General features: G+C 35.6%; 1 protein-coding gene, 1 long non-coding RNA gene and 1 other non-coding gene across 11 annotated transcripts; 1 reads left to right on the top strand and 2 right to left on the bottom strand.

Annotated features, from left to right (window-relative positions):
* The first annotated feature begins 9,207 nt into the window (after positions 1–9,207).
* Positions 9,208–11,349, top strand: LOC113291606. Its single transcript, XM_026541122.1, has 5 exons — positions 9,208–9,268; positions 9,590–9,728; positions 10,602–10,701; positions 10,823–10,909; positions 11,032–11,349. The coding sequence occupies exons 1-5, from the start codon at positions 9,208–9,210 to the stop codon at positions 11,158–11,160; spliced, it is 516 nt and encodes a 171-aa protein (XP_026396907.1). The 3' UTR covers positions 11,161–11,349.
* Positions 11,350–39,737: 28,388 nt separating this feature from the next.
* On the bottom strand, positions 39,738–46,839 carry LOC113289638. 9 transcript variants are annotated; one of them, XR_003331075.1, is made up of 9 exons: positions 46,723–46,839; positions 46,578–46,636; positions 44,682–46,319; positions 43,817–44,171; positions 43,216–43,264; positions 42,810–42,915; positions 41,178–42,471; positions 40,739–40,813; positions 39,738–40,236 (listed from the first exon to the last, which is right to left on the bottom strand). It is a non-coding gene; the product is annotated as an uncharacterized LOC113289638 (long non-coding RNA). The 9 variants fall into 9 exon arrangements; XR_003331077.1 differs by lacking the exon at positions 39,738–40,236 and having other exon boundaries at positions 40,292–40,813; positions 41,178–41,250; positions 41,323–42,471; XR_003331076.1 differs by lacking the exon at positions 39,738–40,236 and having other exon boundaries at positions 40,293–40,813; positions 44,682–46,191; positions 46,278–46,319.
* TRNAW-CCA lies at positions 42,245–42,316 on the bottom strand. The gene has a single exon. It is a non-coding gene; the product is annotated as a tRNA-Trp (tRNA).
* Positions 46,840–60,026: the final 13,187 nt, after the last annotated feature.

Below are 60,026 nucleotides of genomic sequence, written 5' to 3'. Positions count from 1 at the left end.
GAACGCTTCTCTGTTTTGTAAAATATCAAAAAAAAATACTTTTACAACTCCAAAAATTCTGAAATTTTACGTGGGTAACTATCAGGATGTCTACTACGTTATGTCAAAAGGGTTCATCGAAATTCCTTCTATGTTAAGAGATAAACTCGAAACTCTACAGCTAACCAAAAATTCGTTTTTTGTTTTTCACTCCACAATTAACATCCATGATTCACAAACCAACCAACCATTTTCGATTATTACAAATTATAATGTCTTAAGATTGTTGGGTGCAATAATCAAAAACAAGAAAAAATCAAATAAGCAAAATTTATTGATACTTAGCTCCTTTATAATGGAAGTGATCGATTTGATGAAACGGACGAGCTCCCCATATCTCCGCAACAGCAACAAGGCAAAACTTTGGAAAAACAGAGTGAGTCACGTGTTCAACACGTTTCTCTTAAGACATTAGCGCCCGTCTACACTCAAGAGTGATGCTATAGCCCTCACAGGACGGATATCTCCAGGATAAAACACCCTACTAGCATATGTAGTAGATGCTCAACTTGGGCTTGGCAACTCTGAAAAAAACATAAAGGAAAATATCGAACACTTGATAAAACAATATAAAATGTTTTTTTCCTTAGGGGTCCCTCCAAATATAGAGCAACCCCTTTCCCATAGACAAAAGTAGTGAATTTGTTTATATAATTGACAAATACAACTTAAGAAGAAAAACTCCCCGATGTGGGACTAAAAAATTTATATTATTTCTTAAAACTATTAAAAATTGGAAACTCCACAATGTGGGACTAATAAGTTTCATTCACAAAAAAAACAATAAATTATAATTTTATTAAAACTTTAAAAAATTATTTTTTATTAATTGTTTTCCTAAAAGTTGAACTGATACCATCCGTCGATTTGGTTCGAAAATTCATTTTCCACTCTCAATATAAATACGAAAGTTAAACTTCCAACACTTGATGAAATACATATGTTTGGTATGTATATTTCAGAAACGGTCAAGAGCAAGGAAATGAATCCCACCAACATTAGCTCTACAAAATTATAAAGCAAAACCAAATTTTGTGTTGTCAGAAATTAACTTAAAAAAATACAATAACAAAAACGAGAATTCCTGTGTGGTTATACCAGCTTTAATCTTCTCCAGAGCATCAGTCATGGCTTTCTTCTGGCGTTTTTGAAAAATTTGTTCCTGCTACCCGCCAAAAATTTCAGTACATATTATGTTAATTGATTCCAAAAGAAATAATTGTATGTGCGCAGCAAAGAACATATACCTTTCCAAGAAAATGAATTCCATATTCGATTATCACAGAGATTAGCACTAAAACTGTGCAAACAACAGCCACAACCCATGTTGGAATTTCCGCCAATGATTTCTCTCCCGGAGCAGCCCATGTTTTAATACAAATTAACTTCGATGAAGTGATCAACTACGAGGAAAACATTGCAATTTGCAAGAATGTGTTTATGAATTATGATAGACAATTAATATCTTATGTTATATTATTAGTACAAAACAAAGCTAGGATAAGTTAGCCTTTGTTAGTGGTAGTGAGGATTTGTCAAGACAAAGATAAATCAAGGGTTGTGGTTTCTCAGACCACCCTTTACATCTCGCATGTGTGGTGTTCATTCCAATATTATGAATGAAAAATGAATACTCAAGTCAAGATATGGATTTTCAAAAATTATCACAGGGAGGTTTGAACTCATGAACTATTGTGTCATAAGAGTGGCCTCTAACCAGTGTTCCACCTTGGTTGGAATTAATAGAAAAGATAAATCAACTGTGGTGGTTTGTTCAACTTAAATATCATAATTGTTTTATTAATTAGTGTTTCACTAATTACACATAATAAATAATCTATTCATTATAAAGTGTTCTTTAATTAGTGTTTCACTAATTTCTCATAATAAATGACTAATCATTTTTTAATTATAAATGTTTTCTTAATTAATTATAATATTTATTTCTATTAATAAGTAATTTGATAAATATTATCAATAGAAATTTTTGGCGACAATGAGTAGTAGAAGTGGTGGAGGCCGAAAGATTAGTGATGGTTAAGGGCGGAGCCAAGCACAATTATATTTATTTTTGTTCTCTTATCGTAAAATGGGATACAAAGTCCATTTTTCACATGTCAACTTGCCAAGAATTTTTTCTCCCTCTTTCCTCAAAATCCTGGCTCCGCCCCTGGTTTGTGGTGGAAGAAGTAGTGACGGTGAGTGTCGGTGAGTAGTGATGGACAATATTAATTTTGTTATCGTTACAACATCGATAACATCGTAATGTGGAAGATGCGGTTGGTTGTTTTTAACACTTTTGATAAATGAAGGCACCATATATTTCAGGGATGATATCATACAAGACAATATTTTCATGATCGTAGTTGGATCACCCAAATGGTACCCCTGTTATCTTTGGTACTATATAGTATAAATCATGATTTTTTAATGTTAAAATAAAATTGATTGCAATACAAAAAAATATATATACACGAAAAGAAAAAAAATGAAACTAATCAATTGACGACATTTTGTTCAATCTAAACCTCATACATGGCATTTGTGATTGAAAATTAGAATTGCGTCCAACAACCTACATGGGGTGGGCGGCAATGATGGTAGCAGTGGTGGAGTCAAAAATTGACATTGAGGAGGCCTACTCTTTTTTTTAAAGAAACATGTAAACTTTGGTGGACTAAACCATAAATATATATGGACAAAGTACTATTTATAAAATAAACTAAAAAATTTATGTAGTTATTAAAAATTTAAGGGGTTAGAGCTAGGTTAGTCAACCCTTGGCTCTGCCACTAGGTGGTGGTGGATGAAAAAAATGGATTCATATGATTTTACGGTGATGGCGGGTATTGGTGAACAAAAACATATTATGCTAATTTCGTAACGTCACAAAATATGTAACATTATATTATAAAGTATAAAACGTGGTTGATCATTCTAATGTTAAAACAAACTCGATAAAATACTTGTCCATTTTAAAAATTGGTGCAATCAATTGCCATGTTATGTAATAACTAAACGAACGACACAAATCAAGATCAGAACATATGAAATTATTTATTATAGATTTGTCTATGTAAAGAGTAGTCAAGATTTGTCTTTTTTGATCAGAATTGAGATATTTATTAAAAGATAAAGAATGTACAAATAATCTACCAGAGGTAGAACAAAGCAAAATACAACAGATTACAGAAAGACCGTACTCCAATGATGAACAGTGTAAGAGAAGTTCAAATGAATTCTATTACCTACACTAGCAGCCCACATTAGCACAAGAGATTTAACCTGTAAACACAAGTCGTCATCAGTTTTGTACACATAATTATTTTCAAAAGTGCGGCAGTTTCTTTCCCTCCATAAAATCCAAACCACAGCTGCCGGAATAAGATTCCAAACACTTTTACTATGAGTAGAATAATGATCGTTCTGCCAGGTCCTTGCTAGGTTAACCATTGAGTTAGGGAATACCCATGCCCATTATATTAATTCCATTATATTACACTTTGGCAAAGACAAATTTACTGCTGGGGTTTGTTCAACTTAACCATTTTTAAATGTTTTATTAATTAGTGTCTCATTGATTGTTCATAATGATTAATTAAATTTCTATTATAAACGTCCCTTTAATAATCTAACATAAATACATAATTTTATTAATAAATAATTTTACTAAAAATTATATTAATTCTAATGGTGGTAGTGGAAGTAGGGTTAGTATAAACGTTGGCGGGTGTTTGTGAATGGTGGAGGCGGTTACATTACTATTGGTGGAAGAAATAATAGCGGTGGATGGTTTTTATGGTGGTGAGTGTTGGTAATAGTAGTGGATAATAATAGTTTTTTCTTTTTAGTGAGTTTTATTGACCGAGTAAAAAAAAAATCTTCACAAAACATGCAACATTGTACTGTGAAATATGTAATTGGTTGTTTTTAGCACGATTGATAAGGACAAAAACCAAATATTTCGAGGATGATACCGGAACGTATAAGACAATATGATCATGACTGTTGGATCACCGAAACGGTTTCCCGTATTATATAAAGGCAATCGGTGTACCCGCGTAAGAGAACATTATCGCTCTCTCAAGTACTATTACATTCTTTTTCCTGAAAAACCATCAATGTCGAGTTGTTTCACGAAAACTACCTACAAAGACAACAACTTTCACTCAATTCCCGATATAAAACCTTATTGTCCGGGAAAATGTATTTGCATTCTAAAATATTTGTTTGAAAATTATGTTTGTTCATCAAAATCATCATAAAAAACCTAAATCATAAATCTAAATTTCGCCTCCGATGTTTATAGAATATTTTTTATATTTTACATTCTCAAATCATGCGACCTCTTGATTACAAATCAACAATATCAAATTACGGATCAATATGTATATGTTTCATTCACTAGGTTAGACGATATAGTAGATACAGATGGTTAGATCACGCAAAGAAGACATGACTAAGAATACTTCAATAATTTGGTCAAGAAATAAGGTCAAAATTTTAAGATTAACTTTCTATAGGACTAATTAGATCGGCTTCGATAGGAGCGACTAAAATATGGATTAATAATAATTTCCACGTAAGACAATTGCAAAACATAGTTTGGCTAACTCTTCCTATGTAAAGAGTGGTCAAGATTTGTCCTTCCTCATTGTTATGTTATGTGAGAAGAAGGTGATATCTAAGATTGAGGTACAATTCAAATCTATTAGATTCATACCATTTACAACTAGACGCCTTGAAAAAAATTGACGTGTTGTTATTATTATTACAGGTGAGGGATACATTGACCACACTTGCGCAAATAGCTCACTTCGCAAATGATTGGTGTTGCATGTACTGTCTAGAATGCAACGAGGAATCTGAGGAAACAAGGCACCAGAAGCAGTGTCCGGAATATTTTGGATATAGTAACTTAGACCGGATGTAATACTTATGTTCTCTTTTTTTGGGTTTTTCCACAATCTATTTATTTAAGAAAAATGAACATTGCAAATACATAACATCAACAAAAATTAGACAGATTGCGTTTGACAATAATGGCTATTAATGGTCCGGAAACGGCAAAATAAAGGAATTGTTGTAGAAGAATTGTTGGGATATACAGCGGATTACTTGATACGAATGAAAGAGGTATAACTATTTCGATTCTGAAATCACATAAAGTTCACAGTAGAAGATGATATCAAGTTTAAAGTTAGTAACAAACATAATATGACTAACTAAAATGTTAAAAACAAACAGGATATATAAACTTAGTAAGCCGTGGGACTTGAAAAGGACAATTTTGAAAACTACAATCTTAGAAAGCAACGATCCACAATACCATATTTTTTTTTTATAAATATTCAACGTAGAAAATGTCAACTTTTGGTAAAGGATCTATTGACAACCTATTAATTTGAAATAGGATCAGGGAGTACAATATGTGTTCAAGGTTCTTTATGAGGTAATGTGTCGCCAGATTGTATTCCAAGTGAAGGTAGGAACATATGGAAGTGACAAAATGTCCAAGACTTTTGAAGTTGCCAAAGACTTCCTTAAGTCGAACTTCTGGGTACAATACTTTGTTGAAGATTCAAATGGCATAGGTTCGCATATATACAATCCCTTCGAAAAGGTAATGGGTACACATTTTAAACATTGTCATCTAATGGGTGTTGAAAAATTACAGGAAAATCATGTCACATTGGAGAGTTTGTATCATCCGTTCGATGCAAAAAAAAATATTATTCTCTACCTATTTGGAGGATCGACAACATGACCATGATAGATGAGTCAGCTGGAGCGAAATAGGATCATGGGGAGACTTTTATGGATGATATTGATTAGTTGATTTCACTGAGATGAGCGCTGCTGACGACATATTTCCAAAAAATATTTAAACTCCCATGTTCATGTAGAGCATTATCTCATTATAAGCAATGAACCTAAATAAAAAAGTGTCTGAAAGTTAAGATTGTATTTCTTTTGTTTGAGCAAATCTCTGGCGGTAAAATATTAAAGGAAAAAAACAAGAAAAAAAGAGAGGAAAATCCCAACTATTTTTAAGAAAAACCCGCATTAAATCATAAGGAGTTGATAAGTATTCAGGACACAAATTATATATTAAAAATGAACCAACATCATGACCCGTGCCGTTACGGCACGGGTTAAGGGCTAGTACTAATATAAAGAAAAGAGGTATTTTTGGTAGGAGACCCCCTAAATTAAAACGCGCGATTGGGGGATATAAAAACCAATTGGGGGATATAAATTACTTCCCCTAACCAAATGATTCTGCTAAGAGGTGTTTTTGGGAGGCAAAAATACTAAAATACCCTTCCCTCAAAATAAAAATCAAAAAACAAAATCATATCTTCCATTTCCATCTTCACCTCTTATTAATCTCTTTTGGGGTTAGGTGCTTTGTTACTCCCCACTCCCTTTCAAATTCGAAAATTTCCCCACTCCTTTTCAAATTCTCTTCTCCTTCTCTGTCGACTCCTCACTTTGAAAACAAATTCTTTTTTTTTTACATTCGGAAGTGATGAAGACCATGCCGATAATTATGAAAACCATGCTGGTAGTGATGAAGATCATGCCGGGAGAGATGAAGACCATGTCGGAAGTGATGAAGACCATGCCGGTAGTGATGAAGACCATATCAGATTTTTTTTACATCGCCGGAAGTGATGAAGACCATGCCGGAATTGGTGAAGACCATGCCGGAAAATGGTGTCGGCATGCTTGGTAACTAATATTCAATGCCGTAACTAAGTGCCAGCATGCTCGATAAAAATCTATCAATGCCGGTAGTCAAGCGAAAAAAAATTGAAGTTTTCTGGATACTTTACATCATGTGTCGGCAGAGAAATTTAAGCAAAATACTATGCCGGTAGCAGTACCGACATGCTCGAGAATTAACTAACTGTGCCGGAAGACTGATTAAAACCAGAAGTAAAGAGCTACATCGACGAAGTAAAGAGGGTTCAGGGTTCAGGCTACACTCCCCCGGACCCCCCCAGACCCCCTGCATAGCGGGCTTGAATTTCAAAATGGGGGATAAGCTCGGTGCCGGCATGAACGTGGTATGAATACCATACCGGTATGACTGCTTCCAGCATGGTATTCATACCACGTCCATGCCGGCACCGAGCTTTTTCAGCTGCAAAAATGGTGGATTCAAAGAAAAAAAAAATCAAATTTTCAACCTTTTAGCAGCAATTCTCTCTTCACAATCATCCTCCATTTTCACCAAAATAATTTCCCTCTCAAATTTTCTTCCCCTCCTTCTACTTTCACCCAAACACAAATAATAATACACACACTAATCATTTATCCAAAATCTTATGATTTTACTAATTATAATTAATCATTAATCATGATTAGTGAGGGGTAGATTAGGAATAACCTAAAATGCTTAGATAAGGGGTGACCCTGATTTGATATTTGGATCCCGTTTTTGTCCTTTTCCTATATCCCCCAATTGTTTTTTTATCACCTAATCGTGCGTTCCTAAATTACTTAGTTGTCCCTATTTTTACATATTTACATAAATACCATTGTTTTAAAAATAGATCAAATTTTTTTAAAACTTAATATCTTTCTAAATATGCACCGTACTTTTATAAAATTTATATATTTGAAAAGCTCTTTCAATTATCTATGTAACGAGTACAAAAAGAATAGTAAATTTTTGTTTTAGGAAAAAAATCCATTGCTTTCAAGTTAAATATTGTTGGATGAGTAAAATTCAAGCATATGCATCGCACATGTGTTCTTACTAGTTTTAATAAGTAAAAGAAGGCTAATGAAAATATGGGTTCACGACCACAATAACTATACTCCAATCAGTCGTCACCTGGTTAATGTTTTTATGCGAATAATCACTCGCCCAAGTTTGTTTAGCCGGACGACTCACACCTAGCGAGGAATTGCTGATCTAGTCTTACATAAATGACATTTATATACTCGAGGCCTGTTAGTGCAGCCAAAATTGGAACAATTTTTTGGGCACCACTGTTTTTTTGGGACCATGATTTGATTAGGCCACCTTAATTATAATTATCTAAATGATGGAGATGACTAGTTTATCCTTTTACCTAATTAAAATTATAACTAATTTATAACTTCTTGTTCCTCTAATTTACAATTTTTTTCTTCTCTTCTTCATCAATTTATGATCATCTAAACCTGATCATATACAAATCTAATCAAAATCATCAAATTTTCATCGTCGTCGATTCATTGAATTTTCATCGTCGATTAATCAATCTTTTATAAACAAACCTGTCCATACGTATTTCCCCACAAATCCATTACTTCTAATTCGTTTTTGATTGAAATTTTGAGCAATACTCATCAAAATCTGTTGAATTTGGAGGTTACAATAGTAAGTTCGGTTAGGATAATTTTGAAAAAAAAAACCTAGTTTTACAACCGAACTTTTAAAAATGAAGAACACGAAGAACACTTCGGCTGCAATTTTTTTTTTTGCTGAACCGAACATCTGAGTTCGGTTGAGTCGCAAAAATAATTTCAAAACCGAACTCTTCTCTGTATAGCCAAATTTTGAGTTCCGTTTAATCGCAAAAAAAAAATAAAAAATCCTAACCGAACTTTACTCTGAAAACCTATATAATGAGTTCGGTTAACTCGCAATTTTATCTGCTAACCGAACGTGGAGTTCGGCAATGTTTTATAAACGTTGCGATCATGCCGAACCTATAGATTCTAAGTGCATGGAAAAACTAAGGGTTCGGCTGAATGACTGGTTCGTAGAGATTTTGCGAACCTACCGAACTATGTTGCTTAAAGTTTGATTACAACGTGGTCGAGTCGACTGAACCGAACAAAACTTTGTAAACTCGAACATAGTAGTTCGGTTACATTTGATTTTTCATCAGCTAGCCGAACAAACAAAAACTCCATGAAAGCTCTGATTCGGTTGCATGTGATTTTGGATTTATTAACCGAACTGCATATGCAGAAATTTCGGTTACATGTTCTTCATATAATACAACCGAACTTTGTTGACCTGGTTGAAATTTTTTGTTATAATTTTGATTTTGACGATATTTTAGGTCATTTATAGCAACATTCACTAAGTTACAAGCATACTTCGGTACCTAGAGGATGCTTTTTCTCTTTTATGTTTATTGATCTTCCGATTGTTTCCTAGCAATGACTACTCTCACAACTTCGTTTGCCCATTTGACAAGTCCTCAGTTTTCGCTATCCTCTGGTCTGTGTTTCTTACTCTAATTCTTAGCTATTAACTTCTTAATTAGGAGATGTGAATTTTCATTTTTACGTTTTTCTTGTAGAAATTTCGTTTGTGATTATCTATCATTATGTACTCATGTGGATGTGATTTGTCTGTTGAGTATTGATTTGGCAGTAGTAATTTTGGGATGGATTTGTTTGAATGTGTGTATGACGAACTTTTAGATACACACATCCCTTGATCCATTAACCCAAGGGCGCGTATGTTATTCGTGTTAACTTGCATGTTGGTAAGGATGATTTTTTTGCGAATTATATACCCATGTTTGTGTTGTTATAGGTTCAAGTTTGAAATCAGCATGCCAAGGTGCTGTAAATGTTAGTCATTGTAACTTGTATTTCATGAGTCCTGTCCGCCAGAGCCATATAAAGCATACAAGATATGAGAGGATCAGGAAGACTCTAGCAGTTCAAGCAAGGTACACATATTTTCTCCCACTGCCTAGCATTTTTGTTTCTGCCAGTATGGACCATATGGTATATTTACATTTTTTTCCTAGCTAGAAGCAATGATATTCATGTGGATGGATATATTTCATGCTTTTGAAGGCTCTTCCGCCAGTCACTCAGATTGCTCTGTATTACATACGTAGTCTTTGGGGTAATGAACGTGTTCCCACCAATGAGGGTAAGGTTAAAACCTTATCAAGTCTGATGGATAAGTCATTAGCCTATTACCAACCAAATAAAAGACCAGGTCGTAGGCTGTATAATTGAAGACAAGTCATCTGATGCCCATTACCGCCCATTTTTAAAGATAAGGGCCGTTGACTGTACGACTGAGGTCATTGGAAAGGTACTTCATTAACCCATTACCACAAATTAGGGTCGTCGGGTGCTGTACATATCAAGTCATCTAATAGGTACATAATCAGTTTGATCCATGACCACCTAATTAAGAGTTCAGTGTCGTCAGCCATGCAATTGGAGCTGTGCGTCAGCCATGCTATTCAAGCTGTGTGACCGAGAATATTCTCACAACTATATGCGGTCTATTAGTGGATGCTTCCAAATACTTGCTTATTGGCAACCAAACCCAAATTTCTTTTGAGTGAAAACCTCTACTATGAAGCTTGGAAAGATGCAAGTAAATAAAATTTACCCAAGGATTGTCTGAAAAATAGAATAGAAAGAAAAGAGAATTGAAATAATCATTTTGAAGTAGTCCTGCTAAACAAAAAGAGTAAAAGAAAGGAAACAAAAAAAATCCCAAAACCTCCGTCTCTGTCTATGAAAATTTTTGTTTTTTTACTGATAATTTGAGTTTGCCTACTTTTTTTGGGAACGGACAGTGGTGATGCTGGAAAATCCACAAGCGGAAATATCTTTATTGGTGCCTTTATATTGGGAGGAATCGTAGTTGGAACACTAGGCTGTCTATATGCATCTCAGGTATTTTACTTGGGTATCACAGATCAAGAACTGCAGATGGGTTGATATTTTTTTTCCTTTCTTACGCTACAAAAACATGTTTTCAATGTAATTTTGGACTGATTACTATGTCGTATTACAGATTAGCAAGTCCATGGCTGGGGCAGATAGTAAAGATTTGTTGAGAAAGCTACCAGATTTTATCTATAACGAAGAAAAAGCTTTGGAGGTATAGTACAAGGATTTTACTTTTTAAGGCTAGTGAGTCATTACATGTATAAGCTTCGGTGATAAAAAAACCCACACTTACATTAACATTAACACGAGTGGTCTATAATTGTCAACAAACAGAAAACGCGAAAGAAACTAGAGGAGAAGATCACAAAGCTAAGCAAAACTATCGACGAAGTTTCATCTCAGCTTCGCTCGAACCAAATTTCCCCAAATGAAGCTTCACAAAGTACGATTGAACTCATATGATTGAGATAGTGAATTGTTTGAAGCCCAGTTGTTTTTCTTCTCGGCCGAAACTTTATGGTGGCATTAAGTCCTTACTCCAGTCGTGGCAATACAGAAAACCTTCAGAGATTTTTCATCTGGTTACGCAAAATATAAATTATCTAAATTCTTAAATGGATAATGAGTATGTTTGTAAGAATTGCAATGATCATGGATTACGTTCCGAACTTCAAATGTTGTACCACTGCAACCAATACACTGTTGAAAAAATCTGGAAACATATTTTGGGGCATACTCAAGGTTCGGCTGATAACCTATGTTTTTGCCTAAGTTCGGCTGATAACTCAAGATTCGGCTGGTAACTTTTCAGCCGAACTTAGACAGATACATGCCTCAAAACAGGTTTCAAAATCTGGTGCATTAAGCCTAATGGGCTTCATATCTTTCTTATTTAACTCTCCTAGTATGAGCCCAAACAGCCAAACTAGTTCCATATGTTGTATCACTACACATGTTCCATAGTTTCATGACACCTGATCACTTGGAATAGATCATGGAAATTCAAGTCTAATGGTGGAAGGTAAAAATGGACTCCAAAATGTCGATCTGGATTGTGTTCAATGCAGTTCCGAATTGCGTTTAATCTTAGCCCACAAAATCGAAGGTTTTAAAGTGGCAATCAGATTTAGGAACAAAATCAACCACAAAATAATTTTTGGAATGGCGTTCAACGTAACTCGCATTTTAGTTTGGATTCCAAACTATCTTCCACGAACCTTGGAAAATATGTGGATGACCCCAACTTAAAAGTCATTAAACTTGACATATTACACTTTTTCCAAGCTTTGGAATAGCTTGGATTCCATCGTTAAACTTTTCTTTAGACCAATTTTTATGGTAGAAGAATTCCACATTCCAAATTCCATATCAGTTTACCACTTGGAAGCGTAAGTTTGATGGTGGAAACTTTAAAAGCAACAAGAAAAACAGCGTTGAGCATTAGTAGAAGTAATGGTATCAACCGTTAATGAAAGAAAAGCACCTTATCTTGTACACACGAGGCCAAGCACTATGGTGAGGGATTTCCCTTTGATATAGCTTCATTGTAGCGAAATCCAACCACTATGGTCTTCCGTGAGCTTAAGTGTGATTCTCTGTTTTACGAAAACTGAGTGTTTGTTTGGCACTTGAAACGAATACTCAGTATCCATGGCATTTTACACGGAAACTGAGTATTTGTTTGCTGAATTTTATCTGCTTGATTTTTTTTCGTTTACACTTCTCTCACACCTTTCCTAACCATCCATCATTCTCAGCAGCTCTATCTTCTCCGTTGTCGTATCCCAACGGTTATTTATTCAAAAGTTTATAAAAAATCCTCTATAAATACAACTTTAATTCTAAATTTAATCATGTCCCAATAAATTGAGTTTAATTGATTTCCTATTTCTCTTATACTATACTTCTTTGATTTTTTTTTCTTTACCTTCTATTACTCAAGTTCTTATATTTTAATTCGATTCAAAATGGTTAATAATTTTGTTCAAAGAGAAAAAATTAATCTCACGACTGCATATATTTATGTGGGTTATGATGAAATTATTGGTCTTTTTTGGAAACGTATTCACGAATTTTTTGTCAAACGGAACGGCAATCCTAATGGAAGGGATCCCAGTGTCTTAAGAACAAAGAAGAAAGCAATCAAAAAAGATGTGAGAGAATTCGTGTCAATTCTTAAAGATATATATCTCCAAACTAAAAGCGGTGCTTCACACGAAGATTTGGTAAGTTCTATCATTTTATTAAATGCTTTCATTTGGTGATCTAGTAATTAACTTATTTTGAACATAATATTTCATCCACGAGAGGGTCGGGAGAAATTTCAGAATCAAACATCGCTACCATTCAAGTATGATGCTTGTTATAAAATGTTGAGAGACAAAGTCCCTGGATTTGATTATCAAATTATTGTCGCACAAAAAAAGTGCTCTGTTTGACAGTCATCGTAACTTTGTACCAGTAGAATATGGGATTGTAGTATTTCCTAACGGAGAGACTCGTTGGAATTACAAGTATCAATCTAAGCCTATAGGGACTAAAAAATCCAAAAGGGAAGCAAGGATGAAGAAGGACCGCGAGAAAGGTATATTCAGGGAAGGTGATATGGGAAATTCTTCGGTTAAGATGGAAGAAGATAAGATCTATCAACATAGTGCAAATATTTTGGAGTATGTTAAGGAAACACAATCAAGGAAGGAAGCAATGAAAGCGGAAAAAGAATCCCAATTCAACACAATTTGGGCGTCTAATCAATAACAGAGTTATCAAATGCACGGACAACTAACTTATCAAATGCTCCTACAACAGGGTTATCAAATGCACCAACAACCTAGTCATCAAATGAAATTAGAATAAGATAATGCAATAATGTCTATGGATCTTAGTAAGTTAGCTCCTAACGTGAAAAAATATTATCACGAAAGCAAAAGGACATTTTGAAGAGGATGAATGTAATCAGCGTTGAAGATTCAGAAGATGATGATGAAGTAATCCATCTCTAATTGTTTTCCCTTTAAGAAATTTAATTGAGTTTAGTTTTAAATTTCAAGTCTAGTTTTAAATTAAAAGTGTTGTCTTTGTTTCGAGTTCGTACAATTCTTTTCTTAATTAAAAAAGTCTTGTCTAAACTAAGTTCAGCGAACTTAATGTAGTTGTTGTTTGAATTAATGAAAGGTCTGAATTTCAAGTAACCAACGGCTCAATTTTTTTGAATTAACACAAACTCTATTTTTTTGAATTATCATCAACGACTATTTTTAAAGTATTATTTATAAAAAAAAAAAAACAATTACATATTTTGTCTATATAAAGACTATGTATTCCTAATCAACAAAACACAAAATCAAAACTACTTATATTTTTTCTTTCCTTCTCAAAATCCAACAATGCATCCATCAAATCCTCCGTACACACTCAAGGAGGATGCCGATTTGATACGTAGTCTTTGCAGAGTTATAAGGATTCGTCAAACAACCTTAGTGGAAAATGGTAGTCGTTTTTGATCACATGTTTGGAGAATGTCCGTGTTGCATTTTAACTGTAGTTACAATAGTAGAATGTATCCGAGTTTACGAGGATGACCACAGACGATTATAAACAATTGCAAGACATTCATAGGGTGTTTAAAGAATCACAATAATAATGGAGAGGCCCCTATGAATGAATTTATCCAAATAAAAGTGTATCCTTTCATTCATTTCGAAGCAAATGAAATGTTTGCTATTGAAATCCCTACAGTGAGCACAATTCGATATTTGCTATATTAAAGTGTTTAACACTTGTGTTGTGTTGTGGTTTTATATAATACTATAAGTTTTATAATAAAAGGTTGGCTTAAACCAGTGTTCATTATTATCTAAAAAGTTGAAGTTACAACCGCTCGTTCGAATAACACGTGTTTTTAAAATACTTTTTTGAATGAAAATTCTGAATGAGTATTTTCATGCAACACTTTTCATAAGTAGTATAAAACGCTGCCCTAACATCATAACATCGTATACGATTTCTCGGAGGGAATGGGTTGAGTCTTTGCATCACCTTGATGATTTTGAAATGAGGTTCATAAAAAAAATCCTTTCCTTTTCATCTTCGCAATTCTCGAAAAGATGTAGCTATAACCTCTTCATCGTTTTCACCAATGAGTCAATATCGGTTAATATTCAAAATTTAATGCAATGAATTTGTCAACTGCTTCGCATATTGTTGCATATCGAAGGAACAATCCAGTTGTATTCTGATTATTGGCATTACCTGTTTCTGAGGTGAGATGCTCAAGAATAATATGCCAATGAGAATGACTGGAAATACCATTTTTCTTGCGTTCATGACCCCTAGCCGGAAAGAATAAAACCAAGTTTCAACAAAGAGATAAATCTTCCTCTAAGGTGAACTCAGCAGGATTCACATACGGTTGAGCCATCTTTCAGAACGATCGATAATAGGGTCGAAAGTGTGGCTTCTAAATGGGATGTGTGGGTATATATTATATATTCCATTATGAACGGCTATATTTATTGGATCTCGCGCCCAATAGATATATTTATTGGATCTCGCGCCTAACGGCTATATTTCTTGAATCTCGCGTCCTACGTATATATTTCTCAGAACTTGCGCCCAATGGCTATCTTTTTTCCCCATAAGACTATACTAACGTATATCATTTTATCTTACCAACAACAAACTCAAATTACTTTCAATCATAAGCCTCAACCATGTATTCGAACAGTTCGAAAAGCAAAAGAAAACAGATAGTATGTGTGGAAGCAAAAGAAGTTTTTCCATTATGTTTCATAGATAATCATATTCTGCTTCAATGCCTCTGTATATATTCAAACTGTCCACAATGAGGTTGTACTGGCACTAGGAAGGTAAAGGAGTCCGGAGAAGATAAGGTATTTGGAATGTGAGTATGCTAACTGTCCTGGAGAAACACAATGGTTGGAGGATGCAATGAAAGAAAAAAAAAATTGACGAACTCTACAAAAACTTAAAACTTAAAGGAAAGGTGGGATTTGAATGCACATAAATGATTCAATGTGAAACCCTTGGTTGTAATTTCTTTATGGAAATGCACCGGTCTATATCAAAGAAAACATATGGAAAACGTTTATGGAAATGTCCTGGATGTCAGATGATGGAATTTACTGATTAGGTGTTGTTATGTTTTAGTTTAATCAAGAGTTTGAATATGAACAAATGTAATGTTCTTTTTGAATAATTAGTATGTGCTTTTAATAGTTGATACAAGTTATTTTTACTTTCGTAGGAATCACGATTACATTGAGCACGTACAACAAGCCTTTATACCATTAGGCGACCCTATTGGAGGATTTGTGTCTCGTGAGGGTTTATAGAGGATACACCCACAAAATATGTTATTTATCTTACTTGTTTAGCCTTCAGCTGAATCTTCAGAATCAACATCTTGTATGGGCTCTGGGTTATACTCAGGAAAGCTGTTTTACAACAATAAGTAGTAGTTATAAAACCAAAATTTCTTCCAAACTTTCTTTTATAACCTCCTTTAGCCAGCTCCTCCTGTAAATATCAATTTAAAGTTCAATTATTCAACAATTCATTACACATTATTTGTAAGTAACTGATGAGTCACTTAGGGAGTGCAGCGGGGCCTGAAGAGGTATAATACTTGTTGTAGCGATGCATACTCTCTCACAGCTGAAGTGATTGTGCACAATCTTTGTTGAAAATAATTACATATATTTTACAGTTACATCATTAAGAACCCCAAATTACCTTATTCACACCACAAAAATGATTTTTATTTATTTTATATATGCCAAATTTTTTGTATCCTACATTCATATTTTTAAAACGCATTATACGCGAACTAACGGATTGCCGATTTTTTGCCGCGTTGCACATAGTTGACAGAATTTAAATTTCACCTGCGCCGAATTGATAACTAGGCTTTTGACATAAAAATACCTTAAAATAAAAATAAAATACCAGGATGAATTGAATTGACGCTCAATGTTATTTCATTTAACAATTTCTTATTAAACCAAAATTACCTGGATTCACATCAAATGAATTTTAGTTTTCGTTTGGATTACAAGTTCCCCTCCTTTAGAAATTGGAAGATATGCTTATAAAAGTGTGTAATTTACCTAAAATAGTGGATATACAATCTTAATAACATAGATACACGCACTGAAAATCTATCTTCTCTCTGGTACCACCTCCATTATTTTTTATGTTTTTAATCAAGGACTTTAATAATATTTCTGATCAAGTCATTAACTTTCAAAAGATGAGATGCTTCTTTAGCAATAATTTTAGTCTTGATATTTGTATTTTTTTAATTAAATTTCTGAATGTGAAAAAAGTGGCCCCAAATAATAAGTATTTAGGTATCCACCTTTCATTGGCAGATTCAAAAATGAATCTTTCTCTCATCTTGTTGAAAATTTTAACAAGAAAGTTGCTAATTGGAAGCGCAAATAGCTTAATCACGCTGAAAGATCATTAATGAGCCAACTTGTCATTAGGTCAACCCCAATCTACTGCATGAATACCTTCCTTATCCATACGATATTGTCCATAAAATGGAACAAAAATAAAGGGACTTTGTGTAGGGGGAATAATTATGATGGTACTTATATGAAGCAATGGGGTAAAATCCGCGCACACAAATCTCAGAGAGGTTTAGGATTTAAAGCTCAAAAAAATTGATGTAGCTTTTCTCACTAAAGCTGCTTGAGAACTAGTTCACTCCTCTAATGAACTCTATTCCAAAATCCTCAAATGCAAGTATTTTCAAAACTACCACCCCTTGCATTACAAAAAGACCGAAGATTCTTCTTAGATCTGGATCAGTTTATGAAATGGCCTTGAAGTCATCAAGGAAAAATGTATATGTGAGGTTCACAATGGTCAGCATATTCAGGCTTTTAATGACAATTTTATCTGAACCTACATTTTTCTCAAGACTGTACACTTGTTTTCTTCGATGCCTCCTTTAATGAAACTACTAATAAAGCTGGATTTTCTATTGTCTTGACCGACATCTAAGGTACCTTCAAAGGATGCAGAACTATCTCAAGTATAAATAGGAGTCCATAACAGACTGAAAGCATGCAGTGTTGGAAGCTACTCGACGGATCAGAAGTAAAAGCCTGGACGTTATCAGCATTTTGGGTGATGCAAAAAATGTCATCTCTGTTATGAACCGAGTTTCATGACGACTAGACCATCATGTTAGTTTCGTAGTTTTCTTATTAGTAGAAGGGTAGCTTAGGTATTCTTGTTTATGAGTACATTGCAGCCTTACAAGCTGGGTATGTTGTAAGGAACGAGTATGAAAAATAATAATCAAAAAGTATCTTTTATCTCTTAAATCCTCTGTTCTCCCCAACCTATCTCTATCCTTAGAGATCAAGAGTTGTTTCTGTGCTAATTTGTAGTGTAGATCACTACAAATGGTATCAGAGCACTCTTTCCCGAGTGACCTGGTTACAATGGATAATCAAAAATAATTTGATGAGCTAGATAAGAAGGTTGATTTTCTGATGAGTATTTAAGAAGACTTAGTTAGGGAATTCAAGGATAATTACAACAATCCTTCACCACAGCTTATCACCAGCATTAAGAATTTATCTGCTGAATTGAAGGTTGTACAAGATCATTTGAGAAAAGTGAAAATTGATGAAGGATTGTCGGAACTCTCATCTGGATTCACACCCAAAATCGATGCGGATTTGGAAGTAACTCCTACAACAGCAGAAGAAGGTAATTGTCCATCTACACCCAAAATTTATTTTACTGATATTAATGGAGCCGGTGCTACTAATTCAGTAAAGGATTACAAGGTGAGGTGAAAATTTCTGGATTATCAAAAGGGTAAACCCTTCTTTTCTGAATATAATTCTCGTAATTCTTCTTTGGATTTTCAAATTAGAAAGGATACACATATTGAGGTAAACATATTGAATCGGATGTACAAAGTTGAATTTCAGCAGTTTGAAGGGTGGAAGTTTTTTGATGAAAAAACCAGAAATCAATTTTATTCTTACTTCACCAATTCTATCAGGTTGTATTTCGTCACACACCTAAGTCAAATTGCTTATATATGTGATGTTTTATCTAGTGATGAGCATACTCGACTGATATTTGATCGAGAAAGAGAGTTTAATGAGTCTGTTTCATAAATAAATACAATAATGATTTTATTTATGGGCTGATTGTAAAACTTGGGTATGGTGTAGAACTATTGTTTGCTGATTCGAATGCATTTCTAGTTGTTAAAAATGGTGACTGTTGATAGGAAATTGTTTGTGAAATTGTTACAGCGAGGTGGTATCACCATTTATAGTTATGGTCGAAGGTTGTTTAATAGCGGCAAAGATTTGACTTACTTAGAAGTGGAAATTTTGTATGTAAGCTAACTCTGGAACCTGGGTACTATTTTGATCTTTTATTCGAGCATTCAAATGTCTTTTTGGTTATCGGAAGTGGTGATTGTCGTTATGCTAGCAAGTTGTTTTATAGAAGGCAACAACAAGGCAGTATTCTCTGGACTGTTTTGATACTTCATATGACAATGATCATTGAGTATGTTACTGCACAGGAAATGCTTGATCAATGTATGGCTAGAGATATCCGTTCTCTAACTCAGATGGGACAAGTTCAGAAAGGTTTTGTTGCAGCAGCTTCAAATTCAAGTCAGAATCTACTGAACTGCACAAGCATGAATGTTGGTAGGGTGTTTCGCAGGTGTGTAAGTGGTAGAGAAGGTTTTTTGGTAGCCTAGTTTTTGCTAGAAGGATAGTTGATCAAGAAGGGTTGCTGGAATGGGTTGAAAGTCAGAATGCTTGTGAGTTATGTGATGAAACTTGCACCAAGTTAATGTTCTCTGTATGATTTTGAGACTTCATATAACAAACAAAAGTGAAGCTAACACTGTAAAACAAATACTCAATAAATTTTCTAGTCGTCGAAGCTGGTGTTTTATTGGTGACATTTTTTTTGTGATTTCTCAACAGTGGTTTCGTAGGCAGGTCTATTATCCAACAGTTGTGTGGCCTTTACAAGTAATTACGAGTATAAACTAGAAGATGGTGTTCCTTGGATCCATGTTTATTTTCTCGTGGTGGTAGCCTTAGCTGTTAAGAAATATGGTAAACTCTTTAAGCTCAAGAGGGGATACAGAGGAGTGGGATTCTGCGAAAGAATGGTGGAAATACAAAGGATACTTGTAGGAGATAATGGTGGTGAGAGCATAATGAAAGAACTGTTGGAAGAAACAAGTAATGAGGTGGTTGGTGTTTTTACACATCTAGGAGACATAGTTCAACAGTATTCTTTCATGGTGAATCAGATATACACTCATTCAAGAGTGGTGGAAGCTTTATATGAGAAAGATTATATTCTAAATATGAAATCCTTGAGAATATGTGTTGCCGGTTTACACACCGATTGTGCTCGACATTCTATATTATGTTGTTGTAAAGGAGGATGTTTCCTTGTATGTCTATTGGGAATCAATAACTGTGACATGATGAAAGTATGACTTGTTAAGGGGAACAAGAGGAAGGCATTTCTGAACTGTACTATGGGTGATACTCTCACAAATGTTATTACTCTACATCACAGGAGAGTGTTGGGTTTGTTATTTCGAGACCAGATGCATTGCAGTGGAGTTGAAATCAAACACATGCTGATAAAAGTTAATAGAGTTGTTTGTAGAGATATATTTGGTACAAGCCAAGTACAAAGTAACACTAAGTTAACTGAGTATGCTCACATTATGACAAGTATTTTCTCTTCCTGGAAATGGAGCGGATCAACATTCTTATCTTTAAGTATCTTATTCGGTTGGCAAATTGAAGGTGGCTCTTGGATCATACAGAAAAACTTCAGGTTGGAGGTGATCTTATGCAATTCTGGTTCATGTAGCATGGGTGGGAGTTGGAGAAGCATTTACTTCTGTAAAAGAGAGCTACATGGTTCTATTATTGTTGGTAGTGTTGAAAAGACGAGGGTACCCAAATATACCACAATCCTACACTTTTCGACCTATAAGTCCTCTTACCGAAAGTGATTGTCTATAGACTGAGTCAAGATAATACAACGAATCAGTATTCACACTTTGTGTGATCTTCTATGGATAGGAGATCGAGACAATACAACAATCAAAGTGTGATTACTTGATAATATGTTCGGACTTAACCAAACTCAATAGGATCACTATCAAGTAATACAGAGTTAACGTTTGTGTAATTTACTTTAAATTATAATAACAATAATTATAATTGCGGAAAACAAAAGTAAATGACACAGCAAGATTTTTTTAACGAGGAAACCGCAAATGAAGAAAAACCCCGGGACCTAGTCCAGAATTGAATACTCTCATAATTAAGCTGTTATAAAAAATCAAACCAACTTCGTGTAGTTGAGACAAAGCAATTAAACATATAGTTCACCTAGTTTCTTCAGTATCCATGCGCTTCCGACATTAAAAAAGTGTACGCACTGGAACAATTCCTTTGGTTCGTATTCCAAATAGTAAAGGAACAACAAATCTGTTCGCTAACAACTCTATTTAATCTCAGTGATATGAGTTAGAAAAATGCACTTCTGTTTAATCCAATAAACTCCTTTGTCGGGTTTAGATCTATCTACCCAACAACTACCAATGTAGCAAAGTTTAGATTTTGCAATCAAAAATAGGATCTACCAAGATACTATGTAGTGATTTTGATCTACGCAACTAATCAATCAAACCTATCAAAGATAAATCGATTATAGTTGGATCCCAGCTGATCAAGTTTTGTGCACACCAAAGATTATGAACCCAAATAAAAAATCTTTTTCGTCTTCAAATCTTCTTAAATCTTCAATAAGTACCTGCACACTACAACTTGAATCTCTTGTGATCAATCACGCATAGAACGGAGTCTGTTAACAATGGATTATCACAAGACGTCTTTAGATATACAAACAGTTCTAAAGATCCCGTCGACACTTCGATCTAGTTTGAGTGAATCTTATATCAGAAGAGAAGATTCTCAAGAATAAACAAACTAGGTGCAATCAAAGTTCAAAAACCGTTAGTCAATCAAATCAAATTCAAAACTAATAATACTACAATTATCTAGTTTCCCACCAACGGTACTCGTAGAGCTTCTTGATCCCACAGAAGTCTTTAAACGAGCGGTCGTAAGAGATTTCGCCTAAATAGGGTACTTTTATCTCCGAATAGACGGCTCCATCAGTAAAAACACAACAAGGTAGTTTTGCTGGCTCTTAGGATAGTTTGCTCGAAATGCAAACTTGGGTATTTATATACCAAGGAAGTTTGGACACCAAGGAATTTCTAAAACCAATTATTCTTAAGATATGCAAACAAATCGGTTTTCATAATTCCTAGAAATGCTCTGTCCAAAATTAACCGAAATCCTACTAGAAAATCTCCGATTAGTAAATGACATTACCAATTTTTATTTTCCAGAGATATGCATTTTAATTGCTGGTAATTAAAAGCATATAAAATTAACAACCTTAATTAAAAGATTCTCAAGTGATTTTTGTAAGGATCCTAAAGCTCGTCAACGCTATTAGACTAGTCAAGTGACGAATTAGCCGATAATATTTCGATTAGTATAACACGAAGGTTAATTCATAGGAATTAATCTAACAATGAACTAGATACGAAACTAGTACCACTGGATAGATCTCGAGAATTTACGCAGAATGGACTACTCGAACGTGTCATTCGGATATCGGACAAAGAAGAAATCATCGGAATAGTGAAGGGAAAAATAGTCTTTTCTCCATTAGACCGACCTGGCTTCCCATATCATTTGGGTGGCTTCCGTTATCTTTTGTCTTTGGCCTTATCAGGATCGATCGAGCAGATAACTCATTTATCTTTCTCTTGTTTTTTCTTCTTATCTTTTCTTTCCTTCTTCTTTCTTTTCTCTTCCCAGTTCTTCACCGGTGGTGATTCTATAAGAAGATTTTGTGTGTGCAAGATCAAAAACCTAGGGGAATCATTAAGAGTTGATTTTTGGTGGATATTGTAATGTTATTGAGCTCGGGAGAAGGAGGAGTTGGTGCTGTTGTAGATTTAATTTTAGGGTTTGAGATTGAAGTGATTGAATAATGAAACAAAGACTGTTGTTAGAAATGTTATTGTAGTAATGGGATTGTTGATGAGCTAAGATTTGATAATGGACATGGTGGGTGTATAATGAAGCTGTAGTTGTAGTTTTGTGTGATGTGAATATCAGTATAATAACTGATGTTGGTGTTGGTGTTACTGGTAGTGATAAAGTTAATTGTTTTGGTGGCTCTATTGTGTCGAGGGAGGATTTAATTAGCTGGTTGGATGGTATGGTCTCTGTACTAGAGGTTGAGTATTATATGTTTGGGGTGTAGGTGTATGTAATCGGAATTGCAGGTGGTATTGTTTTGTTGTGCAGTTGTTGAAGTTCTAGAGTGCAGCTGATGGTTGTATGGGGTCCGAGGTAAGTTAGGTAAGGAGGTTTGGCTGAGGTGATAAGTATAGATGACTGTTAGGTTCAATTGTACTGCAGGGAAGAGTCGAGTTAGTGATGAATTGAAGAAGTTTATGGTGGAGCTGCAGATTATTATAGTGTGAAACTGAGTTGAAGTGGTAGTTGTAAGAATCATAGTTAAAGGTTTCAGCGAAAGCTTTGTGGCTGTTGTTACATTCAAGTAAACTGAACTTGTGATTTCAAATGTATTGTTGAGTTTGACTGAAATGAAATATATATATTTATTGTTTGGTAGAATCCATTTGGTAAAGAAGAATAGGTTGTACTGTGAAGTAGAAATTGAAATGAAGCTTTAATAGGGAGAAATAGTTGCTCAGTTTGAGCTTAGCTTGTGCTTTGCCTTAGGTCATGTGCCTTTCATCTAGTTAGTTGGCTGACTGGTCTAGTTTACCCTGACTCAATTATCTGACTGAGTTGAGTTAACTCAGTAATTAGGATTTGATCCAGATTCGACTCAGTGGACCTTGACCAGTTGACCGAGTTTGACCATTGATCATGACTTGACCTTGACTAGACGTTTACTGTTAGTTGAACCCTTTGACCGTCAGTGACTGTTAATTGACCCAGTTGGCCCAGGCTTTGTGTAATGGGCTTGTTCAGTAGACTTGGGCTTAAGACTAGTTATACTAGTTTGATGACTTAGACCCTTATGATCTGAATCATCCTTTGGCTTCTTCTACGAAGTTGTAGATATTCATAAGACTTAGTTTTGGACCAGAGAAACAACTTAATTGAGTTAATAAACCTTTAGATATGCAAGAGATGGATAACGAAGATATGTAGAAACATAAATGGGCTTAGAACCATTAGATAGACTTGTATGATTCTTGTGTGAGCCATTTTGGCTAGTTTCTTAGACTTCTTGTGTGATTAACAGTTAGTCTGTATTAACAACGATCGATTCAAATGATGAACCAGTAGATCGTGGATCTCTAGGTAGGCTTGGCTTGTCATCAAAAGAGGTGGGAATACATTTGACTCTTTTGTAACCATTGTTGTTTCTTTTACAAAAGTTTATGCTTAACAAACTCATGCATTGTCTAGAGTACATTCCATGCTTTGTTTAAATTTCTTTAATATACTTCTGTTGATCTTGTTAATCTTTCCATGGTTTGGAAAGGACTTGTAATGTTTGTTTGTCATATGAATTGTTATGGGAAATACGAATTTCCACTTGTGGTATATAGGATACGCTCCTTCACATTTATATCTACATGAATTCAGCTTTTATTGCTTAGAGCGGGTCATCATGGTCTTGGTGATATCAATAGCTAATGAGTGTGGTTAGCACGAATATTATACATTGTTTGAAGAAGGAGTTTGTCCATATACATGTTTGTTTATTTCAGTGACCTGGTCACTTTTTAATGTTTGGGAAAACATAATTTTTTTCCAAATCTTGTCATGATTACTTGAAAGTTAAATGTTATTCCTACTGGGCACCCCTTTTAGGGATGATGTGCTTACCCATTCCCACTTTCAGTTTCAGAGACAGATCTGAGTTGCGCAACGAAAGCTTCAAGAGTTGTTTTCTTTAGTTGGTTAACTTCTATTATGTTTATTATATTACATATTGTATCTGTAAACCAAATGACTATTGTATATGTATCATTTGAGATGACTTCTTGTATATATATGTTTCAGAGCGGATTAGTTTTGGGTTAAGTTTTGTATCGCATTTATTAATTGAATGCTTAAGTACATGTTTTAGATTCTTAGTGCCTCCTTATTTAGTTAATATCTTGGATTAGTCAGCTGCTAGCTTAGGAGGCGCTACAATTTCTGTCAGGTATCTCATTGAGTTATTAAGGAACATCTTTGAACAATAAAAGATAAGAGTTACTGAACATGTTCAAAGTATGTCGACATCTTATTTCTTTGTAAATCCTTTTTCATATTTACAATCTTGGAACCGAATCATACCACACTTCCAAACAAGTTAGAACTGGTTCATCTGATTTCCAAGAACTATGTGATTTATCAAATATCAACACACTTAATCATGGGTTTACGGTTCTACCAAACACAGGGATCAGTTCTACCTTAATATGGTTACTAGGACCGGTTACATCAGTTATCAGGATCGGTTACGTCAATTACCAGGACCGGTTACCATATTCTCATGGTATTACTTGTGATCGGTCACACCAGTTACTAGGTCCGTTACACCAATTACCAGGACCGGTCACACCAATTACAAGGATCGATTACATCTCTTTTATGATCGGTCACACCAATTACTAGGATCGGTTACACCAATTACTAGGATTGGTCATACCAATTACAAATATCGATCATACCATCTTAGGTGATTAATTAGAATTGGTTACACTAATAAAAGTCATACCGATACATAAGTCAGGCACTGTGAATAGTTTTACCAAGATACATAATAAATTATGATCGGTTGTACTAATCACACATATTGGTAATCCAAAGATATGCAATGAATAAAAATACCAATAAACCTAGCGATTTCCCTTTTGATTCATAAAACAAGTTCATGAATGTACTTCCTTTAAACGAATGAAAACATTGTTTGGTAGGACGAAATCTTCACCCATACCCATACACATAATCATAACAGCATTTATACGATTATGTCGATGTCTTATATACGAATTTCAAAAGATAAGCATTATACTTTGTATTCTAATTCCTTAACACTATGTCTACTAGAGTATAATCATTCACAGCTTCGTAGTTATGTTTTCAATATAGCACGAATTGAAAGATACATTGGGAATGAAACAGTTCAAGTCAAAATATTACTAACCTCAAGAGGAAGGATGATGTCGTAGACGTAGCTTGTTACTTCTTCACATTCTTCAAGTCTTCGAGTAATACTTGTATGTCTCATTATCCTAATCTTTCCAGCCTAACCTATACGAAGTTGTCTCTAGTACATAATCAAGCGACTCTTTAATTGAGTTCTGATTCACTAAAATATGACAACCAAACTTGACATACCAATGCTTGGTGGGTTCAACTGAGCTATGCTCTAACAATTTTGGGATACCTTCGCTGTCAGTGGTGGCAGATGGCGTTTTGTACCTTCCTAAAATGCTCGTCATATAAGACAATTTTCACTTTGTATTTTAATGAAATGTGACATCACCAAGATCAATATGCTCAAGTTTGAAGAGGTGAAAATAGTTCTTGTCACTATACTACATAGCTTATCTACTGATACTGGGTGGTTCTCTTTAAGTCGAGGGTGCTGGCAGCAGTTCTTAGCTGACAGAAGAAAGAGGATGGACAATTACAGTGAGCTGGCGGCTGAGTACCTTCTTCAAACTTGCCATCAACTTATGAAGCAGCTGATGCTCTCCATATCTAATAGCACAGCACTACAGGTAAAAGAAGAGACTGACGACTCCATGTTAAGAAGTCAATTTCAGAAATTCTCAACCCGCACTGCAATTACAGCTTGTAATTTATTGAGAAGATGGATTACCAAAATTATTGTGCACCAAATCGAGGGCTGTAGCTGAGGCGCAACTTACTTTATCTTCTTTATACAAGTCTGGGTTATTGCAATTTTGCAAGTGGGGTTAGATGGAGGTGACAGTATTTTGGATGGACATGAGAGCTTCCTTGTAGTGGGGGTATTTTCGAACTGCAACTCCACGTGCGAGTTATTTACGAAGAAGTCAACATAAAGATGCATGTCCATGCCTTGACTGGTAGTGAAGGAAGACCTCTTACTATGGTATGTACTCATTTAGTCATTTGCCTTGTTACTTTGGAATCATCATTCTTAGCTGGGAGTGGTGTCGTTGCTAGTATCGACCTAGCCGTCAATTTTGAAGATACAAGGGCTGTTCACTTGGCAGAAATGATCTCGAGAGGCTCAAGTTCAGTGATTATTTTTAAAGGGAAAAGATCAAGTTGATCCCTACAGTAACATGAAGAATATTTCAGCTTGTTATGGGCCTTAATGTTGAGGTATATCGAGATCACATTCACCCTCTTATTGCATTCGATAAGAAGTTGATACAATTGGTTTCTATTGGTCGAGCTCAATTCATATCCTTGAGGACAAGGATGATTTGAAGGGGTGGGGTTTGCCATGACCGAGTTTCATGATGACTAGACCGGTAGGTTATTTTCATAGTTTTCTTATTAGTAGAAGGGTAGCTTAGATATTCCTGTTTACGAGTACATTACAGCCTTATAAACTGAGTTTGTTGTAAGGAACGGGTATGAAAAATAATAATCAAAAAGTATCTTTTCTTTCTAAAATCTTCTGTTCTCCCCAATCTATCTCTATCCTTAGAGATCAAGAGTTGTTTCTGTGCTAATTTATAGTGTAGATCACTAAAATCTCTTACTTTCAAATAAAAACAACCAAATTAATTGGTTTCATAGCACTACCTTAAATGATTGTGTTATGTTATTGAACTCTTTTTCATTTGTCAGAGTTAATTACATTAGTAGGGATTTTGATTTAATGGCCGATAAAGCAACCAAATTATGTAGAATAAACAATGTGTCAGGTGAATTGATAAATATTATCCCTTCCTTCATTCATGAGAGATGATGTAACTTGTTTCTTTTCTTCTATTTATGAAATTGTTTTATTATGCTTAGGTTAAAAAAAGTTATACTACTTCCTCCGTCCCAAATTAATTGAGCTAGTTGTAGTTTACACAATTCTTAAGTCAAGAAGAAAAGGGGAGTATATTTAAGTATTTTTTTTTCAATTATACCCTTATGGATGATAACTAGTAAAACTAAGAAATGATTTATCTCTTAAACTATACCACGGTTTTTCGTAAATTTTATACCGTTCAAAAGCATCTTAAAACATCTACGTAGCGAATATAAACATGAGTATGATATTATACATATTTCTTATAATAAAAATAATCAATTAAAAGGATAGTTTATAGATATCCCCTTCATTACTGAAATTGCTCAATTATTTATGAAACAAAATTTAAAACCAAATAGCTCAATTAATTTGGGACAGAGGGAATATTAGAAAGAATCCTATTATTGGGGTTGTAGGGGGATGGGACTTTGGGGGCTTAAATTACTAAGTGGAACCTAAATGTTATAGGGGATATCATATTTATGTAAAAGTTCAAAAATACCCTCAATCTTTTTCACTTATTACCCTTCTACACTTCCTTTAGCTAATTAATCTAATAAAAAAATAAAAAATCAATAAATAAATAAAACTGAAAATCTTAAAAGAAAAAAAAAACCGTCTCCCTCACTCTATTATTTCTTTCTTCTTCTTCTCCTCACTTTTTTCTTCTTCTTCTTCCATTCTTTGTTTTTCAACGATTAATCGTCGATTCAAAAAAAATTCGTCGCCGATTAAACTCATTCTATAAAACCATGAAACAGAGGAAAATCTAGGTCAATATTCGACGAATCAACCTCCTCTTGAAGCAGAGAAACCAACTTCATCAAATGAAGATGAAACTGAAGATCAAGAAGAAGTGAATGAAGAAGATGCACCAGCCGCCGAGACTCCTGATATGACAGCAATAAGGTATGAATTGAAAAACCCACTCTTTATTTAAGCATTTTCTTGATTATTCAGTAGGTTTCGAAAATTTTAGGTCTGAAAAAACTATTTCTGATAATGCTTACGGCTGGGAGTTCTTGTATTCTCAGCTGTAAATATGCCTCACGGTTGGGATCTATTGTTTTCCCAGCCGTGTATATGTTATACGGTTGGGATATCTAAGAACTCCCAGCCGTTTTTAAGCTTTACGGTTGGGATATCTAAGAACTCCCAGCCGTAAAATAGTCGATGCGTACGAGATGGAAAAATCCTAACCGCAACAAGTTGTATACGGCTAGGTTATTCCTAGCCGTATATTCTCCTGTATTCGAATTTTTTTCCAGCGGTAGTTTGTTTACGTCTCGGTCTTTCTATCCGTAAATTTGTTTCCTGACCGTAATATTTAGTTTCCTAGACGTTTTTATATTACGGCTTGGATTTTCCTAACCGTGTGTGTTACTTTGCTGAATATTAAACCAGATGTATTTCCATGTATATTTGTTTTTTGGCTAGGTAGATTACTAAATTTCCCATCCGTAATTATGTTTGTGTCAGGGTGTCCTAGCCGTTTTCTGTGTCACGACTTGGTTTTGTCAAAATTTCCCAGCCGTTTTTACTTATCTACTTTTGGTTTTTGGCCTTGTTTGTCTTTGGACAGAGCAAAAGAAAAGAAGAAGAAAAGATCACAAGAAGTAGCACCTCGTAGTGACCCAACTCCGCAATCTCGTCACGCAAAACCATTGGGTGCAAACGCAAGGAATGCAAGTGGAGTTGTGACTGTTGGAGAAAATGAAGGTGGAAGAGATGGAGTTGGAGCTGGAAGTGCTTTATGTAGTCAAGTTGTAGTTCCCACATATGGAGGAAGTGAGATTGGAGGTGTTGTTATTGGAGGAACTGAAGTTGGAGTTGCTGGAGGAAATGAAGGTGTACTTGTTGTTACTGGAGGAACTGAAATTGGCACTTCTAGTGGTGCTGATATTGATAAAGGTAAATCCGTAGTTGAGGAGGACAAGAAGGAGGGAAAGAAGAAGTATCCACCAAAAGAAACGGCAAGACAAGTAATTGATGTTATGGTTCCTTTACCTCACAAGAGGAATGTGAGACCTTGGGATGCGCCAAGAGATCGTTCCGTCTTGATTGGTTACCCGTCTTCATGGGCTGCTGATAAGTGCATATTTTATATATTTTTAATGTCCATTCCATGCTAATATTTGCTATTTTCTTATAAATTATTTGTATATTACGTTTATTTTGTTTTATTTATGTTTTTGTAGGTGAATCATCCAAAAGAAATGAATCGGCACTTAATTGTGCAATAAAAGAAGTTAGCTATAAGCAGAAAAGGGCTAAAAACTAAATGAATCTCATTCAAATCTAAGAGGGCGAAAAGACGAAGACAACGGCGAAAGAATGGAGTCAATCCGACATCGTATGAAGAATCTATGGGCGATTGAAGCGATTCGAAGTTGCAAGAATTGTGAACGCATAGAAATGTTAATGGCACCCGGTTATTTTAGTCGTGGCTACCTATATCTTCCACTCTACTTCACATGCAAAAATTTTTGCAGCAACTCTGATGACCATGGAGACGGTAATATTTTGGGTTATGGTGATCATCAGGTTGTCTTGGGTTTTGGATCGAGCTGGCAATACTCGTGATCAATGAGAGGTTTGCTGCCATGAAGTTGGATGGAAATGGAAGAACTCGAGCTCGGTGCTGGGATTTAAATGCAGTCGAATCTGTGAAGACAGAGAAGAACTCACTCGATACATGGCGGTGACGTAATGGAGATGCAGTTCATAGATGAAACAGAGAAGGAGATGGTTAATGTCGTTGTGGCTCTGTTGGAAGGATGATGACCAATGGTTTATAGCAGTGATGCTGACGAGAAGTAACGAAGGGTGGTGATGAATGGAGCAAGAATATATAATCGAATTTGAACGTGCTTAGCACTTGAGGAACATGATGCTGCCATTGGAGATGGAGTTGCATAGCTGCTACTGTAATCATCGCTGGCAAAGATGGGTTGATGGTGAGTGATACTGTTAGACTTAGTCACGAATCCGTGCGCTTTACAGACTGCTTTCTTACTGTTAATCATAGCCACGTGATCTAGGTTTATTACAGCTGTTATTTTAACTGTATTAATTACAGTTTGTCGGTCACCTCCTGCAATATGTGAGTCACCTCCTGTAATATTTCTTCTCTGTTGAGTCTGTGAGTCTATATAAGACTCAGTCATATACTCTTGTAAAATAACATTATTGAATACATTAGTTCACATTTCTTACATGGTATCAGATACCAAAAGGGAATATTAACTTCCTCTGATCCTGTAACTTTATCTAATCTTCAACTTATCACCATTAAACCTGCAACTTAAACCTAAAAATGGTGAGAACTACTCAAACAACGCTTGCTTCTTCTTCCTTTGTCGCTAACAACAACAACATCAACACAAATCTATCTAATACAAGTTTGTTTCCACCATTATTCTCTTCTCATCACCTACAACAACATCAATTTCTACCTTCTTCATCACAACAACCACCAACACCGCCTTCTACACATTGACCTTCACCGTCTCACCCTTCTCAACCACCACCATCAACACATCAATTTTTACCTTCTTCATCACAACAATAACCAACACCGCATTCTACACACCGACCTTCACCGCTTTTCTCTTCTCAACCAATACCATCACCATTGTTTAGTGCTACTACACAATCACCTTTACAACATACTCATATTCAATTCTCCTCTTACATACCATAACAATCACATCAAACTACAAATTTTACCTTTCCACAACAACAATACATTCAAAACCAACCACAACAACAATCAAATTTTTATAATCCGTTTGTTTTTCATAGTCGATTTACAATTCAGTTTCAAAATATCTCTAACTTTCTGTCTGGAAAGTTAGATGGATCAAATTACTTAGTTTGGAAAGATCAGATCTCTTCCATTCTTATTTGTACAAATCTGTATGGTTTTGTTGATGGATCTGTTCATCCTGAGATGCCTACGGTGGTGATTAACAATATTCATTTACTCGATCCAAACTATCTAGAATGTTTGCAGATCGACAAATTTTTTGGATCTTGTATCAACGCAACTGTTGATAGATCTTTCTCGTCGGAGCTTCTTGGTAAACAAATAGCAAGGGGAAAATGGTTTCATCTGGCTAAGCTGTTTAGTGATCAATTTCTTGCTAGGAAGTCAATGTTACGATCTCAACTTCATTCTATCAAGAAAGGCTCTTCAATAATTTACGAATTCCTTCATCAGATTAAAACAATTGCTGACTCGCTTGCAGAAATTGGTGAACCAGTTAAAGATTCTGATCTGGTAATGCATACTCTTAATGGTCTTAGTAAATAATTTATTCACTTTGTGGTTAGTGTTCAAAATAGGGAACCTCCATTGTCTTTCTCTGAGCTTCGATCTCGCCTTTTAAGTCATGAACAATTCTTGAAGGAACAAGATTCAGATTCATACTCTTCCCTAATCACAGATCCCACAAATTCTACAATCTTTGTTAGAAGACAATCTTCATCACAAAATTCTACTTCAACATTTCGAAAACATATGCCTTCCTATACACCTAAGTCAGCACCATCATCTTCATCTGCTTCAACTAATCATTCTTCACCTGGATTTCAGAAAACTGCATTTAATCCTACACAGAAGCAAATTATTGATTATGGAGAAATACCTTGTCATATATGTCATAAGGATGGTCATCAGGCAAATTGTTGCAGATTTCGCTATTCTGCTTCTATAAACAGTGTTGCACCACCACAAAGATCTTTTCTTGGTCTGGATATTAATGCAGGAAGTAGTTTCCACTTCACCTTGGGATTAACAAGAATTTGATTATAATGTTCAGTTTCCCTCTGACACTGCTTATGAATGTGGAGGCCATTGGATTCATAGTAACTCAGGACCAGTTTGGATTCCTAACTCAGGAGCATCTAGTCATATGACCAATGATGCATCAATTCTACAGAATCCTACTACTTCTGGACAAGAACAAGTCATGGTTGGTGATGGTAAGTTAATTCCCATCTCATTAACAGGTTCTTTTACACTATCTACTTCATCCAAGCTTTTTAATCTACACAAAGTTCTTTATGTTCCTCATTTGTAACACAATTTAATGTCCGTGGCTCAGTTTACGAAGGAAAATAACTATGTGTTTCTGTTCTATCCTTGGGGTATGAAATAAAGTCATTGAAGAGCAATCTTATTCTTGCTATAGAAAGGATAAAGGATGGCCTCTATCCAATACTTTCTGGTCACTCAACTTCACACAATGTTGTTTCATCATCTGCTACTTCATTACACAGTACTGCATCCTCAACTTTGGTATCTTCTTCTTCTTTATGGCATTCAAGTCTAGGTCATCCTGCACAAAAGATTCTTCATAAACTTGATGTGAATACTGCCATCAAAATATCAACCAAATGTATTTCTTCTGTCTATGAGTCATGTCAGTTAGCTAAAAAAAAATGTCTCCATTTTCATGCTACTAGTATTATTTGTAGCTTACCTTTTATGTTAGTTCATTGGGTCCCTGCCCCTGTGCAATCTCATTTGGGATACAAGTATTATATTTTGTTTGTTGATGATTGTACAAAATTTTCTTGGATTTATCCAATGAAGCATAAATCAGACAGTGTTCATTGTTTCAAGTTGTTCAAATCTCTTGTTGAGAATATTTTTGATGTCGAGATTAAACATTTCCAGTGTGATGGTGCTCTTGAGATTATCAAAGATCCTTTTAGAGAATTTCTTGATTCAAGTGGTATTGCTTTGAGAATCTCATGTCCTCATCTTCATCAACAAAATGGTTCAGCAGAAAGAAAACACAGGCATATCACAGAAATGGGAAATACTTTATCTTTTCATGCTTCTCTTCATAGAAGTTCTGGTTTGATTCCTTCTTGGCAGCTATCTTTCTTATAAATAGACTTCCAAGTAAGATTCTTTCCTACAAGTCTCCTTATGAAGTTTTATACAAATCTAAACCAGATTACTCACTTCTTAGAGTATATGGATGTTTATGCTTTCCAAACCTAGTATCTTATAGGAAAGATAAGCTTAGTCCAAAATCAGCCTCTTGTGTATTTTTGGGATATAATATTCATCACAAAGGTTACAGATGTATGGATTTACATACTAAGAGAATATATGTTACTACTCATGTAGTTTTTGATGAAGCTAAGTTTCCTTTTGCTACTTCTGCCGAGGTGTCTACTTCTCCTATATCAGTGGTACCAACTTCTACTTCTCCATTGCAAACATCTCAAGATTCTGCATCCATTACTGAAGTTTCTAGTTCACCATTGTTGGTTCCTTCTCCTACAGAACAATCTATGTCTACAGTACCATCTACTTCTGGTGTTCATACAAGGTCAAAATCAGGTATTCATGTTCCTAAGCCTCTATCTAAAGATTTTGTAGCCAATAGTGCATTGAAACATCATGTTCCTGTTACTCTTGCTACTCTACTTAAACCACCTACTGAACCCAAAACCTTTAAGGAAGCTAGTAAGTTACTAGTTTGGGTTAATGCTATGCAGAATGAATATAGTGCTCTTCATGAAAATGATTCTTTAATTCATGTTCCATATCATCCTTCTATGAATGTACTTGGATGTAAATGGGTATATAAAACTAAGATGGGTATATAAAACTAAGTTACATGCTGATGGCACAATAAATATACATAAATCTAGATTGATTTCCAAGGGGTATCACCAAGTGGATGGAATTGATTTTGAGGAGACTTTTAGTCCTGTTGTTAAAGCCACTACAGTTAGATGTGTATTGAGTTTAGCTATCTCAAACAAGTGGAGCATGAGACAATTAGATGTGAGTAATGCGTTCTTGCATGGAAATTTGAAAGAAAAAGTTTATATGGAACAACCGTCTGGTTTTGTGGATCCAGATCATCCTACTCATGTGCGTGAACTTAAAAAAATCCTTGTATGGGCTCAAACAGGATCCTAGAGCCTGGTATGAGAGATTTAGTGGATATCATGTTAAGAGTGGCTTCAAAAATTCCAGCTGTGATAGTTCCAAGTTCATTTATCACAAGAATTCTGAGAGGATAATTCTTATAGTCTATGTAGATGATATTATTCTTGTTGGGACTTCAGATTCTCTACTTACTTCTTTTATTACATCTTTGAAGTCAGAATTTGCAATGAAGGATCTTGGTTCTCTACATTATTTTCTGGGTATTGAAGCTGCTTTTAATTCTTCAGCTAACAAAATGCTTCTCACTTAAAATAAGTATTCCCTGGATTTACTTAGGAAGCATGATATGCTTGGTTGTAAACCATGCAGAACTCCAGTTGGCTCAGGTCCAAGAGTTTTTGCTTATGATGGTACTCTTCTGTCAGATGCTGCTTCTTACAGAAGCTTAGTATGTGGTTTTCAGTATTTAACCCTCACCAGGCCTGATATTAGTTTTGCAGTTAACTATGTGAGCCAATTCATGCAAGGCCTACTGATATTCATCTGCAGCTTGCTAAAAGGATTCTCAGATATATTAAGGGTTCTTTGGGTCAGGGTATTACTTTACAAGAGGGTGATTGTTCAATCTTAACTGCTTACTGTCATAGTGACTGGCTGGGTGCCCTGATACATGCAAATATACATCAGGATATTGTGTGTTTGTGAGTGGCAACTTAGTATCCTGTTCCTCAAAGAAAAAACACACAATCTCTCGTTCTTCCACATAAGCTGTATACAGAGGTCTTGCAAATGCAGCTGCTGAAATTTTGTGGTTTTCCTACTTATTTGAAGATCTATCTGTCTACCTATCTCTTCCTTGTCGTTTATATTGTGATAATCTTGGTGCAGGCAATCTCACTGCAAATCCAATCTTTCATGCCCGCACAAAGCATATTGAAGTAGACTATCATATGATTTGTGATATGGTTAGTTCCGTCTTTATGAAGGTTTCTTATATTCATACTCTAAGTCAGATTGTCGACTTGTTTACCAAAGTATTGTCTAAATCACAGTTTAGCCTATTGAAGGACAAACTGATGCCTGATGTACGCGCATCTGTTTGAGAGGGGGTGTTAGACTTAGTCACGCATCCGTACGCTGTACGGACTGCTTTCTTACTGTTAATCATAGCCACAGGATCTAGGTTTATTACAGCTGTTATTGTAACTGTATTAATTATAGTTTTTCGGTCACCTCCTGTAATATGAGAGTCACCTCATGTAATATTTCTTCTCTGTTGAGTCCGCGAGTCTATATAAGACTCAGTCCTGTACTCTTGTCAAATAACATTATTGAATACATTAGTTCACATTTCTTACAGATACACTGAAAATGGGAGGAGTTGTGATCGACGCTGCTGCCAATAACTAATGGCATAGATATGAGCTTTGCTGATGGGACTGTTGGCGATCGATGGAGGATACAGTGAAGATCATGATGGGTTCTGTTGCTATTGGCAGTTATGGAATTGAGTCGAGTCCGCTGTGTTGATTGAGATGATGAAAACGTCTTGGTGATGATGGATAACTCGAGGTACTGAAGATGCAGTTCAGTTATGGCAGCGAGAGTTTGAAGACAAAACAAGGATGGAAGAGAGGAAGTAATGTTGCTGCTTCCATTGCAGCGTATGATGGATGAGGATCACTCGAGTATTGAAGTTGGTTGTGGTAGAATGATCGATGTGGGTTCATGGCAGTTGATGAAGAAAGAAAGAAATAATGAGTTGTTATACGAACTGAAGACAGATCTTGACAGAGATTGAGTTTGTTGTGGCTATCGAGAAGGGAAATGAGGAGTTGCTGGAAAGAAAAGCTACAGGAAAGTTTTCGGCTGGAAAGTTTCAGCCGTAAAACTGTTTAGAAAAGTAGAGAAACATCCAGGGGGAGTTACGTATGGGAAATCTAGCCGTGAGTGAAAAGAAGAAATCTGAGAAAAAGATCCAGGAGAACAAACGGACGGAAAGTCCTGGCCGTAATGAGAGAAAGAAAATAAAAGCTGTCAGTTTCACAGAACTGACAGGCCATGAAGCAGCTGAAATTTACGTGGGCTGGACTTTTCTAGCTTTGGACGCAGGCCCATAGGACTGTTTATAGAATTCTTTGCACGGCCAGACTTTGGCAATAACCAATTTTGGAATTTGGTGAGCTTTTGGCAACCGATTTCGAACGGGATTCGAGCATGGGACGACTACAATTGGGACACCTATAAAAGAGATGTTTCTACAACTTTTAAAGATATTTTTTAATCTTTAATCAAGCCATTGGAGAGGAGAACTCAAGAGAAGAAAAGTAGGGTTTTGAAGCGATTCATCACCGTAACTATTTCTTTTCTATTTTATCATATGAAACTCATGGGTTTTGTTAATCACATGAGTAGCTAAACTTCTTAGTGAATGGGGATGAATTCTAAGTTCTAGACATAATTTGAGTTATTATATAAATCTATTTTGAAGTTCTTCACATGATTATTGATTGTTTATACTAATTAGAATATTATGATTGATTGATAGATTATTTAGGTGGTCAACTGAATTAATTTGTTGAATATATCAAATGCTAGTATTGAGTTAGGAGATAAGTAAAAGTCGAATAATTCATAAGAAAGTATAGAACACAAGACCTTGCAGAAGGATTCTATGTAGCAATTGTGTGTATAAACAACACTAGAAAGTGGACCTTGAGCTAAGAGTCTAACTACTAGGGTCAATCTATAATTCACAAAGATAAAGCATTCGAAAAAATTACACCTTGAGTGAGCTACTACTAGTTGGTTTCGACGAATAAAATCTGGTATTGGAGAGCTTCCTTACCCAGTGATATAAGGAATTTAGGGGATAGCACTGAGCTAGTTGTTATTCCATGGTTGGTAATAATTTGTGATTAATTGTATTAATGGATGAATATAATAACTTGATGACGGTTTAGTAACGAAGAAGGATTCCTTGATCATATTTCTCTCTATCGCTTGAAACTTAATTATTTTTAATTGCTTTGATTTTACTTTGAATCTAAAACAAAATCCCCCCATTATGGCATTTTTGACAACTAAAACTCCCTGCTCTTCGTAGGAACGAATCTTATTTGCTACTATATTAATCATTAGTAAAGTAGAAGATAAGTGAATTAATTTGAGCACCTACGACACGGATCAGCTGCTAGGGTTTGTTGCACAAAGGTAATAAATCAAATTACATATATGTTATTTTCATTTTATTATGGATTATTAACTAGGTATCATCGGGGTCTCAACCTCCCATGTTAACGTCAGTTTACATAATTTATTTCTTTGTCATTCCATAATACTTATAATTTTATAACATTAGTAAACACCTAGAAAAATTATATGAGTTGGTACATGCCTCTTTAATAGAAAGTCGATACTAAAAAGCCAAGTCAATGACAGGACATTTCCCTAATGTTTCAGAGTAAGTGAATCTCAAGGTCTCCGATCTAGTTCCTAACCAAATTGTTGGTGCTTGGATAGGTCTCTATAAAACTCGATCATTAAGAACTGTAACAGACTTAGTAACCTCAGTACCACCACCATTATCTCCCTCGCCGTTATCTTCTCTAGATGGATCGCTTTGTAGTTTATGATTTAATGTGTATTACAATAACGCATTAAGTTGTTTAGTGTACAGTATCCGGCTATCAGCTTGCAGAATAAGATAATATCAATAGAAAAACAATGGTCTCAAGGACAATGCAGGTTTATTTTCAGTACTTTCTAATAACGAAATGTTTGTGCACTCCGTTAATCAGAATATGGATTATAATTTCTAGAGTCGAATATAGCTCCCACTTTAAAATTAGTCGTGATTAGGTTGAAAGTTAGAGGGTCGTCGAACCTATAAGGAAGATCCCGATGTTTTGCTGGCATGATCAAATTTGGTCACCCAACCGCTCAGTATCCTCATACAAGTCGTCCGGTAATGATTGGGATGGTATTTAAGAAATTTAATTACGACAAATTTAAGATTAACCGTGTTTAGAATTAATAGCCAGGTCATCTTTATTCCAGGGCGTGACAATAATCCCAGTCTTCCTAAATAATAAAATCTTGACCGTTGTAATACAGATGAGAAGTATTGCAAATGTATTGATTCGATTTCTCATATTCCCTTGTTTATTTTTCACCCGTTAATGAAGTGGCTGCCTCAAACCAACAACGTCTAGCTAATCCGGGTGGCATGTCCAAGAAAAAGAGAAATCACTCTCTCGAGTAGCACACGTTAAGGCTTACATGAACAAATAATAAACTTGACCATAATATATCTATTTTTTTCTTTATTATTATTATTATTTATTTATTTTTCTTTTTTGCTATGATTCTTGGAAGATATGCCCGATTACAGGGGTTGAGCATATAGGTTAGGTAGGATGCTGTTTATTAAATAATTCTCTGATATTCTTTTTGTATAAATTAAAATTTTGCATTGTAACAAACTAATGTTGTGCGTAATTTTTTTTTTTCATTGGTAGTGTGCGTAAGTTTAACCCCATAACATTCCCCCTTTCCATGAGGCATTAACGGTAACATTCCTTTTTCCATTCCTCCCTTTTCATTTCATTTGTTGGAAATCCAGCGATGCGTTTTTAATTTTGTTAGTCTTTGGAGTTGCGGAGAAGTGGAAAGACAAATGTTCCACTTGAGTTTGCCATGAGACTTGGATTTGCATATACTTTTAGCAACATATCTAAACAAAGCTTACGGTTATATATATAATTTCTAAGAAAATCTGGGAGACGCGGTTTTAAAATAATTCATCACTACATGGTATTTAAGCAAGTTGTTTCCCCACTTGCACGAAATAAAGATGCGTCACTTTCTGAATTGTATCCCAGTTCTGGACGGAATTACAGGCGGTTATAAATCACATTTCGAACCATGTGGGTTTTCGCACCAAGTACGTCAAGATTGGCAAGAAGAAAAAGATTACGGGAAATGTCAAAATTTTAGTATCATGTGAGTTTTGCAAGCGAACGTGGTAACCTCAAAACTACAAATATGTAATTATAAGCTTTCTTCATGATGGCTGAAATGCATTTATTTCATTTGGATTTGGATAGTGAAGCAATTGCAATCTCTTAAGTTCTATATAGCACAAGGAAGTGGTGAAGCGTCCTGAACCATTTCTAAAACGATGCATCTCCGGGTTCATCTGTACAAATTCTAAAACTTCCCATGTCACCTTTATGATAGTAAATTGGCAAGCGGGATACGATGAGGCGCCTTATTATGGAGACTCCACTTATGGGATCAAAAGCCGGGAATCAGTTGTAAATCCACAATACAATGGAGACACCATTTATTGGATCAAAAGCTGGGAATTAGTTGTAACTCCGCAATACAATACATTATGCTACTACCACCGGAAAGTATACCTGAACGCGTATTTCCAAAAAAAAGTGATTTTTCACTGAAACTCTACAGCGTACCTGGACCTGGGTGTTAAAAACATGCCTAAATAAGTGGAAAAGAAACCGCTAAAAAGATGCCTCCAATTGAAGAACAAATCACCAAACCAATATAGAGTTTCTTCTGCAATCAAAGTTTGAGATTTTCTAATAAACTTGGCTTGCAGTTTTTTTTTTTTTTGGCTTGGTTACTTACAGTTTCTCACCACGAATTACATCACTCAATGTTGAGAAAAAATAAAATTGTTGGAGAGCATAGGTTATATGAACCCGACACCAAAATCCAAGTTTAAATCTGCATGCCGCTACTTAACTGTGTTCAATCGTATCTCGGCATCTCTCCTAGTTATCTCAACTAACTACATGGATTTAAGATTGTAACCAAAATCCTGCTAAATTTTAACTGGTCTAGTGTTTAATGTTTTGGCAGAAGGTGTAACCTTGATCTATTAAAATGACTCAAAAATTATTCAAAAACCACTTGATATACTTTACATAATTATGGATGGATCTTTATTGAAACAGTCACCTCTGTTATGTCTTGTTTGTCTTGTTTCTTTGTCGCCGTAGATGCTTTTGTCCCCTTTAAAGAACCTACGCAATCCTGAAATGGAGCAATATAATTATTGAGATTACTGATACCCAAAGTTAGGTGATAAACTCAAACCAGAATGGGATGTCACCCCCAACTTCAGGAATAGGTTTATACACGACACATCTACGACAACTTATGAAGTAATGTTACGAAAAAAAAAAAACACGTTGTTGCAAAACTTAGGCATGGTGCTGCAAGCCCTCGCAGCAATTACAAAAGCGGTTCTTGATTGGGGGGAGTAGCTTATGAGTATATCTGAGCATATCTGAGATATACTATGATATCGAAGTTGTTTTATGAGTATATCTGAGCGCTCATTTCAACCAATATTATGATCTAGAAGGGAAAAAAGTGTGTGGGCACGAAATTATACCTCCAGTTAGTGGTGCTATGCTTATATCCGAGTCTGCCTGAATCTGGTTTGCACCACAGATGACGACGTACACCTATATTCAAGAAAATGATACCGATAAAAAGACGCAAATGAAGTCCTACAAATTTGTCAAAGCATATCTCACCTGGGACTACCACCTCGAACTTCACCTTGGGTTGCTCGGCACTATTTGTGTCTGTCCATGAACCCTCCAATAAGGTAGAAAATATGTAGAATAATTAGCCAACAAAGACCATCTACAAACTTCACTGGGATAATCCACAGGAGGAGAACTCAATAGTTTTACATGGCTCTATTCTCAGATCTTAACCCGCAAAATCCCCTCAATATTGATAACACACTCTTCAAGAAGTGTAAATGATACATTGTTCGTATAGGGTTATCGAATCAGAATCTTGATTTCAGTCAATTCAAAAGTGAAACATCAATGTAAATAGTCTGAAAAGGCATGTAGAAAATTTCAGTTTATTGAGAATGTTTTTAACAAATATGGGGTTTTCCAATATGAATCTAGCCAAATCAATGATCATGTATATTATTGGAAATATCATTAGATTTAGTGGTATTGATTGCAGGTAACAATTTTTTGAATAGAACTACAACATATACATAAACTTAAATTTAGAATTATGAACCTAATGAGTAGAGATTTTCAAACTGTATCAAGACTTCATCAGAAGTTTAACAAATACCACTGATGCATCTCAAACTTAATATAAGGATGCCTCGACTCTGGAATTGGGCAATATGGTTATGACCTCTACAGTAACCTCCACAATTTAGTTTATGTAGTAAGAACATATTCGAAGAGTCTGTAACAAAGTGTTCAGCGACATTACGACCAACAAAAATAATGAATTCACGGCATACCAAACTGACTTACCTCACACGTGTAAAATATGCATTGCATACAGAGCATAAGTTTCCTGCCTGCTCAGTACAACTTATATACAAAAACCAAGATAACAGTCTAAACTGTAAGAATCTCAACTAGAGTAGAAAACAACACTCGAATTATTTGAAGAACACTGTTAAATATCGACAGTTAGACCTAACGTGAATCGAACACATAACCTTCTGACCTGGAGTCAGATGCGCTACCATTGCGCCACAGGTCCGTGATTAAAAAGACTTGTCTTAGTATGTGACAGAAGCAAGATTTACCTCCCCATATGATCAGATTCGTAATGCAATCCCCATCATAACCATCCACTGTTAGCCATGATATTAACTGGGGGTAACCTTGTCCATACCTTTGCTAATTTCCCGCAACCTGAATTGCAATTAACCCACAATATATCAGCTCCTGTATCAATCTGTACATCGAATGCCTAATTCAGTCTCATGAATTATATATATCCTGAAAATCAAACCTACAAAAACCAAAATTTAAAAATCACAGGTACCAGACCAAATATCACATTCAACTAATAATAGAACCCTAGTTCACCAAGGATAACTCCAATACTTAATTAACACCATCAATTTAGTAATCCACAATCCAAATTGACCCAAGAAAACAACTCCCAATGCTAATAACAATGACAAATACGATGGACAATCCTCCATGAAAACTACACCAGGTAACGAATCTGCAAAAGCCCTACGCACCTGAATGGAGGCATCATGAAGAGCGAGAGAGACTGAGATACCGCCAAAACCACCACCTATGATACTGACTGAATCCGTACGCTGCTCTCCACTAAACAGCTAGCACCTACAAAAATATATGATTCAAGGCATATTAATTAGGTTGGATTTCACTGCATTGGTCATCCCTAACAACTCATTAGTTTCCAGTTTATCATCTTAAATATGATTTAAACCTTCTTCCAAACATATTGAGAGCATCCTTAATTCATATTTCAAATATCTAACCAATAAACAATGTGATACCCAAAACAACGCTATCCATCCAAATCCTTCTTCAAGTAGGGCATACAAAAGTCAGGCAAATCCACTACAGAAACAACAACAACAACAAATAGAACCATTGACCATTAAAACAGATAGATACCTTTCTCAAGAGCAGGAATGATATCGTCCTCTACATCGAACCATTTACCCTGCCAATAACATTTAAAATACATTATTTAAACAGTTGCAAACACGAAACTCAAAGAATTCAGAAACAACAAATACTTGTTTCTGCCGGTGTTATGTTGATATATTATATAACATAGATGATCCTATTCATCTAAACTAAGCTACTCATACTATAAAAGTTGAAAATCAAAATTAAGGGATTAAAGAAAACACATAAAGATGGTGTAGGAATTTTAATTACGAACGGATGCAGTAATTGCTGATGGAGTTCTCTTACATGGAAGAAAGAGAGCCTCAGGGAATGAATAATCAAATAACATCAGAGGATACTAATGTATTCCCCTGAGTAGAACATGTCAAAAAAGAAAACATCAGAGGATACTAATGTCGTCCTCCAGAATAAGACAAATACTGGCATCTCTCATAGTCTACTGGGACCAATTGAAACTTAATATTTCGGTTCAAAGAAAAAGATTCTAAAGTTGAGTAGGAAACGCGTACATCACAATGCAGCAACATTCAAATATTCAAGCAAATTAAAGTTGTTAGAATACCAAAATAAAAGTGAATACCTAACCAACCTTCAGTTCCACATCCACTTCAAATTCTACCTCGTACCCATGACAATGACGTAATGGAACTAAGCTGGTAATGGTTCAGGCTTTCTTTCAAATACTTTGTGTCTTTCAACTGGTGGTATTGTTTTTATCTTCATGTCTCAATTAGTTACTTCAAATTGATTTCCCTGCAGAGAATTCGCATCCAAAGCAAACCCCATATCTCTTGATCGTATATATGAATACTCGATATTTTATCCATTAAAATCACTTGAAAAGATGGCAGCAAGATCATATTTCTTCCCTATTCTCTGCGCCAAACAATAACCAGGATTCTTATAACTCGATTTCTTGCTTCGAATTGATTTCCCTACAAAAAATTCGATCCCAAAACAAACCCATAATGGCTTTACAGGCAATCGATAATTTAGGATACACACTTCTTCCTTATCTAGTGTCATTATTGCAGAGAAAGATACAAAAACAAAATCAAAACGGAAGGGACCTGAATATGATTGGGGAAATATGCACATTTCGTCACAATATGGATACAGAACAGAAACGATTTCACTGGATATTGCGCGTCACTTAACGTTAAATATAAAGACACTTGTCACGATGTTATAGTCTTTTTAAGTAATTAGTGATTCCGCAACAGAATCGCAATGTTAAAAGCTTCCGCAACACATTCAAAACTACAGGTGTGGTTTGATGATCATTTGTCTTATACCATATGACCTTAACATGCAAAATGGGAAGTAGGTGAATCAACGAATATATTCTAAGTCGAACGGAATAACATGCAAAATGGGAAGTGGGTGAATTAACGAATCTGTGCTAAGTCGGACCGAACATAACAAAAAATAATTTAAATTCTTACCCTTGCAGCCATCCAATGTTATGTTCCAGTTGAACTTGCACTCTGCCAACACCAAAATCAGCAGCCTCAATAGCTTGATACACAAAAACGGAATAAATATTGTCATTTAGGTCTCCTTCACCTCCTTCTCATCCATTAGAAGATTAACAGCCTTCAATCACACTGGATTACATTGTTTTGATACAAATAATTCATTCCCTTGGAAACATCCATCGAGACTTTGAGCAAAGATGGAAGTTTAAAGACACCTTTATGATGCAGGAAACCACACACACTTTTAGCAAACATAAACTCTGACAAAAATGAAACAGTAAAAATTAATTAACTGAAAGAAGAAAATAACGCTCAATTTCTCATGTCAGCACATAATTATGCTATAGATTCCAGGGAGTTTCATGCTTGTCAGGATGCATGTTTTTGAGTATTTTCCTGCACCCATTAAATGGATAGTAGACTGCCGTAATGAACATTTTTTTCTCTTATTTCTTAATAAGCAAAACAGTGCTGATTCGCTAATAAAATTCAAACTTAATATTGTCTGCTGGTTACATGTAATTTCAGGATTTGAAGGATCTTTTAGGCCAGTAAACACCCCTTTAACCTTCAAGAGTGCACAGATCATCAAGGATACCATGCCGTTTTTGTTTTTTTTTGTTCTTTGTTTCCTGTTCGGTTGTTCCATCCATGAATTATTACCTGACATGTATGCTACAATCTGATCAAACATGTTTGTGTTTAGTTCATCTAAAAACTCCCACAACCTCTAAATTTTTCATTTAAAATGCTTAGCCAAACTAAACTAGTGAAATTAAGTTCTGCACATTTTGACATATCCAGCATTATCCCTTGAAAAAGTACATTAAGAACACCACCTAAAGCACACGGGATTGCAAACGTCCCAACCATAAATAAGAAACTCATTAAGATCCATCGCATATCAACCTTGGAAATGCTATATAAGGCTGTTCCTATCTTTGTGCTTTACCAATGTTAGAATATGTCTACAGTCTACACCATTTGGGATCATAACTGCATCACTATGTCATTCACGATATATAACAACCTTACCACCTACTTCATGGCTTAGATTGGCCATCTTATAACTGCAATCAAGGGAGAGTCACTATCTTGTGATTACACATTCTCATGGATTCTCTGAATTATATACTTAGGCGGGCAAGCATGTGCATAGTGTGCCATTATAGACCACAGACAGCAAGTAAAATGTACACAAACCAACAACCAAAGAAAGATTTGATTTTAAATTAGCAAATCTTATCAGCAAAATATTAATAGCTGACTCTTGTATTCACCTGAAATCAATGAGGAATGAGTGTGCAATAAATTATTGTACAAAACGCTTACCTGCACTTGTCCAATCTGTACCAGCTGCAATGGCTTAAACAGCAATAGACCATTGAGAATTGCTACCCCTTTGATTATTCAATACCATAATAGCACCACTATATGTCTATATGGCCAAGCAGAACAAACAATGATGTCCAGGGTTCTTGAAGGCAACAGTAAAAACCATTAGTAGTCTTCCTAGTAAACAGCTTCTCCCATGTTTTCCCAAGGTTGTTATCAAAATAATACCTTAAGTTGCACAATGACACCAGTCTTGCTTTCCTATTCAATCTGATACAAAAATCAAGAAGTACAGATTTAAAAATTCTAGGGTTTCAATAATTTACCTCCTAAATTTCCTGGAAATATCGACCACCATTGAATCATTCAACATCATTTGGAAATCAATACGAAAAGCATGAAGATACAAAATTAAATATGGGGCATCAGTAACTCAGAATTGCAAATAAAAAATCACCCAAATATCCAATTTTCATCAGATTCAAAATCAAGTAAAATAACGAATCGTCGATAAAGATAAACAATTACCTGAGTCAATCATTAATCTGAAAAGAATTAAACCCAAAATTAGGGTTCGGAAAGGAAATCTGCGATCAACGACCAAAATCAAAATTTAGAATACATCCACAATTCATGATGCTAAATCTAATAAAAGAAATTGATTTTTATTTACACTGAAAACTAATCATCCACAATTCATGTACTGAATAGAACAACCCCCATATACGAAGTAATGAAGAACGAAATGGGAAAAGAAAAAGACGCCTTTCTCGCCACTATTACGATTTCTGTTATTATGGTAAACTCTTGCGGGAGATGATATGTTTATGCTAAACGGTCCGCGAGTTATAACCCGAAGTGTCATCATCCTTCCACAAAAAACCCATCAAAACAAAAGTAACACAAAAACCCCATCAAAACAAAATTAACACAAAAACCCAAAATTTTAAATGTTGGTTTCATCAAGTTTTATTTTGATTTCATCAAATTTTATGATGAAACCAACATTTAAATTTGGAGTTTTTGTATCAATTTTTAAAAATTTGGGGTTTTTTTATCAATTTTGTTTACGATGGAATTTTAATGGATCCCAACATTTGAGTTGGGTTTTTGTACCACAAGTTTGGTCACCTTGGGTTTTTATGACTAGTTTTGTATGCTAAAAATGTGAGGTGATATAAATGGTAAAATTCGAGTTCAATAAGCGTGGCCCCCTATCATTCCCAGCGGTCCAAGTCAAACGAAATTCAGACGATAATGACCGTGAGATGACCTTTCCGGCCAATTTTGTCCACTCTTTGACTCTTTAATCAAGGAGTCAATTACCACGTCTTTTTGTAACTATATGATTATAACAACCAATATTTATTTTTTAGTTCCCAAATAAAGCGGTCCCTAAAATAAAACACCAACAAGGAAAGTTTTGACCGTTGGACAATGAGCATCCAGATGTGGTAGCTTTGGTAAAAGCTTCGTGGTTATGGTCTGGAATCGAGGCTTTGCAGAAGACATATGATGCTGTGACAGTTTGTGGTTTTCGAGAAAGATTCTGGCCCGAAACTACGACTTTTCATCTCCCGTTCGGCGAGATGACTATCACTCCGGATGATGCAAAGCAAATCACTGGTCTTGCTTTGGAAGGAAAGGCTGTGTTTGAGGGTTTCAACAATTCTATGCATATTGATCAGCTTTATGTCTTGGCGAAGGACTGTCTTGGGTGGGGCAAAGATGAAGCGGAAGAAGAGTTTGAGATATGGTATGAAGCCTAACCTAGAGCTAAAAGGGAATTTAGTCAACCGGGTGAACTGGATTAAACAGTTAATATGGCAAGGAAGATTAATTTGGTTCGTATGAAGGATAAGTTTGGGGATTCTAACCGCAAGACTGCTAGTGGAGAGTTGGTGATGGACGCATAAAGAGCTAGACATACGGTTATAGCTTACTTGTTGCACGCTCTTGGGACCGTATTTTTCCCTGATTTCTCAGGAAATAAGGTAAATGCTTGTTATTTGCAGTGGTTGACTCTCGATCTCGATCCCGAAACAAACGAGGTACCTAGATACTCGTGGGGCACCACCCTCCTTGCTAGTGTGATGGACAGTCTTTGCAAAGCTTCTAGGTGGAACGAAACACAAATTACGGGATGTGTTGCTCTTATCCAGGTATCTTTTTGTTTTAATATAACAAATATTTATTTATTTTACTTTTATATATTGGTTTGTGGGTAATATCTCATTTATAATTCTTCTTCTTTTTTTCCCGTAGTCATGGGCTTACGACCATTTTAAATGCTTGAGGCCTTCTCGGGATACAACATGGCCTCTGAAGAAACCTACAGGAGGAAGATACTCCTCTGGAGGGACCCAACACAAGGCTAAAGAGACGGAAATGGTAGAAATGAGGAAAAAGTTGGATGCTTTGACAATCGATTATGTGGTTTTTGATCCATATATGAAACTTGATGAGGATAGAGATGATGAAGTTGGTGATAAAGTATTTTCTAATGTGGCGACCTATGCGGGACCTTTGTTTCATGCAACTGGTTTCGTCATTTTAGATCGTCGTAGAACGCTCCGTCAAATTGGTATTGTCCAGAAAATTCTACCTGAAGATTTGATAGGCACATTTTTATGTCTTATATAATCTCAATTGTATATATTATTAGTGCTCGATTTTATATTTATTATGGATTTTTATGTCCATGTAGGTATTTTTGGAGAAATAAGCTTTTGCGGCGAAATTGGCTAAAAAAGTGGTTTTTGCGCTCATGGGAGAAAATTACTATACGGACTATCATTTTGGATAAGGGGTAACCTAATTACTAAGGGGTAACCTATTTCCAGGCAGCTGCTAAAGGGATACCCAACAGTGGTTAGGGGGACACCCTTCTTCAAGATTCAAAAAAAAAAAGAAAATGGCGGGAAAAGCCATGCATACGTCTGCATGATTTTGGACGTGAATTTTGGACCAGTTTCAGGGTGATTCAACACTGGAAATCAATTGGGTTGGACTTATCATGGCTATACAAGTTTACTAGAAGCAATTGTATCGATCGAATTGGGCTGGAATGGCCGGAAAGGGGAAACAGAGGTGAATAAGGAAACACGGTCCTGTTGGGTTTGTTTTTGGATATTCAGAGAGATTAAAGGCAAGAAATTCGTTCCAAAGGTACATATTCTATATAAGGAAGAGTTTGAGATAAGTTTGGAATCCCATACACGCGTAAAACAATTTCTGGAAGGAATTATTGCCGTGACTGCCAAGGAAGGAAAGAAGAGATTTCGAAGCGATTTGGGAGATATTTAATCGCCCTGTGGTGTATAAATAGGTTTCCTAGGGTCTCAAGAAGGGGTGTCGAGAGTTTGGGGTCGAAAGGAGAGATCAGGAGGCGAGAATCAGAGATTACAGGAAGCCTGTCGCTGCTGCTGCTGCTGGTGCTGAAGAACAACGTTGCAAATAAGAACAGCGTCTCAAATTCGCAACAGTGATACTATATTCTCTCTGTAACAGCTGAACAGCCACATTTATCTTCAGTTAGCCACACTTTCTATAACAGTGAACTCTGTAACGCCATTACGTCGTTGTATATTCACTGAATCATATCATCTCTTCAATAAAAACAACTTTTGAGCCATGATTTATTCTTTTGAGCCTGTTTTTGATATGAGGAGCTAAATCCCAACACTGGGATGACGAAGGAAGCCCTATTTCACGCATGTGGTAATTCTAATAATTCTTTTATGACTATTTGCATTGATTTTTAATCGATTTATGATTTTTATTGAATGGGTGTGATTTCGGTTGATGGTGTATGCTTGGTCTATGTATTTTTTATACATCATGCTTTTGATTTAAAATCATTGCTTTTCAAAAATCTATTTTTGGCAAAGAACAAGAGTCCATATTTTTATTATTTGAACTATAATTGATTGGAATTATTATTTGAATCACATGAGTGGAATTTGGTGGAATCCTGAGTCTCAGTACCTCTCGATACTGTGATAAACTTTTGTGAATATATTTTCTTTATTTTTAGTCTTTTCTATTTTTGAGTCTAAAATCGAGTCTACACAAGTCCGAGTGAACGACAACTTTACTACCACTTTTAAAAATACATCAATTTTTGGCGCCGCCAACGCGGATTTGTATTAGGTTTTAGGTTTTAGATTTATTTTATTTCTTTTAGAATTTTTGTTCTCTTTTACGCCTTTGGTATTTTTTGATTCTTTTCAGATTTCGAGCGAAGCTACAAGGAAAGAAAAAGTGTTATAAAAGGAAAGCATCGCCAAAGAAGGAAAGAAAAGAGGAATCCGAAAGGAGTGAAGAAGAAGATTTTGTATATAGTTATTTTGTTTTATTTTTAGAAACTATAAATAGGGTATTATTTTTGTAATTTTTCTTTTCCTTTTTGGGACATTTTTATTTTTAGACTTTTTGGATATTCTTGGACATTATTTTTAAACACTAAGGAATGGTCAAAATTAAATATCAATTGTTTGCAGGGAAGGACGACGATTACAATATCGTCTCGGCCCCTCGGGTTCGTACATGACATAGGAGTCGTGGCCCTAGTCGACTTCAACGGTTCTTCGCCCGTTTGGTACGGGAGGTAAGTCCATCGAAACACTCGCGAATCTCCTGTAAGCGAGTTACTGTATTCCTTAAGGTGATTCATTGATTGAGGACGAATTTGGACTGTTTTTAAATTCCTAGTAAAGGGCAAGGCCTGGCCAATACAAGATAAGGGTTCGGATTTCATCACCGCTCCCTTCTTGCCCGCCTTAGAAAAACGAAACCTAACGCGAACCCAAGCTTAAAACTTGACTAGAACGAGACCGATAGGGTAACGCGCTTATTAGGAAAAAATTTCGAAGGATATTGGTTACTTTCTTAAGCACACCTTGAAGTTCATAATGGTTTCTGTGAGTTGAATGCGTGACTGCGCCGCCTTGTGATAGCGGTGAGGCCTTGGGTATCAAAGCTCCACTGAGCTTCCCTCGCCTCAATTCAACTTACTTTGACTCGGATTGATTCCAGAGGGGTTTGCTTAAATTGTAACGAATTCCCCTTCGAGAGATAGAAGCAAGTCTAGAAACAATCTAAGTGGAGCCATCATGCTTGTTGTTTGCTAGATTTTATAGGTTTGATTTGGTCGAGTCAGCCTTGTTTGTGGTTGTGTAGAATTCCCTTGCAATTAAGAATGTCGAACTGGTATTACAATAGCCAATACAACGAATATCCGACTGAGTTTCAAAATAGACGCTACTACTTTGACCATAATGTGAATAGTGGTTGGGAACATCAGCCTTTTCAAGGTTATGGCTCATACCTTGATGAGCCCAATTACTATCCACACACGCACCGGTCATACGAGCAAAATTCTTATATTTCTCCTTTAAAAGAGTCCCTCAGGAAATTATAGGAGTCGACACGTAAGTTCGCTGAGATGAATAACTTGTTTTATGACGAAAGAGAACTTTCTATAGAGGAATCCTTCAAGCTGATAGCTGAGACGAACGAAAGAATTGCTCGAAATAATATTAATTTGCAATACAGTGTTTCCAATAATACCCGTGAAACTGAGGATAGTAATTTTCATAATCAAGATGCCGAGGATAAAATTGGTAACACTACTTGTTTAGATGAGGTTCAACCATTTTCATGTTATTATAATGATGATTATGATGAGGATAGTGTTGATGAAGAATTTGAAATAAGTAGGAATAGTGATCAGGAATTTGTTACCCCAATTGAGCCATATAATGATTATATTATTTCTGGTTCAGATCCTAATAATTTTGACAATTATTCACCTATTCAAAAGGAAGAGGATTTGACTAGAGATACCCCCGTTCTAGACGATGTAGTATGTCCTGTTTACGAATCCGATAAAGGTTTAGAGGAACCGGTTTATCTTGAGACTACTGTTTTCGAGTCGAACGATTTAGAAACTGTAATCGATGATGGTTTCGAGGAACGGTTTTATCCTGAGAATACTGTTTTAGAGTCGTACGATTTAGAAACAATAGTCTTAGATGAACTCGTAGAGATGAGTGAGGATGAACCATATTTAGAAGAATCAAGTGACCATTTTCAGGAATCTAATGACCTTGAAATTAGGGAAGTTGTGACTAGTCTTTCTAAAGACACTGAAAACTCTAAGTTTGGGGGTGATTATCATTCTCCATGTGCTTTAACTATTAGAAAGGTCCCTCACTTGGGACTTGACATATGTGCCTCAACCATTTTACAAGATTATCTTCATACATGTTTTCCTGAACCTAGTGATGTCCATAAGGAAGTTTAGTTGTTAGAAACCCATCCTCTGGTTGATGAGGTTAGACCAGGCTATGATATTAAGATCGACTTTGTTTTCCCACCAAATACTTTTCTTCCAAATGTGGGAATGAATGATTTTCAAATGTGTCAATTATTTAGTTTTGAGACTAAACCTAATTACTTTAAGAGATTAGGGTCGATACATTTGCTTAAGATAGACCACCACTCTCATTGTGGTCAGCTGTGTGAGTCAAAACTGATTGACTTTAAGGATCCACAATTATTCAGGTTATTATTATGTGCTTCTAAGTTTTTACTTGAGTTTCTTCAGACTCTAATACCTAAACCGGATCTTAGCTTTGAGGAATTCCAACCCATGAAAATATTTTATTTGGACCCAGTTATAGAACCTGAACCTGAACCACAGCTAGATGTAGTTGTCTTAAACAGGAAACTAGACAAGGGTGTGCTTTATTTGTTTATCTTCTTGACAGGTTGCAGATTCCTTTTATTTGTGATAGCTCTATTTGGTTTTGATGACCCACAGAAATTTCGGCTATTACTGTATGATTCTATGAGTTGACTAATCCTTTTCTAAGTCTGGATGAAGACATTAAACTTAGCACTTCTTGGGAGGTAACCCAACATTCATGCGACACGGTAATATCTTTCCTTATCTCTTTTGCTTCAAATGGTAACTGTTTCTCCTTGTTCATGCTTTTAATTTTATCTTTAGAACATTGAGGACAATGTTAGATTTAAGTTTGGGGGTATGGGAGAAACTTTTTAGTTGCAGTATGAATAAATAAACTCCAGAGCTTAGAAATTTATGCCTATTTAGGATTGCACTAACTAATCTAAGTGGATGGAAGCATTTTGGTTGTAGGAGTTGAGGAACCAATCTGATTAGATGGAAACATCTAGAAGAGTCTATTCATAAAAGCACAGAGCTCAGGTGTTAGAAATAACATGATAGTTTCACCATATCTCGTTGAGTCCTTTTCACTTCTATTTTTATTTTATTTTGTTTTTAAACTATGTTTCTCTAAGTGATAGGTGGGGCCCACGATTCAAGTTGTTACCAATGCTATGGTGAATTAGAGTGATTGAGATACCATGAAAAAAAAAATGAAAAAAAGAGAAGAAAAAAAAATGGTAGTTACCAAAAAGTTAAAAAAAAAAAATTGAGACCAGACCATTTGACCAAAAGGAACAAATTCAATAAAGTCGACCACTGGTACCCTTGTATATGCCAGTTGTGTTGACCTAGAGTTAGGTTATCGACCACTGGTTCCCTTGTATATGCAAGTGTGTTGATATTAGTCAGACTAGTATATCAATCCATTAGGATAGGTTCATTTTGGCGGAGGCCTTCAGACAGATATGGGAAACGCCGTTCACTTAGTAAACATCAAAACCATCTATGTTTTTCTATATCCATCTTCTTGATCTATCCATGTGATTAGTTTTGACTCCGAATATGATTTCCATAGTGAAACTATCCGAGTAGGGCTCTGTCACTTTATATGAATTTTAGTATGCTTGAGTGCAAACTCGTGTACATCAATTGGAATTTCGCATCAGGGTACTTCTTCCTGTAGTCAATAAGTATGCCAACCAAGGAGATTCTTTAGTGCCTTCCAAGGTTCTTCGTAGATAACTAGGGTCTGGAGTATTAAGGTTTTGTGGGTATATCTCTTGTAAGCCCTCCCGAGACTATAACTCGGCCACTAGGGACACCTAGGGGTTTAAAGGCTTATTGCATACGCTAAATGCAATCGACGATGCCTGCGACAGTGAGTTAGGATTTTATTTTCTATTTGATTTGCTCGAGGACTAGCAAATAATAAGTTTGGGGGTGTTTGATAGGCACATTTTTGTGTCTTATATAATCTCAATTGTATATATTATTAGTGCTCGATTTTATATTTATTATGGCTTTTTATGTCCCTGTAGGTATTTTTGGAGAAATAAGCTTTTCCGGCGAAATTGGCTAAAAAAGTGGTTTTTGCGCTCGTGGGAGAAAATTACTATACGGACTCTAATTTTGGATAAGGGGTAACCTAATTACTAAAGGGTAACCTATTTCCAGGCAGCTGCTAAAGGGACACCCAACAGTGGTTAGGGGGACACCCTTCTTCAAGATTCAAAAAAAAAAAAAGAAAATGGCGGGAAAAGCCATGCATACGTCTGCATGATTTTGGACGTGAATTTTGGACCAGTTTCAGGGTGATTCAACAATGGAAATAAATTGGGCTGGACTTATCATGGCTAGACAAGTTTACTAGAAGCAATTGTATCTATCGAATTGGGCTGGAATGGCCGGAAAAGGGAAACAGAGGTGAATAAGGAAACACGGTCCTATTGGGTTTGTTTTTGGATATTCAGAGAGATTAAAGGCAAGAAATTCGTTCCAAAGGTACATATTCTATATAAGGAAGAGTTTGAGATAAGTTTGGAATCCCATACACGCGTAAAACAATTTCTGGAAGGAATTATTGCCGTGACTGCCAAGGAAGGAAAGAAGAGATTTCGAAGCGATTTGGGAGATATTTAATCGCCGTGTGGTGTATAAATAGGTTTCCTAGGGTCTCAAGAAGGGGTGTCAAGAGTGTGGGGTCGAAAGGAGAGCTCAGGAGGCGAGAATCAGAGATTACAGGAAGCCTGTCGCTGCTATTGCTGCTGGTTCTGAAGAACAACGTTGCAAATAAGAACAGCGTCTCAAATTCGCAAGAGTGATACAATATTTTCTCTGTAACAGCTGAACAGCCACATTTATCTTCAGTTAGCCACACTTTCTATAACAGTGAACTCTGTAACGCCATTACGTCGTTGCATATTCACTGAATCATATCATCTCTTCAATAAAAACAACTTTTGAGCCATGATTTATTCTTTTGAGCCTGTTTTTGATATGAGGAGCTAAACCCCAACACTGGGATGACGGAGGAAGCCCTATTTCACGCATGTGGTAATTCTAATAATTCTTTTATGACTATTTGCATTGATTTTTAATCGATTTATGATTTTTATTGAATGGGTGATTTTGGTTGATGGTGTATGCTTGGTCTATGTATTTTTGATACATCATGCTTTTGATTTACAATCATTGCTTTTCAAAAATCTATTTTTGGCAAAGAACAAGAGTCCATATTTTTATTATTTGAACTATAATTGATTGGAATTATTATTTGAATCACATGAATGGAATTTGGTGGAATCCTGAGTCTCAGTACCTCTCGATACTGTGATAAACTTTTGTGAATATATTTTCTTTATTTTTAGTGTTTTCTATTTTTGAGTCTAAAATCGAGTCTACACAAGTCCGAGTGAACGACAACTTTACTACCACTTTTAAAACTACATCAAGATTCTCGTTTCAAACTGAGCGTAGCCAACTCCCAATTTAAGGACAAAGATGTCAGATTGCTCGTTCCCAAGAAGTACACCAAATGAGTAGAAGAGCGCTTGAAGCTTCTCATGGGACTTCCGAAACGGATGTGAATTACATGGAATGGTATCAAGAGTGGGCTCATCCTTATGTGGAAAATTTGGATCCGGAGGCGCTGAGACATTTCAAGAATGCAGAGAAAGAGAGTTCAAAATCAAAGGCATCAATGAATGAAGAAGATGATTGGGAGAAGATGGTGGTACGTATACTACCAATTATGTTTGTATATGTTTTTTCTTTAATTATCTATAAATAATTAAAGTACGTGTGTTTGATATGAAAAAATAGGTCGAACGAGTTAATTGGGTGGTCAAGGACATCACCCGTATGATTAATTCGGGTGAGAACTTAACGGTACCTGAACAAAGATTACTCCGCGATCGAGTTAAAGGCATAATAATCCCTGATAAAGGAGGTTTATATGCTTATGAATAGGAACGACCAAGGAGAGTAAAAGGGCTATGTCTCCTTCTTCTAGCGATGACTCGTACATTTCCTCCCGTGAGAAAGTTCAATTTAAACAAGGAAAAGGCGGTCGAGGTGAAAAAAGTGGTCGTGGTCGAGGTGAAAAAGGTGGACGTGCTGGAACAAGTGCAAAAGGTGGCCGTACTGGAACAAGTGCAAAAGGTGGACGTGCTGGAACAAGTGCTCGAGGTGGACGTGCGGAACAAGTGCAAAAGGTGGCTGTGCTGGAACAAGTGCTCGAGGTGGACGTGCTGGAGGTAAAAAGACTCCAATTCAAGGTGGCAGCAGTCGAGGTAAAAAATCTAGAGTTGTAGAACAAGTTGTGGAACATGAGCAAGAGGACGATTTGGATGCGTTTAGGCGCTCGTCTTCGGAGGAGGCATTAAGTGAAAGTGAATGACTATTTACTCGTCTTCTATTATTTTACTTCGTAGATCTTTTATTATCTAAGACTTTGCCTATTTACTATTTTTGTTGTTTGGTTATGGATTTGGATGGATGAATTTTTATAACTTTGCATGTATGAATGAATGTTAGTCTTTCCATTTGTCTAATCTAAAAAAACTGAGGAAAATTCAAGATTTACTTATTTTTTGTGCACTTTCGGCTAGATTGATGCTTCACATAACCTAGCCGAAAATGCATATAATTCTTGTTAAATAAACTTGCACAATATTTCGGTTAGAAAATCCCGGCTGTTAACAGGAAAACGGTAAGGAAAAGCAATTGTAACCGTTTACGATTAGGAAATACCTAGCCGTCTATTGCTCTGGAGGTTCAAAAATAAAATGAGTCTTGGTTACGGCTATATATCTGGGCCGTGTATCGTATTTGAAACTCTTGTTTACGGCTTGGTCGACCTTCTATTTCCTGACCGTAACCGTAGAACGGTTAGGAACCCATCCGTGATATATTTACAGTTGGAAATTACCTAACCATTTATTACTCTGATAACCCCCAAAAAAAAGGGGTATTGGTTACGGCTACATATCCATGCCGTAATTCCGACATAATGTATCAACTTTTTTTCACGGCCAGAAATACTAGCCGTAATTTTGACACACCACAAATGGGAGAAACTTTTTAGTTGCAGTATGAATAAATAAACTCCAGAGCCTAGAAATTCATGCGTATTTAGGATGGCACTAACCAATCTAAGTGGATGGAAGCATTTTGGTTGTAGGAGTTGAGGAACCAATCTGAATAGATGGAAACATCTAAAGAGTCTATTCATAAAAGCACAGAGCTCAGGTGTTAGAAATAACATGATAGTTTCACCATATCTCGTTGAGTCCTTTTCACTTCTATTTTTATTTTATTTTGTTTTTAAACCATGTTTCTCTAAGTGATAGGTGGGGCCCACGATTCAAGTTGTTACCAATGCTAGGATGAATTAGAGTGATTGAGTTACAAAAAAAAAAAAAAAGTTTAAAAAAAAAATAAATAAATAAAAATAGAAGTGAAAAGGACTCAACGAGATATGGTGAAACTATCATGTTATTTCTAACACCTGAGCTCTGTGCTTTTATGAATAGACTCTTTAGATGTTTCCATCTATTCAGATTGGTTCCTCAACTCCTACAACCAAAATGCTTCCATCCACTTAGATTGGTTAGTGCCATCCTAAATACGCATAAATTTCTAGGCTCTGGAGTTTATTTATTCATACTGCAACTAAAAATTTTCTCCCATACCCCCAAACTTAAATCTAACATTGTCCTCAATGTTCTAAAGATGAAATTAAAAGCATGAACAAGGAGAAACTGTTACCATTTGAAGCAAAAGAGATAAGGAAAGATATTACCGTGTTGTATGAGATTGGGTTACCTCCCAAGAAGTTCTAAGTTTAAAGTCTTCAGCCAGACATCGGAAGGAATTAGTCACCTCATAGAATAAAAAAGTAACAGCCGAAATAACTGTGGGTCTTCAAAACCAAAAAGAGCTGACCAAAGGAAACTACAATAACCCAAGAAAGTGTATATCTAATTGTGGTTCAGGTTCTAAGAAAGGGTCTAAATAAAATATTTTCATAGGTTGCGTTTCTTCATAGGTGGGATCCGAATCGTTAGGTCCTAGAGTCTGGAAAAACTCAGATATGATCTTAGAAGCGCACAATAATAACCTAAATAACTGAGGATCCTCTAAGTCAATAAGATTTGACTTACAATATTGACCAAAATGAGAGTAGTGGTCATTCTTAACCAAATGTGTCGATTCTAATTTCCTAAAGCATTTAGGTTTAGTCTCACAACTTAATATTCGACACATTTGAAATATAAACGTTCCCACATTTGGAAGAAAACTATTTGGTGTGAAAACAAAGTCAATCTGGGTATCATAGCCTGGGAAAACCACATCAACCAGAGGATGGGTTTCTAACGACTGAACTTCTTCCTGGAAATCATTAGGTTCGGGAAAACGATTATGAAGGTAATCTTGCAAAATGGTCGAGGCAGAGATATCAAGTCTTAAGTGTGGGGACTTTCTGAGAGTTAAAGGTAAGGCACTAGGAAAGTGATAATCACCCCCAAACTTAGAGTTTTCAGTGTCTCTAGATAGACCTCTAATTATTTCTTGAATTTCCGTATCTTCAGAGTCCTTAAAATATTCAAGAGATTCTTCTAAGTTATTATCAGGTAGTGCATCTTTACTCATCTCTACGGGTCTATCTTCTTCTTCCAAGACTATTGTTTCTAAGTCGCTAGACTCTAAAACAGTATTTTTGAAATGAACCCGTTCCTCTAAACCACTATCGGCTTCGTAATCAAAAGGAAAAACTACATCGTCTAAAACGGTGGTATCCCTAATCAAATCCTCGTCCTTTTGAATAGGTGAATAATCATAAAAATTATTTGGATTTGAACTAGAAATAATATAATTATTATAAAGCTCAATTGGATTAATGGATTCCTGATCACTATGCCTACATATTTCAGATTCTTCATTACTACTATCCTCATCATCATAATAGTACAGAGATGATTGAACCTTATCTAAATAAGTAGTGTCTTTTATTCTAACCTCGTCCTCTAGATTGGGCAAATATTCACTATTGATATCAAGGGTATAATTGGAAACACTATTTTGGAAATTTAGATTATTTTGAGCAGCATTAGCTAACTGTTCATTTTCTGCCTCTAAACGTGCTTGAATTTCACTGAGCGTAACACTTATACGTTCACAAGTCTCATTGAATATCTTAGACCGTTGTGTACTCTCTTCTCTTGAACTAACTGCACGTTCATACTCCCTTCGAATTTGTTGGTAGGTTTCTTCTAGAGATTGAACAGGTTTAGAAATGTCATAATCAGGACTAGTTTTTAAGTAATTTCCCAAAAATGCATGACTAGTACTATAATATTCCTGATTTTCCTGCTCGTAAGACCAATTCGCGTGTGGATAGTAATTGGGCTCACTATGGTATGAACCATAACCTTGAAAAGGTTGGCGTTCCCAACTACTATTCCCACCATGGTCATAAAACTGATGATGTCCATATTCACATTCAGGTCGATACTCATTGTATTGGCTTATATCATACCAGTGCGACATTCTTAATTGCAAGGGAATTCTACACAACCACAAACAAGGCTGACTCGACCAAATCAAACCTATAAAATCTAGCAAACAACAAGCATGATGGCTCCACTTAGATTGTTTCTAGACTTGCTTCTATCTCTCGAAGGGGAATTCGTTACAATTTAAGCAAACCCCTCTGGAATCAATCCGAGTCAAAGTAAGTTGAATTGAGGCGAGGGAAGCTCAGTGGAGCTTTGATACCC

This window comes from Papaver somniferum, chromosome 6 (genome assembly GCF_003573695.1).
Source record: "Papaver somniferum cultivar HN1 chromosome 6, ASM357369v1, whole genome shotgun sequence".
Classification (NCBI taxonomy): Eukaryota; Viridiplantae; Streptophyta; class Magnoliopsida; order Ranunculales; family Papaveraceae; genus Papaver; species Papaver somniferum.
Note: the sequence above shows the minus strand (reverse complement) of the source record. Positions and strands in the feature narration are given on the sequence as shown.

Bases quoted from the DNA above. Each gene is read 5' to 3' on its own strand.
- LOC113291606 (XM_026541122.1), top strand. From the start codon at position 9,208: ATGACTACTCTCACAACTTCGTTTGCCCATTTGACAAGTCCTCAGTTT. The intron at 10,702-10,822 runs GTATTTTACTTG...GTCGTATTACAG, and splicing joins GCTGTCTATATGCATCTCAG to ATTAGCAAGTCCATGGCTGG. The intron at 10,910-11,031 runs GTATAGTACAAG...GTCAACAAACAG, and splicing joins ACGAAGAAAAAGCTTTGGAG to AAAACGCGAAAGAAACTAGA.